This window comes from Lactuca sativa, chromosome 5 (assembly GCF_002870075.4).
Source record: "Lactuca sativa cultivar Salinas chromosome 5, Lsat_Salinas_v11, whole genome shotgun sequence".
NCBI classification, from domain to species: domain Eukaryota; kingdom Viridiplantae; phylum Streptophyta; class Magnoliopsida; order Asterales; family Asteraceae; genus Lactuca; species Lactuca sativa.
Genome location: NC_056627.2, coordinates 294,746,256 through 294,818,344, shown reverse-complemented (window position 1 = coordinate 294,818,344; position 72,089 = coordinate 294,746,256). Strand labels below are relative to the sequence as shown.

The 72,089-nt window shown below is 37.5% G+C and overlaps 2 protein-coding genes across 5 annotated transcripts; both read right to left on the bottom strand.

Moving 5' to 3' along the window:
- Nucleotides 1–25,960: 25,960 nt before the first annotated feature.
- Nucleotides 25,961–30,187, bottom strand: LOC111899116 (sucrose synthase). 3 transcript variants are annotated; one of them, XM_023894992.3, is made up of 11 exons: nt 30,031–30,187; nt 29,373–29,517; nt 29,109–29,232; nt 28,855–29,006; nt 28,583–28,775; nt 28,058–28,489; nt 27,510–27,967; nt 27,209–27,433; nt 26,559–27,122; nt 26,327–26,465; nt 25,961–26,230 (listed from the first exon to the last, which is right to left on the bottom strand). In XM_023894992.3, exons 2-11 carry the CDS (start codon nt 29,468–29,470, stop codon nt 26,198–26,200), a joined length of 2,418 nt encoding a protein of 805 aa, XP_023750760.1. In that variant the 5' UTR covers nt 29,471–29,517; nt 30,031–30,187; the 3' UTR covers nt 25,961–26,197. The 3 variants fall into 3 exon arrangements, with proteins under 3 accessions (XP_023750760.1, XP_023750761.1, XP_023750762.1); XM_023894993.3 differs by having other exon boundaries at nt 30,024–30,170; XM_023894994.2 differs by lacking the exon at nt 30,031–30,187 and adding an exon at nt 29,712–29,981.
- A 25,083-nt stretch (nt 30,188–55,270) lies between these two features.
- Nucleotides 55,271–59,450, bottom strand: LOC111899117 (sucrose synthase). 2 transcript variants are annotated; one of them, XM_023894995.3, is made up of 11 exons: nt 59,295–59,450; nt 58,628–58,755; nt 58,421–58,544; nt 58,187–58,338; nt 57,907–58,099; nt 57,395–57,826; nt 56,858–57,315; nt 56,559–56,783; nt 55,901–56,464; nt 55,655–55,793; nt 55,271–55,556 (listed from the first exon to the last, which is right to left on the bottom strand). In XM_023894995.3, the coding sequence occupies exons 2-11, from the start codon at nt 58,723–58,725 to the stop codon at nt 55,524–55,526; spliced, it is 2,418 nt and encodes an 805-aa protein (XP_023750763.1). In that variant the 5' UTR covers nt 58,726–58,755; nt 59,295–59,450; the 3' UTR covers nt 55,271–55,523. The 2 variants fall into 2 exon arrangements, with proteins under 2 accessions (XP_023750763.1, XP_023750764.1); XM_023894996.3 differs by having other exon boundaries at nt 59,288–59,424.
- Nucleotides 59,451–72,089: the final 12,639 nt, after the last annotated feature.

Genomic DNA, 72,089 nt, shown 5'->3' with positions numbered 1-72,089 from the left:
TCCTGCATGATGAGGTTGCTGCTATGTTCCGGGCCGAGTTGCCGGAGATGTTTGGGTCGGTCAAGACTGTCATGGTTGAGTACTTTGATGAGCGTTATGCAACTCTTGCGGAGGTGGCTGTCGCGGCAGCTACAACGGCTGTATCAGCGGCAGGGGGAGGAATCGATCGAGGTTTTCAGTATCGGGACTTCGATAATACGAAGCCCCCTACTTTTGATGGCGTTCAGGATCTGATCGTTGCTATGAGATGGTTCTCAGACGTTGAGGGCTATTTCTTCACGTGTTGATGTCCTACGGATCAGAGGGTGAGGTGTGCTTTGAACCTTTTGAGGCTCGGGGTGAAGGATTGGTGGAGGTTGACCACGGGATCTTAATCGGATGCGCAACGGGCTGCGATTTCTTGGGATCAGTTTCGGGAGATGTTCAGTACCCGTTATGTTCCACGAGTTGAGAGAGGGAGGTTGGCTCAGGAGTTCTTGGAGTTGAAGCAGGATTCAGAGTTGGTGACGGAGATCACCAGGATGTTCACTGAGAGGGCGATGTTTTGCCCTGAGTTTGCTTCAGAGCAAGCTCAGATGTCCCGATATCTGAGTATGCTCAAGAGGGATATTAGACAGTTTGTGTCTATGCAGAGGTGCGACTTTGTTGGAGTTGCAGGAGGCCGCTCGGCAGCGTGAGTTGGAGATTGAGTTGTAGTAAAAACATTAAAACAAAACAAAGTATCATCCATATGATTGAAAACAAGCTTCTCAAATATATTCTGACTTCTAAGGATTCTTGTAAGCTTCTCATGTCGTTCTTCTATGAATTAGGGTTGTACCTCTCTAAAAAATTCCGCCATTGGCCTTATAATGTGTCCTTTATATAGAAGAAATTTTTTCCAAAAACTAGCCACCTCGTCATGGCCAAATGTGTGCCACACCATGGGCAACGTTTCCTAATCGTAGTCGGCAAGGAAATTTTCTTTGAACGAGAATATTCTTGGCGCCACGGTGTGGGAAAGTGCTTAACACGCCACGGCTGTACTCCAGGAACACGGTTTTGAAGCTTCTTTTCTTCTTAAGTCATATTCCAACCTTCAACTTCCTGCTTTGTACAGTTTTGATCCTTTTCTAAAAAAAATGCCTTCTTTTTACTACAAAAATAGAACTATACTCATAAGTACCAAATATCTTTGTATTTACCCAAATTATAGCTCAAAGTGCATTAAAATACTACATAAATAAATGTGTGTGTGTGTGTGTATATATATATATATATATATATATATATATATATATATATATATATGGTAATATCAAAATACCCACACTTGTCTTTTGATTGTTTCCATTTAAAACTTATTTCAACACATCATAGCCAAAACATCGCTCACCAATATTGTAGAAAACAATCCAATTTGAACCCGCTGATTACGCCTTGTCTCAATGCATGTATTTGTGTCTAAGGAAATCCTAAATACTTTCCATGCCCTAAATACTCACAATCTTCATAAACGCCTCTTACTTAATGTGAATAACATTCCTTTTATGCATCCCTCCGAATATATCATCAGAAAACTTTCTTGACCTCTAGGTAAATTTTGGCTAATTTCTCAAGCATACATTGGTAAAATAACCTAGAAAGGAAAATTACAACTTTGAATAATACGCCTTCGACTTTTGGAAATTTTCCTTATTGTTCACTTTCTTCAACTTGAATCTTAGATATTTATAATTGTTGAACTTTTCTTCATAATTCTTGATCTTCACACTTTGTAAGTTCTTATTCACTCAACAGACTTTGGCAACTTTTTTTTGTCACAACTCACTTTTTTCACTCAAATCTAAAAACCTAAAATAAAAACATATGCTTAAGCAAGGGAACTTAACTAGAAGTCTCAAAAATTATAAGTGAATTTTTTTTCATTTTAATTAGTCAAACAACCATTCATTCATAAAAAAATTCCATTAGAGTATAAAACATGTCATATAATCATCTGAATACAAAACGAACTCATAATATGGTTAACACTGGTAGATACGGCGCGATCATGTCGGGCCCTTCCCCTTCAAACCAGAAGTACATAAGATCATAAACATAGAACTGTAAGCACAATGCTTAGTGAGTTTCCCTAAAATACCCCATAATAAACATACATAATAACATGAAGAGAAAATGAGTCTATTTAACCCCCTATTCCATTTCGACTCCTTCAGTATCTTTCAACCAGTACGGGTCTATTTCACTCCGAGTCTATTTCTATTTTCAACTCCTTCATTCTTTTTCAACTTGTACTGGTCTATTTCACCCTGAGTCTATTTCAACTCCTTTGATATCTTTCAACCGGTACGGGTCTATTTCACCCCTATATCTAAGTATACAATCATATCAGCAAGAGTCACAAACACAACAAGCACATACAGGCATAACAACAAGTGTCACAAAGAAATTTATCATCCTACAACCATAATCTAGTGGGCCAACATTGGTGCCTTCGACCCACAAGTAAAGTGAATAGATTCACCTCTCTGTCGATACTCAGCTGCTGCTGCTCTCACTGCTAGAAATACTGAGGCTACGTACCATCCATACCATTACACAAGGTAAACCCCCAGCTATTCTTCCAAAACTAGGAATTTGACCAAAAATCAACTCATGTCAAAAGTCAACGGTCAACGTTGTCTTTAGTCAATCGCCATGCAGTGGCTGTAACGACCCAATTTTCACGTCCAAAAATTTCGTTTTTTTTTAAACATTGCTTAGAAACATTAATAATTAAAACATTGTTTAATTAAACCATTTCACATCGAAAACCAAACTTGAAATCCACAACATTCAAACAACCAAAATATCATAGTATCAATCCCAGAATAAACTCATAACTGCGGAAACAAGAGTGTGTGTGATATGCCGCTACCGCGCCGGCTCCTTTCCCCTAGCTGAAGAGGTACCTGAAACAACAACTAAAACGTAAGCATAAAGCTTAGTGAGTTCCCCCATCGTACCACATACCATACAACACATATCATACATACTGTCAGGCTATGCTGGGGTGCCTGACTACCCGGTACGGCCATTCTGGGGTGCCGACTACCCGTGCGGCCATTCTGGGGTGCCGTCTACCCGTGCGGCCATTCTGGGGTGCCGACTACCTGTGTCAAGCCATTCTGTGGTGCTGACTACCCTTTAGTCCTAACGACCGAACCTCGGGGACTATTTCACCCCTACTACTACTATCACATATCATAACATAACATATTATCAGACATATCTGGGGTATCTGAACTACCCTTCGGTCCTAACAACCGAACTCGGGGACTGCTCCCCTCCTACTACCTCTAACTCATATAACAGATCATGCTAGCATATAAACATAACATCACATACTGTCAGACGTATCTGGGGTGTCTGACTACCCTCCGGTCCTAACAACCGAACTCTACTACTGTCACATATAACATATCATGCTAGCATTTAACATATCAGGTAGTAGCAAACCTAGATGATATCACAGAGACAATCATCTATCATATGTCTCCTACTGGTGGGCCGGCATTGTGGCCTTAGACCCACCACTACTGGAAGGTAACTCACCTCGAAGTAGCTGTTGATCTGATCGGGAACTGACTGCCTACTGCTGCTGCTTCGGAAATCCTCCGGCTGCAATTCCCACAACATACTCAATCAATTACTGATAACAGTCCTTTGGGTAAAATGACCATTTTACCCCTGATCATGTCATAAGTTAAGGTCAAAGTCAACTTTCAGTTGACCCGACTCGCCGAGTTGGCTCTCCAACTCGCCGAGTCCCTATCCGATCGATTGTCCTGAATCCCGTCTCTACTCGTCGAGTTAGGCGTTGACTCAACGAGTTCTCCTTCTAAACTGATGTTCAAGTCCTTCATCCTACTCGCCGAGTTGTATGAACAACTCGCCGAGTTCATCTTCATCCGATGAACACTTATGCTGAGACTCGCCGAGTTGTATGAACAGCTCGCCGAGTCTATTCTTGATCTAAGAAGATTGCCTTGAACTCGCCGAGTCAGGGAATTGACTCGCCGAGTTCCTTCATGGATGAGTTCGGCTTCCAACTCACTGAGTCACACCCCGTGACTCACTACTCCCACTCGGCAAACGCGAAAAGGGAAAACTCGGGGACTCGCGACTCGACTCGCCGAGTCAGATGAACAACTCGCCGAGTCGGCCTCATGCAACTACTACACATGCGATTCTGCTTGAATCCAGCTTATGCTATCCACATATCTGGGTTCCTAGAGCATGAATAACACGTAAAGTTTCCAACTTTACGTGTAGATATTCACCAATGAGGGTTTTAGGGCTCAAAATGCACCAAAAGAGTAGATCTAGGGTTTTCATGCAATATGGGTCCATAAAGGCAGTAGATCCAAGCGCATGGAGCTCAATCCCACCTAGATCTAGAGGTTACTCAGCTTATTACGAATCCTTAAACATACACAAGCTTGGAAATGGCTCAAGAAGGACTTAAATGGAGTTATAAGGAACAATAAGCACGGAATCAGAGGGGAAAATCGAGTTTTACCTCAAGGAAAACACTAAGATTGCTCAAAGATGGTTGACCTCCTCTTCCTCTTCTTGATCCACTCTTCTCCCTTCTCCAAAACTTCAAAACACACTAAGAATGCTTCAAAATCTCAAGGAATAAAGCTTTGAACGAGGGTTAGGGCTCTGAGGGTGAATGGGGGCTGGCTTGGGGCGGAATGAGGGCTTAAATAGGGTGCAAACCCCTGAAACTTAGGGTTTCCTCAAACAGCGGTGACTCACTGAGTCCAGGATATGGACTCGCCGAGTCGCCAACTTAAACGTGTCCCGGGTCCCGTCTCTACTCGGTGAGTCGGACCTACAACTCGCCGAGTCCAAGGCTTAAAATGAAAAAGAGCTCAAATGAAATTTACGTACCAGGAACCAGGTGCTACAGTGGCCTTTCTTGGACACGTCGTGGCCCTCATATGATCAATGGACGTACATTTCCTAGTTGCCATGTCATGGCGATCTAAGGTCACACCATCGACACTAGGTTTCCAACAACTTCATGGGTTAATCCATTTTCTTTGATTCCAAGAGCTCAAATGCTCAGATCTGGTTTAAAACATGTTCTAGAAGGATAAAGTTGGGGTTTCCAACTTTATCTAGTAGAACCACCCCCAAATGTCAAAATCCCAAACCCTAGGTCCAAATAAGACTAAATACCACAATGTCTTAACTATTAATCCCTTATTCCGAAAAGGCCCTTCACCCACCCACTCCATAAATGTTCCTAGTACCAGATCTAACATAAATATGGGTGCTTTATAGTCATGCATGTCTTGAAGCTATAATGGGTCCAAAATATGGGTTTTTGATAAAATTCGCATGCATGGCTCAAAGACTTAACTACACTTCAGATCCAAACCACAATCATACTAAATGTTCCAAAGATTCAGAAAGTTGCAACCTTTATGACATCTCACCATTCCAAATATCAAGAACAAGAAGATTAAGGGCTAAAACTCAAGATCTAGCAATCTAGCATGATAAAAAAAAATTGAGTCTTGGACACTTACAAAGGTCCAAAAGAGTGCTAGGATAAAGCATGGATACTTGCTTGTTGTATCTTAACTTCATCTTCTTCCTTGTCTCTTACAAACTTCCAAGAACAAAAAAAGGGCTTCAATAATGGAGAAAAGAGGTTGGGGTTTTCTTTAAAGCTTTAGGAGGTTGATGGAGGCTAAGGGCGAGCAAATCCTAGGCTCCTCACTCCTTTAAATAGGGATTCAACCTGGAAATCTAGGGTTCGTTAAAATCACATGCCACGCCGTGGCCCTTATGGACATGTCGTGGTTGGTCATTAAACCCCGCGGCCAAGAAAACTATCGCCACGTCGTGGTGAAGGTCCACCACGCCATGGCCACCCAAAAATGAAATTCAACTTTAACATATTACCTCATAACTGACACGGGTGTTACATTAACTTCAACCCTTATTGGTTAAATGTATTAGTCTAGAGTGCAATGACTATATAAGCTTTCCTGGATACATTTCTAGTACACAATGTTAAACTTTTTATGTCCCTCAAAGTACAAAAAGTCGTGTTTTGTCTCATGATTTCATTAGAACTTGGAAGCCACAAAGACACTATAACATATTGGCTCAACTAAATCTTAGAGCTCACATCGAATCATCCCACACAACACTAGCAAACTAGTCATAATGCGACAATATCAAAATTTTAAAATTGTACTAGACTTTCTGAATTAGACTATTTTTGCAAGTCTAATTTTTTTCTTTTCTAAAATTTTTAAATCTAGCATAAAAAAATCCTTAATAATTAAAATCTTTTTTCGAACCCTACCCCACACTTATTTAATACAATGCCCTCATTATATGGAGAAAGCAAAGTAAAACAAAAAGTAACAAATGAGAGATCCTTATGTGTTACGTTTTAATCTAGTCGTTTATTCATTATGCTAAATTGATAAAGATCCTTATGTGTTAAGGTTTCAATTTTTCTATTTATTGATGAATTGTAACATCCCAAAATTCAAGACCAGAAATTTTTTTCTTTTTTTTTTTTTTAATAAAACATTACTTTAAACAAAGACATCATTCCAAAACATCATCTGAGTATAAGTTTTCAAAACACTTGTTTATTATCAGAGTAAACATTCCCAGGCTGACTAATCTATGGTGTGTGTCATGCGATCACTCCGAGCTCCTCCCTCCGCTACCGGAAGTACCTGAAAACAAAACTGAAAACCGTAAGCACGAAGCTTAGTGAGTTCCCCACCTTACCACATACCATGCATAACCACATACTACACATACTGGGCCACGCCCGCTATCCGGGGCCTCGCCCCCTACTTCGGGCCTCGCCCGCTACAACGGCCCCGCCGCTCCAGGCCCCGCCTGGCTTCGAGCCTCGCTCGGATACAGATCTATTTCACTTAGGCCTCGCCTGTCACAGGGCCTCGCCCACTAACATATAATAGCACATAAACGTATCACGTATCATTACATAAGCTAAACATATACTAACAACCCTTGCTCTAAGGCCTCGCCTATCTCTGGGCCCCGCCCGAGTTCTGCTACTGATGAGTCATGGAACCTCGTCCATACTCCTGCTGATAGTGAGGATCGAGCCCAGCCCACCCTCACTCCTTTCCTATCTTGGGCCTCGCCCCTGCTCTGCTGCTACTGAGATATGGAACACCATCCACACTCTGCTATTGGTGAGATACGGGACCTCGCCCTCTCTCACCTTCCTACCAGGCACATACAAGTATCACACAGACAACAAGTATAAACTATTACATAAACCGCTCCTTGGGCACCCGCCCTCTGTCATTGGACCTCGTCCAAATATCATACTAGCATACTGTGCCTAGGGCTAACCCCCGGGTCTTCTACTCATAACTACATGGGCCGGCATTGTGGCCGTAGACCCATTCATACAAAGGGAGACTCACCTGATACTGCTGAACTGCTGCTGCTAACCCCTTTGACCGCTACCTGACCGCTAACTCTGAACTGCTGCTCTGCTAGCTCCCCGAGCTACCAATAACAACCCAACACTTAGTCTAACTGACCTCCAAAGGTTAACCAAGTCAACTCTGGTCAAAGTCGATGTCCTGGTCAAAGTCAACCCTCCAGGTCAACCCTACTCGCCGAGTCACCCTACTGACTCGCCGAGTGCACAAATCCAGAGTCCTTCCACTCGCGGCTCTACTCGCCGAGTCAGCCCCTGACTCGCCGAGTTTATTGATTCTCGATTCCTGTCCTGTCCAACTCACTGAGTCCCGGCTCGACTCGCTGACTCGAGTCTTAACTCGAAGGGTTTGGGACCACTCGACCTGACTCGCCGAGTCTAAGAACAGACTCGCCGAGCACACGACAAACTTCATCCAACTCGACGAGTTGTTCATCCAACTCGCCGAGTTCATGCCCATCTTCATCCGACTCGACGAGCTGTTCATCCCTCTCGTCGAGTTCCTCCTCATCTTCAAGCTACTCGCCGAGTCCACTCGAAGGACTCGTCGAGTCCACTAAGATCCACTTACATGCAGAGGACTTCCGAGTCATGCATGAGCTCCAAACTATAGATCTACCCTCCCCAAGCCTATTTCCCACGTAAAGTTGCAACCTTTACGTGTAGAGAGTGAGATCTAGGCAAAATACACCCATAGCTAGGGTTTAGGACCAAGAGACTCCAATTTCCACCCAATGGCTGATACTTTATGGAATTACATACCAAAATAAACATGGATCTGAGGTAGCAACATCAGATCTGGACCTCAAGCTCAAGATTGGTCTTAAACATGGCTTAAAAGCCCCAAAACTCATAACCAAGGAAAAATATGGAGGAGAGAAACGAATTGATACCTTCCAATGCTATGAAATGCTTCCCAAACTTCAGATCCAAAGCCACTCCCTGATGCTTCAAGGATTCCCACTCCTTCTTCTTCCTTAAACCCACTCAAAAATGGCTAGAAGCTTGAATGAACACAATGGGGGCTTAAGGTGCGGCGTTCTGGGTGCAAGAGGCTGTAAAGGAGCCCTAGGAAGAAGATTAAGATGCTTAAATAGGCTCCAAGCCCCGGATTTAGGGTTTTCCTCGCACAGACCAGACTCGCCGAGTCCACTTGGCCGACTCGTCGAGTTGGTCACTTTCTTATCGACCCGGATCCCGCTCCGACTCGCCGAGTCCTTCCTTGGACTCGTCGAGTCCCTCTTAAGTTTAGGGTTTCCTTTACTTTCTTGGCTTTCAAAATCCTGGATGTTACAACTCTCCCCCACTTAAACTGAACTTCGTCCTCGAAGTTTACCATAGCCCACCGCCTGCGATCTGCCTCCAATACCCAACACCAGCCGCCTACCTGCGCTGGCCTTCCACCGAATGCTGCACTGAACCCACAGGGGTTCTCCACTTCTTTCCTTGCGCAAATCCCTTGCCTTCCCAAGGCAAAGTCTCATTTCCGACTTTTCCTTTGACACTGTGAAGGTCCTATCCTTCACTAACTCCATCATCTCCCTGCTATTTCCAGGACGGGTCATCGCCGTCAGCACTCACTGACACTCCTTCCTGCCAACACTTGGTGTCGAGCACCCCTCGACTCAACTAACTGAAGTCCACCATACGCTGCATACTCGCACTGTCACCGACTGGCAATTCAATTATTCCCCGACTGACTTCCTGATAAACCGGGACCGCCCTGGTCCCTACCAACCTATCAATGACTGGATTACCGGTTCCCACCGGTAGCTAGTCCCCACACCATCACTGGTCGCTCTCAGCGACTTCCAAGGATACCTCGACCATCTATAACTGCTCAATCAGTCCTGCCTTCCAGGCACTACAAACCTGGGATCCCCGACCCCTTAACCTGACACTAAGATCCCGACCAGGTCCCACCTGCGCTGCTAAAAACTCACGGGCCTTGCCCACAGGTCTCACCCAACCATACTACTGAGCAATCCTGCTCCCAGGTCTCACCTGCACCGCTAATCTCATACGGGCCTCGCCCACGGGTCTCACCCAATTATATACTGGAGCGGCCTCTCCCAAGGTCTCACCTCCCTAGAGCTATACAGGCAACTCCCTACTACTCTCATCCACTACCCATTCCTGATCCCTACCTGATCACTAGGAGATAAGGGCCTCACCCCGACTCCGCTAACGAAACTACTAAGGAATGCTACGGCTTACCCGTAGTCTTACATCACCAACCATTGTCGACTGCTAGTGAATGCTACGGCTGCCCCGTAGTCTTACAACACTCCCTACCACTGACTGCTAATACGAAGGCACCCACGTGCCATCAACTTCTCAAGATCCTTATTCCGACTCCCGCGAGTCCTTCAGGCGATCCACAATCTGAATTCTCAATCATAACCAACCATACCATCCCACGCGCTAGCTGATATGGAGTTTCTCAAACTCCCAACCCTGGAATCCTCAATCCATCAAACGTTGAACTACTTCTCTTCCCTCTCGGAGGTCACGTACTCGTTCTGGGTCTGCGTGCTCCCCTCTGGGCACATCTGGAGGATTCTCCCCCACTTCGATCCTGCTTACCCCTTGCTGCTCAATATTCAAAGAAATCCCGTCCTTGCTACCATTCCATAACCCATCCACTGAGGAACCCAAGCCCGCCATAGCTAGGGCTTTAGCCAATCCATCACAATCACTACACCACTCTGAACTGACGAAACGAACCAAATCCCTCCTAAGCATGCTACAGATACTGCATCCTTCGAAACCTTCTTCAATAGAGCACATCCCCCTAACTACCATACAAATATCCAAGGTATGCAGATGGCATATAACTCGATCACCATCAACCAATCAAAATAAAATACTCATACCGATAATGATGCAGAACCATAACAATGAAATCATGCACAAAATAAAAGAACTGAGAATGGAAATTGCATACCTGCAACATCCGGCGATGCTCGCGTCTCCAAAGTCGTCATCTGGAAAGCCCTGCTCCCTGCTGCAGGTGCCTCTACCCGGCCCTGACGGCCATCTGCGATCCTCAAGGTTGCAGGGGCGGGTGCCATCACCCGTCCTGCTGAAGACAAACTGGGGCACTGGGCCTTCTTGTGGCCCCGCTGGTTGCAATGAAAACATATCATGTCTGATCCCTGCGCGGCGGTAGCAGTACAATCCCTGCTAAAATGACCAGTCCGACCGCACTTGAAGCAGCCAGACTCACCACCGCTACCACTCCTGCACGCGCCCCCGTGCGCCCTGCCACACTTTCCGCATCGACTGCGGTCCTGACGATCCCTCGATCTCGAATCCGATCCCTTGGGCCTTTTGCCCGAACCCGCTGATACCTGAACCTCATCCGGCTTCCTCTTCCGGATCTGCTCCAAATCAATTTCCCTTTCCCTAGCCCGAGAAATCATATCTTCCAGCGTCTTACAGCTGGACCTGCTCACGAACTCCCTGATGTCGTCCCTCAACATCTCATGGTACCGAGCCTTCTTCATCTCCTCATCCGCTACATACTGCAGTACAAGAAGAGCCCTTTCCCTGAACTTGGCGGTGATCTCCGCCACAGTCTCAGTAGTCTGCGTCAAATCCTGAAACTCTCGTGCCAGCTGCTGCACCTCAATAATCGGCGAAAACTCCGCCCTGAACCTGGCCGAGAAATCGCTCCAAGTCATCGCGTCCAACGCGGCATCATCCCCCAAAGCATGACCAATCTCCTCCCACCAATCCCTCGCTCTGTCCTTCAGAAGACAGGAGGCGAGTCTAACCTTGTCCCCCTCGGGACACTTGCTCGTACGAAAAGCGTTGGCAACATCAGCCAACCATCTGCTGCTAGCAATGGGGTCCCTAGCCCCATGATAGTCTGGTGCCCCGCAGGCTCTGAACTCTCGAAATGTCAAGGTACGCGCTCCCATTAATGCCATCATCTCAGTACGGAAGGCTCCCAGCCTCTCCTCCAAGATCTCCAGTATGCCCTCCTTGACTGAGCCAAAGATCACAGGAGTCTGAGCTAGAATACTGCGCGTAACCTCAGCTGATATCAACTCTCTCATTCGCTCCTCGAGCTGCTCGGTCCCTGAACCCGAGCCTGATCCCTCTCCGGCGCCTGATCCGCCCGCTGGTCTCTCTCGCAATGTCACCATGCTGAAAAAAAAATATACCACAACCACTATCAGAATACTCATCACTGATACGAGACCAACCATACCCTACCAGGTTCCCAGTCTAGCCTCTGCCCTTCCTGAATCGAGTACGGATCCTCTGCTTTCAGTAGTACGGGCCCATACTACCTTCCACATCTATCCGTACTTTCCTCAGGAATTGCTTTGACTCCACCAGGTCCCTTATCCGCTAATACTGCTCCCAATTCTATCTCATCCTAGGCTTACCCTAGGGAAACCTCTAACTCAACTTAAACCAGTCCTCAGCTGCTGAAGGTCTCCTTGTGATGCCAATTAGACGTCACCTGGATACCATCACATGCGACGAGGCTCGAATAATCCTTCAAGTAAAGGACTTGTCCCTACAACGGTTAGACTCAAACGAGAGCTGCGCAATAGGGTCAATTCCAGTACTCTGAGATTATTCAACCCTGATCACATGTGACGTAACGTATCCACCTAATGGCTAACTCCCATCACTCAGAATCCCACAATGCACAAAGCAAGCAACATTCGGCCAAGGGAAAATCTAACCACCACATACTCAAGCAATCATATCCACATAGCAAGAATCTGAACTAGCATGCAACACAAACTCATAAACTCAGGCATCACCTAAACAGGCTATCCTACTACTGTCTAATCAGCACTATCATGCAACTCAAAAGCACAAATAACAGGCACATAAGGCATCATCCCTAGATCCTTAGTCCTATTCTAGCATGCTATTCTATCAACTGATAATCATAACATAAACTTGTACGGGTATTTTGGGGTACTTACTCGAGCTCGGTTGATTGCATGCACCACACCTCCTTTCTCTTTTCAAATTTCTTTTCTTTTGAATTCTTTTTGTTTTTCTAAAACTGTTTTTCGTTCTCAAAATTCTTTTTACAAAACTGTCTTTTCACTTTTGAAAACTTTTTATCCGACCCCTCAGTTTGAGTTCAGGCACCCCCGGGAGAATGCCCGAATCCCTCAAACCAAGGCTCTGATACCAACTTGTAACATCCCAAAATTCAAGACCAGAAATTTTTTTCTTTTTTTTTTTTTTTAATAAAACATTACTTTAAACAAAGACATCATTCCAAAACATCATCTGAGTATAAGTTTTCAAAACACTTGTTTATTATCAGAGTAAACATTCCCAGGCTGACTAATCTATGGTGTGTGTCATGCGATCACTCCGAGCTCCTCCCTCCGCTACCGGAAGTACCTGAAAACAAAACTGAAAACCGTAAGCACGAAGCTTAGCGAGTTCCCCACCTTACCACATACCATGCATAACCACATACTACACATACTGGGCCACGCCCGCTCCAGGCCCCGCCTGGCTTCGAGCCTCGCTCGGATACAGATCTATTTCACTTAGGCCTCGCCTGTCACAGGGCATCGCCCACTAACATATAATAGCACATAAACGTATCACGTATCATTACATAAGCTAAACATATACTAACAACCCTTGCTCTAAGGCCTCGCCTATCTCTGGGCCCCGCCCGAGTTCTGCTACTGATGAGTCATGGAACCTCGTCCATACTCCTGCTGATAGTGAGGATCGAGCCCAGCCCACCCTCACTCCTTTCCTATCTTGGGCCTCGCCCCTGCTCTGCTGCTACTGAGATATGGAACACCATCCACACTCTGCTATTGGTGAGATACGAGACCTCGCCCTCTCTCACCTTCCTACCAGGCACATACAAGTATCACACAGACAACAAGTATAAACTATTACATAAACCGCTCCTTGGGCACCCGCCCTCTGTCATTGGACCTCGTCCAAATATCATACTAGCATACTGTGCCTAGGGCTAACCCCCGGGTCTTCTACTCATAACTACATGGGCCGGCATTGTGGCCGTAGACCCATTCATACAAAGGGAGACTCACCTGATACTGCTGAACTGCTGCTGCTAACCCCTTTGACCGCTACCTGACCGCTAACTCTGAACTGCTGCTCTGCTAGCTCCCCGAGCTACCAATAACAACCCAACACTTAGTCTAACTGACCTCCAAAGGTTAACCAAGTCAACTCTGGTCAAAGTCGATGTCCTGGTCAAAGTCAACCCTCCAGGTCAACCCTACTCGCCGAGTCACCCTACTGACTCGCCGAGTGCACAAATCCAGAGTCCTTCCACTCGCGGCTCTACTCGCCGAGTCAGCCCCTGACTCGCCGAGTTTATTGATTCTCGATTCCTGTCCTGTCCAACTCACTGAGTCCCGGCTCGACTCGCTGACTCGAGTCTTAACTCGAAGGGTTTGGGACCACTCGACCTGACTCGCCGAGTCTAAGAACAGACTCGCCGAGCACACGACAAACTTCATCCAACTCGACGAGTTGTTCATCCAACTCGCCGAGTTCATGCCCATCTTCATCCGACTCGACGAGCTGTTCATCCCTCTCGTCGAGTTCCTCCTCATCTTCAAGCTACTCGCCGAGTCCACTCGAAGGACTCGTCGAGTCCACTAAGATCCACTTACATGCAGAGGACTTCCGAGTCATGCATGAGCTCCAAACTATAGATCTACCCTCCCCAAGCCTATTTCCCACGTAAAGTTGCAACCTTTACGTGTAGAGAGTGAGATCTAGGCAAAATACACCCATAGCTAGGGTTTAGGACCAAGAGACTCCAATTTCCACCCAATGGCTGATACTTTATGGAATTACATACCAAAATAAACATGGATCTGAGGTAGCAACCTCAGATCTGGACCTCAAGCTCAAGATTGGTCTTAAACATGGCTTAAAAGCCCCAAAACTCATAACCAAGGAAAAATATGGAGGAGAGAAACGAATTGATACCTTCCAATGCTATGAAATGCTTCCCAAACTTCAGATCCAAAGCCACTCCCTGATGCTTCAAGGATTCCCACTCCTTCTTCTTCCTTAAACCCACTCAAAAATGGCTAGAAGCTTAAATGAACACAATGGGGGCTTAAGGTGCGGCGTTCTGGGTGCAAGAGGCTGTAAAGGAGCCCTAGGAAGAAGATTAAGATGCTTAAATAGGCTCCAAGCCCCGGATTTAGGGTTTTCCTCGCACAGACCAGACTCGCCGAGTCCACTTGGCCGACTCGTCGAGTTGGTCACTTTCTTATCGACCCGGATCCCGCTCCGACTCGCCGAGTCCTTCCTTGGACTCGTCGAGTCCCTCTTAAGTTTAGGGTTTCCTTTACTTTCTTGGCTTTCAAAATCCTGGATGTTACATTGTTAGGATTAGATTTTCTATCTATCTGACGTGCTTGAATCTTACGATTTTATGAAGTATAAAGTTATAGGACTAATGTTTTGACCAAAAACCTAGGGTTAAATAGATAAGTTTGTAACTTCAATGTGTGAGTTAATATATGATGAGCATTCATATATAAAATTGATATTTACTATCATTAATATCAGTTTAGCATTCAAGTCTTGAATAATTCAAACTGAACACTAGTTTATTTGATTATTTTTCCACTTGATCACTGAATAGCTAGTCTTAAATCAAAGGATTAGTAATTTGATCATTATTGCTAGTCATTTAGGAATCGATAATCGACAAAATTAATTCCATTGCACTACCCATAAATCAACCTAGGAAATAGGTGAATCGAATATAAATAGAAGTACTCTTTAAATCTTGTTTTCAAAACCAGTATCTGCTTTGTCTTTAGTTTAAGTACTTGTTTATTTTAAAGTATTTCAAAAGTTGATTGTTATTAAGTTTTCTGAACATGCAAAATCAGAACAACCTTCACTTTTACTTTATTTAGTTAGTTAACTTTTAGTAGATATTTTAATCTGAAATCATTCATGTTCCCCAAGTGTTCGACAACCTTTTTCTTACCTAAAACTATATTATTTCGCGAATACGTATGTCTAATTGTGTTTTAAAATTGGTTTAGATTTGATGGGATATATAAATTAAAAACTAGTAAATAAAATATGTATCAAAGGGGTAGGCGGGTAAAAGAGTGGCTGTGAACAAGGGTTAATGTCATAATAAGGTAAGAAACTATCTAAAGTATTTTAAAAATATCATTAAACTAAAAAAATGTCATCAAAAGATAACAAATTTAAACTTTTGTTTTTAAAATATCATTATGATCTGCAACTTTCTTTTTTTCGGTCACAGTGGTATTTTAAACACAAAAGTGATAGTGTTACATTTTCATGTCTTTTTTAATTCAATGGTATGTTCAAAACATTTGAGATAGTTTGATATATTTTCATAGTTTTTTAAGTTTACAATTTGATCATCATATTTTTAATTTTTTTAACGCTTGTTTGTTATCTAAAAAGACATGAAATTTATTAAGTTTGTTATATTAATAACTACACATCATCAGCAATCTATTTTTCATATAAAATATTACGCTATAACAGTAACAATTTAATAAATATTATATTCATTAAACTATGAATATTGTAACAGATTTTTGTTTTGCATGAAAAAATTATATCAATGTTAATATTTAATTATAGAGTATAAGAGTTATTAATTTTTATATGTTTGGTTGTTTTCAAAACATTAAAAAAAATGTACAAAATAAAAAATATTAATTAGAACTTTTTGTTTGATTTACTTGCATCTTGTATTTATGTGGATCTATTATTTTCATCTAACAAGTTCAAATGCTAATGGATTCTCATGTACTCAAGGGAATATCATCAACACAATATCCAATATCCTTAATCATGGTACATATTGTCAATAAACAATTTATACACTTTTTTATTGTTTAAAAAATAACTAAACATATTAAAAAGTAATAAGTTTTATATAAAGATTAATATTATATATTTCCAAACAAAAACATTGATTTTAAAACATTCACTATTTAGCAATAATGGTTTTTATTAAAATATGAGTGTTGTAACATAGTATTTTAATTTAAAATAAGGATATATTTATGTAAGTTTTTATGTTAGCAATAACATTCTTTCAGGACTCACTCACTTAAAATACAATAAAGTTGTATGGAATATGAAGAATGGGGGTGTATTCTAGTAGAATTTACTCTCGTTATGCTAGAATACACTCTTATTATTCTATATATGAACTCATTCTGAAAGAATATTAGTATTGACATTAATGACAAATTTAATTAGTTTCCATAAAAAATTATAAGTATGGGTATCATTTAATATACATTTAATGTTTACTAAATTCTTATTGGTGCATTCTAGCACACAATAGATATGAGAAACATTTGAACCTCTCTCTCTCTCTGTATATATATATATATATATATATATATATATATATATATATATATATATATATACTCATCAATTTACAATGATATTATTATGTTTAGAATACAGGTGTTAGAGGGAGAGTAGCCAACTTCTTCAACATTTATCTTCATATATAATGTCATGCCACTTGTCAATCTATTGATTCTTAATTTCAAATTTTAAAATTTAAATTTTACCACTCTAATTATATTAAATTAATAACATTAGAATAAATAATAAAATAAAATTAATACAAATTATAAGATCACGTATTTATTTAAATCAACGATTATAACTTTATATAACTAAATAAAATATATCTTAACGAATAATTTATTTAAAATAATTGATTAATAATTTTAGGTTTTTATTATAAAAGTTTAATTAATTTTATAACCGTGATTCTCACGGGTTATAATATAATTGATTATATAAGGAATAGATCTTCTCAAAATATCTCCTATGCCTTGGGATCAACAAATTAGTTTTACACAGGAAGTTATGTATATGTGTTGATCAAGGCGTTTTATCAATTTTGAAGACTTTGTGCCAAAAATAAGAATGGATCCATAAATATAATTTATTTTATATATAAACTAAATTCGTTAGTATTATGATAAGTCTGATAAATGTTATAAAACTATATATAATCTTATATAGTTATATGATTTGTGAAACTTTACTATCATTTTCTTTGACTTTATAATTAATGCTCTTCAATATATCATTGTCAATAGTTATCATTGTCAACTTATTAAATCTTTATTATGACAATGGAATTAATTATTTGTTTAAATATATTTGTTCCATTCGAGGTCAGCTAGGGGTGTTCAAAATGTGTGTATGAACAGAGCCCACTGAAATCTAAACCAAGAGATTATTTAGATTTTATATTAGATTTTGTTCATTTTTTGTCCTAAGTAGTATGATGCATCATTCTAGAAAAGGAAACAATGCAAGCGGAAGCGGGAAATTGGAAATTATTTATGAAAAAAAATCAGAGCTTTGGTTCACAATTTGTTCATAGAGAACAAAAGATGGCTAGCAGCAACATTTTCTTAGTTCTTATTTTCTTAAATCCAGAAGAAATCATTCAAAAGAATATCCATAATCCTCTAATATTATAAGGTAATAACTAAATCGGACGGTTTCTTTTCATACTTCTTTCTTCATGAATCTTAAAAATCAATAAATCACAAACATGGAGTGGAGATTTGAAAATCTAAAGTAAATTGTAATTAGGATTGAGTTTCGAAAATCAAATGTTTGGATGGGGTATAGGGACGAAAATCAGAAGATATTATACATTTTTTATCTATGTGATATATTTTTTATGTTGTTTAGAAGTAATTCGTTCTTTTCATTCTTTTTGGTTCATATTTTCTTGAACTTTGAAGCATTCAAGCACACATGTGTTGACTTTCAACCTAGCTTTGAATTTTAGAAGTTTATTGTCTTAAGTATCAAAAATAAAAATATATTATACACATGATACAATTATGATATTATTTAAAAGTAAATCTATTTTTTTCATTCTTTTTAATTCCCAATTTCTTAAATTTATAAGTGTTAGAAGCAACAATCTATTGACTTTTGATCCAGATTTGAGTTTTAAAAGTTTCCGACTTTTAGATTTTTTTCGAAGTGTCGAAAATTAAAACGTAATTTTTTGATTTCCAATTGTTTATCATTTCTGATTTTTTACGACAGAAATACCATCACTTATTCCGATGTGATCATGGTGGCGAATTTGACAACTTTGCCTTTCTACACATTTTTTATACAAATGGAATTCAAGTTCGTTTTTCATACCTAAAACTTCCAAACAAAATGGAAAATCCAAATGGATGATACAAACGATAATCAATGTCAAACACATCCTTCTATTCTGATCCTACATACCAAGCATATTGGGTTGATGAACTTTCCATGACATCTCATTTACTTAACATTCTATCATCCAAATATATCAACAATGACATACCCTTCACTCGTCTTGATTACACTAAACTTCGCCCCTTTGGATGCATTTGTTACCGACAAGGTTCTAAATAATATAAGGTATGATTTAGCGGCAATGTTTAGCCTCAAGTTTTTTCAAGCAGTGGCGAGTCATGTCGTTTGTAAGGCGTGACTTAAGGCGACAATTTTGTATGTATGTATGTATATATATATATATATATATATATATATATATATATATTCTAATATTATTCATTTTGTAACAGCCCGGATTCCCAGGTATTATTCATTTATTTATTTTTGGTAATTTGTGAAGAGACTCGGCGAGTTGGAGCCTAGAATCGCCGAGTATGATCGCGGATTTGGACGCGGGTTCGCATCCGGACTCGGCGAGTCCACGCTGTTTAATGAAACCCTAATTTCCCGGCCTTGAGCCCTATTTAAAGGACCTTATACCCCTTCATTGCGGCTACCTTCGACCTTGAGAGCACCAGAGCATCTGAGAGTCCTTGTGAGTGAGATAAGAGGCCATTATTCACCATCTTTGTGTGTGTTTGCAAGAAAGGAAGAGGAAGGCCAAGCTAGGAGAGTTGGGGAGCTTGGATCTACTTCCATTTCGGCAGAGGAAGCTATTTGAGGTAATATTCAGAGCTTATTCTCGTGTTTTTATGGATAGGGTCAAATCTAGGGTTTCTTCATGCCTTGTTTGCCTTGTAATTGGAGTGTGAGAGGTCCCATGGGGAAATGGTACCTAGATGTGGACCTTAGTAGGTCCAGAGAGTCGCAAATGCTCTGCTTTATGCCTTTCCTTTTGAGTTTGGGGCTTAGGTTGCCATTTTAGATGTCATTTCACCAAAAGAAACCTTATAGGCGTTGCATGGTAGCCAAGATTGTGACTTTACGTGATGAATGTGCTTGGAAGGACTGGATCTATGAGTTAATGGAACGGATCTGACCTCAGGAGCGAGATTGAGTTGATGCATGGCATGGACTCGCCGAGTCCGAAGAACAGACTCGGCGAGTAGCATGAAGATTGTCCTTAACCACTCAGCGAGTGGTCTTGCCGAGTTAAGGGGTTGACTTAGTGAGTCAAGGAGAGTTGGAGAGGGTTGACAGATGGACTGAGTCGAGCTGGAACTCGCCGAGTTGTTCTTGAGACTCGGCGAGTTGAGTCGTGGTGGCCCCGCGATTCATGCCAGGTGGAACTCGTCGAGTCAGGGAAGTACTCGACGTGTCAAAAGAGGATCCTAGGGAGTCAGTGAACACGTATAGACTCGCCGAGTCGCTCTAGTGCACTCGCCGAGTCCGGTCAAAGTTGACCGTTGACCGTTGACCAGAATTGACCAGTGTTGACTTGATAGGGGTAGTCAACCATAGTTGAGAAAGTGTTAATTAGAGATATATTGTGTTATAGGAGGATTATAGCTCGGAGGATCGATCGCGAGTGATTTCCGGGATTTGCGAGTTATCGAGATACGCGAGGTGAGTCTTCTCACTATACTTTACCTTGAGTAGGTAATCAGAGTTATGTGACAGAGTATTTGTATGCTATATGTATGTTATGTGTTGTACTGCATTATTTCTATGTGATTTATGCTGTGCATGTTTATAGAGTTGGAACCGGAAGGTTCCCAGAGTTAGAACCAGTGGGTTCACAGAGTAGGGTCTACGGACCCACAGAGTTATAGCCTCGAGTGGCTAATATGTGTTATGTGTGGTATATTGGGGAACTCACTAAACTTTGTGCTTACAGTGTTAGTGTTGTTTGTTTCAGGTACTAGTGATGACCGTGGGAAGGCGCCGGCTTGATCTGTACACACGCATGGGATTTTTATGATATGTGATCTTGGGATTTTTGTATGTTATGGATTGGAGTTTTAAACATTGATGTCTTATGAAAATTAAATGAAAATGTTTTTTTTTATATTATGCGAAAAATTATTTTGAAATTCATGGTGTTACACATTTTTACATACATATATGACTTAAGGCGGCATTTATGGCGCTTCATGGCTTCGCCATGACGAGCTTTTTAGAACTTTGGTTACCGACATCTTCACATAAGTTAGCACCCCGATCTAGACCATGCATTTTCCACTGGTATCCCGAAAATCGTCGAGGGTTCCTCTGCCTTGATCTTAATATACACATAATTATATCATGTAATGTCATTATTAATGAAACATTGCTTCCATTTTCATCTATGACACCATTACGATCACCTTCCTAATTTTTTTGGAATCCGAAATCACACCCAATAAAACTGCCACTAAACTTCTTTTATCTCGTTGAACGACTACCCTATCAACAACATTACCTTCTGCTTCATAACCCTCCACGCGGCCCTGATCAGCCGACCACTGAAAACCACTCACAACCATCATTTTTCGTAGCTATGTAACGCCCCATTCTTGAAAAATCTAATTTTGGGTTCCCGAGAGCAAGAGTAAGGGCGTTTCGGTCCTTGATGTGGATATAGATTTTGGCAAGAACGGCTTATGATGGAGGAGAGGTTGTAAATTAAAGATGTAGGCAGCAATGGTCCCTAAAGAGGGAAAATTTAGCAAAGGGGTCCCATGCATGTGTGCTTGTGTATGGCTGGGTACGCCCAGCGTAGTGAAGGAAAGAAACGCGGAGCTCTCTCGACGTACGCCCAACGTACTGGATGTACGCCCAGCGTACGTCTATCATCCAGAAACGCTAAATTTAGGGTCAGCCACTATATAAGGAACATAATGGTTCTTACCCTAGCTTCCATAAGCACTCTCTTATCCTCAGAAACCCTAGATAGCCATCCCATCTCCATTGTTGGGTGTGTTTGACCTTGGAAAGCTTGTTTTGGCAAAAGTGAGTCTAGAAGAAGAATGAGGAAGTTGTCAAAGAAGGAGTTGAGTGGCTGGAGCTTGCAGATCTGGAAAGACATCATCTTCTGAGGCTCTTTTGAGGTAAAAAGTCTCTAGCTTGACAATCATATTGTGTAGATCTATGTGTTGTGAAGTTTTGACATCATTCTTGTCCCAAAAACCTCATCTTGATGCATGATTCGAGTTGGTTGAGATTAGCTGTCCTTTTAGACCTTAAAAGAGGTCTTGAGTAAGAAAAATGAGGTCCCAAGGGCTTTGCTTGTCTCACATGTGTTATAGGTAGGCTTAATGGATTAAGAGCTTTATGGACGTCCCAAGTAATAAAGTTTGAGACTTTATGAATCCTAGGCATATTTGGTCTATGGATCTGAAGTTTGGACTTAAGAGCTGAAGCCATTAAGATCGTATGAGAAGTTGTAGTTCAGCGGAGTTACGCCCAGCGTAGTGGGTCTATGTCCTGATTCCAATCCGCGAGCATCATTGTACGCCCAGCGTACTCCCTCTGTTGGGTTTTCATTTTGGGCCTTAAGAGATTGGGCTGTAATTGGACTATTAGATATTGGGCCGTGACTGGACATTATGGATGGAATATTGTGGACTCACTAATTATTATGGACCTTGGATCTAGGCCCATTTGGTGAGGTGGGCCCAATTTAGTAAATTGGGCCAATATTGGGCTTTGCTTCGGACTTTTGGTCTTTGGGCCATTAGTGGGCTTGAGAGCTTATCTAGTGATGGGCCTTTCATATTTTGAATGTGGGCCATAGTCATGGACCGGATTGAGTTTAGGGTAAATTGATCAGTTTACCCTTGGAAGGATATTGTGTTTGGTCTAATGTTTATTTTGCTACTTCGAATAGTTCGGGATTTTCGGTGAGGCGGCGATTCGGGAATCTGCTTCTTCAGTCAGAGTTTCGGTAGTTGCGAGGTGAGTTATCCTCACTATATCAACAGGGTCTAAGGCACCAAGGCCGAACCTTTATCGGATTGTGATCCGGGTATCGTTGTTGTGTTATTGTTTTGCTATGTTTGCATCCTGGTAGTTAGGATGGTATTATGCTAGTGACCGGTTAGGTCGGTATCCTGGTTAGGATGATGTTATGTTATGTGATCTGCTAGATCGGCTTGATTGAATGTGAATTGATTGAATGTTTATGTGCACATGGTTATTGGACTGGGGTTGGGTTGAGGTGGGTCCTGCTTTGTGCTGTAGGCCAACATACCCAGGGCGGACTGGTTGTCTCGAAGGCCCAGCGAGCGGTCCGGATAGGCTGTAGGCCCCAAGAGGGCGGACCATATGTGCCGAGGCTCGGAGAGTGGACCAGGCCGACTGATGGCCCAGTTCGGGCGGACCAGTCATACTGTAGACTCAGAGAGTGGACCAGGTGGATTGAAGTCCCGGTGCGGGCAGACCAATCACACTGTAGACTCGATGTATATGGCTAGACTGGGAGGGTGGACCGGGTGGGCTAAAGGCCGGTGCGGCGGACCAGTCACACAGTAGACCCGAAGTGTATAGCATGTTGTGCGTGTATGGTATATGTGGTTGGTATTGTGGGGGTATCTCACTAAGCTTTCGGGCTTACAGTTGTGGTTTAATGTTTTTCAGGTTCTTCAGGAGACCATGGCAAGACAAAGGCGTGATCGTACCGCTCCTCATGATTTTGTTTTATGATGTGATTCTGGGAAGACTCTGATGATAATTGTATTGAAAACCTTTTTGTAACAACTTAATGAAATGAGGTTGTTTTTGAAAAGTTTAAATTGATTGAAATTTTATGGTCGTTACAAGCTAGTAGTACCATCGACATCGTTGTTGACCTTCCTTCCAGCCGTCCAACCGTCGTCAATCAACTTGCTGGTTCCCCCCACCACTACCGACCCTTCTGACTCACTTCCCAAATCCATGGCATCCCCCACCTGATGACGACTCAATCTCATCTTGACATTACAAAACACGTTCATAAACTCAATCTGAACATCACCACTCTTTCACCAACTCCAAAGTCTCATGTTCAAGCTCTTAATGATCTAAATTGGAACCATCGTACAAAAAACATTATGCTCAACACTAACTTAGTCTCGGACAAGTTTGCCACCCGTCAAGTTCGTATCATTCATGCCACTTCTCGCTAAGGCCGTCCAAAATACCCAAGACGAAGGCCTTCGTGGTCTAGCTGGCCACAAACCATGATCGTGCACATCCGGTGCTTCGTCGTGGGTCATGGTCATGACGGTTCGTGGTGGGGAGAATGGGGGACCACGATCGGTGCCTCTCTTAAGCCAGCCTTCTTCTTCTCCCTCTCTCTTCGTTCGTGGTCGTCACCGGTACACCAACTCCGGTTCGTGATGGTCCTTGTGGTTCCGTTGTTCGTCGTCACCAGTCTAACAGTACATTGTCATCTTCACCAAGAATATATTCACAAAGTTTGGACCCACCTTGACTGCTCATCAACCTGCCACTCAAGGTGTGGGTGTATATTAGCCAATATATTTGTGATATGTATATTGTATTTGTTGTTAGGCCCATATATTTGTTGTATTGTGTTTGTATTGGCCTTAGCCCACTTAGTATTAGCCATATATATATTTGGTGACTCGATGAGAAAGATTATTCTCACAAAGACAAGAAAAAAAAATATTGGAATTTAAGACAAAAATATCTATACAAAAAGCAATAAAGCCTATGCACATTAGCATAATACATGTAGACCCCGTTTGTTTACCTCTTAATTGCAAAATTAAGAGGCAATTTCTTAAAATTTTAGATTCAGATTGTTTGTTTGCATCTTATTTTTTACCTCTTAAAATTATAAATACCTCTTTCAGATATTAAACAGCATCTGAATTTTAAAAAAACACACGCGTTCCTATGATGCCCTAAACGATCGACCCTTCACCAAAACAACGCCTCCTCTTCTCCTCCCTTTATGCGTTCTTCTTCCATTCACCACCAGATTCGCCGACGACGCTACTAGCCGCCGCCGTCGCCTGCAACGCCACCGGTGTACCCCAACACCGTCGCCGCTTCCGTCTAGAACGACGCTTCCGCCTCCATCTCCGACAAACCAGGTTCGTTTGTTCCTTTTTTCCCCCAAACTCGATACTTTTTCTGTTTTTATGAATGGTTTGATTTGAAATAAACAAAATCAACTTTCTCTTCTTCATCTGAAAATCGATTTCTCTTCAAACTCGAGTTCCAGTCGATAGGTTATCTCTTTTTATGTTCAAATTAGATTTTTTTTTTCTGATTTTTTCAACTTTTATATGTTCAAATATGTTTTCTGTATTTTATGTTTGATTATTATGTGTTCATTGGATATGATATTTGTAAATGATTGATATGATGTGATGAAATCATATTTATGTTATTGAAAGGGCAATAGAAAAGCATGGTGAGATCAAGCTGAGGCAGGACATCATCGCAGAGGCTATCACTCTTGAACATGTTGCAATGGTTTGCTCTCTTAACTTGTTCTTTGGTTGTCATTCCCAATTAATGTGTTAATTTCATTTCTAGTTTGCCTAATTGTGTTTAATGTTTTGTGTCCAATTGTTTGAACTGAGTTCTAAGTCGGTGGAATTACTGATATGACCTTGACTAGTTACCTCAATAATTTGTGCATTTATGGTGTTTATGAACAGAATGTAGCATATGACGGATCTATGGCTCCAAAGAACTACGAGTCTTTGGATGGTTGCATCCCAATTCAAAGAAGATGGTTATTTCTCATATGATCTTAAAAAAAGAAATGTAGAAACTTTTAGTGTTTAGGAGAAGGGGATATTCTTTGGATTTGTGTTTAATTTTGATTTATGCTAAATTTGGATTTTATATGGTGTTTATATATTTTTTACTTATTTAAAAAATTGATTAGGTTATTTTATAAATAAACACTTCAATTCAATAAAAAAAAACAGAAAGATAAAATGGTCATTTTACTAATTCAGCACAACAATTCAGAGATCCCAACCAAATAACATGTTAAACATTCAGCTCTTAAAATTTCAGACCCTTTTAGAAATTCAGACCTCTTAAAAATTCAGATCCTACCAAACAGCCTAAGGCAAGACGGAAAAGAAAGGCATAAATATGGTGGTCATGCTCTTTAATATTGTAAACGATACGTTAAATTGCTTCTTGTTTCAAAGCAATTCTAAAGAATCTCCAACTGGTCCCTTCCAACTGTCACACACAAACACACACCCATTGGATATAATCTAGTATACACATAATATAAAAGTGAACAAAAAAAAATCATTAAAAGTTCAAATTTAAGGCCAATGTAAGGCAGGAGTGAATTACACAAATGGTTGGCAGAGAAATAGGAATGAGGCAAATTAAACACACACACACAATGGCCAAAGCAAAAAAACAAAAAGCCTTTCAAAATACTCTCTTCACTTTATTTATTTTTCGGAAATATTTATATATAAAATATGTGTGGAGCACAACTCCTCAAACCGCTTCACCACCGGATGATTCCTCCTTCACTTACTCATCAACAGCCAACGGCACAGATTCAGCCTGAAAAAAATAACAAATATCACATCCCTTGCTTACATAACATACATTAAATATATTTATTTATATATAAAAAAAAACTAAAAAATAAAAACTTACCAAATTGCGATATTTGAGAGCAAAAAACATTTCAAGATAGCGACGAATCTCAAGCCTGTCAAGCTTCGACACGTGTTTCCAGAATCCATAAACTCCAGCAAGCGTCAATAGCCTATCTGAGTATATCTGCCACGTGTATCTGTTATTTTGAAGAAAAAAAAAAGGTTTATTAGCACATGTTTATGTTTCTAATTAGGACATTGGAGAAACATCAGTTTATCTGTTATCTTACTTCTCCTGAATGCGCTGCTCCGAACCCTTGGAAATGGCATCCCAATGAGAAGGATCAGCTTTGGTCTTCTCAAAGAACTTGACAAGAAGCTCAGTCACCTGGTCCCCATGATACGGGTCAATATGAAACCCGGATTTTCCATGAACAATGATTTCCGCCGGACCACCGTGAAGCGTTGCAAACGTCGGCAGCCCACACGCCATGGCCTCCACCACCGTCAACCCAAAGGCTTCATAAAACGCCGGCTGAATAAAAGCGCCTCTCGTATCAGCAATCACACGATACAACTCACCGTTTCGGACCCGGTTCATCTGTGAAGAAATCCATCTAAACTGCCCGTTGAGCTTGTACTCCTCGATTAAATCGTACATCTTCTTCATCTGAGCTTGCTCTTCCAGATCCTTCGATTCCTTCCTCCGGTCACCGCCGACCACCACCAGATTCACCAGCTCACGAAGGCGATCGTTTTTCGCGTACCACTCCACAAGTCCGGTCAAGTTCTTCACATTGTCCAGTCGAGCCATTGTGAATAGAATCGGCTTGTTTTTGTCTTTCAACACACATCTGTAACATCCATTCAAATTCATTTAAATTATGAATTCGAATGAAAAAAAGAATTGAGAATGTATAATATGCAATGCAAAACGTACAAGTGTTCTTCGTTCTCGACGGAACTGAAGAGGAGATCGTCGATTTCAGGGTGGAGTGATGTGAGCCTCTTTTCTTTCTCAGTGTAAGAGTAGTAGATCCCCATATCAGCACCGGGTGAAACGATGTTGAATTTAGGGTCGAAGACATCGATTCCATGGACGACTCTGTATAATCCAGGCATTGTGAAAGCTGTATGGCTCTCATACTGTCCAACTGTGTCCTTACTGAAACAAAATCAAAATTAGGGTTTCGTAATTCGTACAGGATAATCAACAACGCTGACCAGAATATGTTTTTTACCTTCCGGCGATTTCTTGGAAGGTACTGGTGATGATGAAGTCGGTGTGATTCATGGCGATAAGATCAGCAGTAAACTGAGAGGAGAAATGGTATTTCTCATCGAAGTTCTTCCAGTAGATATCAGAATCAGGGTATTTGGTTTTCTCAAGGGCATGAGCGATTGTGCATTGAGTTACACCCAATTTGTGAGCGAGCAAAGAAGCGACAAGGTTCCCGTCACTGTAGTTTCCGATGATCAAATCGGGTTTTGCCTGCAACTCGGCGGTGACTTCTTTGGCAACATCCTCAGTGAAATTCTCGATGTATGGCCACACCTCAAAGCGAGAGATCCATTTACGAAGAATACCTTTTTCGTTTCTAAACGGAACTCGAAGAATATGAGAGTGCTCTGCTCCGAACACCTTCTCAAGTCGCTGCCCGCAGGTGGTTCCGACGGCGTCAGGGAGGAGCCTCGTCACCTGTTTATAATAACGTCGGTTATCGGCTTATCGCAACCAACTTTAATAAGTATCGAAGATTTTGAATAAAGAAGAAATTAAGGGACTTACGATGAGAATACGGGGAACAATATCAAGTCCTTGCTCTTTAATCCTCTTGAGCATCTCACGTTCTAAAGCAGGAACTTGATCGAGAATGTAAACAATTTGACCACCAGTGTCCGGGTAGCCTAAAACGTTTTCTTGAGCGAAGTAGCCATGGGGAGAAAGAATAACGACATTGAAAACCATAGGAATTCTTCCAAGAAATTTCTGGAGAGTGCTTGCATCAGGAGCTTCCAGAAGATCAAGTAGCATATGGATCATCTCCACGACACCCTCTGCTTTATCACCCCAACCTCTCTCCAATCCAATCTCTTGAAACTTATGTTCGAATTCAGAGTATGGAGTGGTGGCATCGAGCGTAGATAGGTACTCAGATGATTTTCTTAACACAGATTGAAGAGCTTTCAGGTTTTGGATTCTGTCATTCAGCATCATCGTCTGCAAATCAGAAAAACTCAAAACTGTTGGTCCAGAACTCTAATAAAACAAGTAAATGAAGAAGAATTCTAGGGTTTTGAGTGTGATTAATACCTTTCCCTTGTGGGCGTGGGTACGAAGGAAATCAAGTAGAGGGTTCATGGTATTTTTGTCATGAAACATTTTGGCAGAGAGATGCCTGTTCAGAAACTCAACCCCGTTTCCAATGGACTTGGTTAGGGTTGGGCGAGGGAAAGAAGCGGTAAATGGTTTGAAGTCCAATTCCAGTACAAAGTTGTCATGGGAGCTGCAATCAATCGGAAATTGTAAAACATACGCAATTGTGAATTCGAATCTATTGATAACAAAAAGATGATGATACTTACGATCCATCAACGAGTTCTTCTTTCAAGTGAAGATATTCAGGAACGCTTAATTCTTCAATGACCAGTGCATTTACATCAACTTTTATATATTCCCAAACACCAGGTCTCAAACGAATAGAAAATGCAACCCATGGAGGCAACACTATAGCTTCCTATCAACACATAAAAAAACCAGAGATTCAGTCGGATGCATGATCATGATCATGATTGTTTTTTTTTTTTTTGTGTGTGTGTGTGTTTGTTCGATCATATACCTGTGTTGATTTGAGAACTTCACGAAAGGAACTATCATAGAATTCGGAATCCTCTGTGCAGACTGCATTAAACGCATCCATGAGTTGATGAGGCTTCAATATTCCTTTTCCATGGCTTTCGATCCTTGAGTATATTAAATGAATAAAAACAAACATTAAATCGATTCTAAAAATTGTAGCTGGATATTAAATGAGAAAAAACAAACATTAAATCGATTCTAAAAATTGTAGCTGAGAAGATAGTCTCCAGAAAGCACAACATACCTTGCAAGAACCTTTAGGGTTTCATTACGACGGGATGCAAGAGTAGAATCCAGACGCTCTCGGAAACTGTGTGAACGGGTGAAAACTTTTTCCGCCATGATCGACCACGAATTTACTTATCTTACAAAATCAGAAGGATTATCAACTGCAAGAGAAGGAAACGTTTAGATAATCTAGTTACCAAAATACAGAGGACATTAATTTGAAGAAGAAACACAAATTTTTAGGCGTCTTTGTTTTATTAGTCTAACAGTTCAGATGCTTCTATAGATCATTGATTATCAAGTGAAAAAAACAAAAGCAATTCAATGGCGGAAAAGGGGATGAACGGAAGGATACCATTAAATCGAACTTGAAGTTGCAATATTAACCACCTAACACCGCATTAAATCGAAGTAGACACTTAATAAATTCATTATCAAAACTGGTAAACACAAGCTCAAGGATGAATCTCAAGTTGAAGGTATCTACAAGAATGGAGCTACATATATAGCAGAGAAATCAAAAGGGAGCTAAAATATGTGCGATCATGGTGATGAAGTTGTGTGCAAAAAAGTGAGCTAAAATGCTACAGAAACTAAAAATGGAAATAAAGTAGTTTCGATCATCCTGACTGAACATAGACAAAATATAGCAGAAAGCGTTACATACATCACACCTTTTAACTTGGTTTTCAACAGCAAAGCGAACGATATTTTGACGATGGAGAAAAGGGGATGAACGAAAGGATAGAGATGGGAAGACAAGTGTGGGAAGGGGGTGACTTTATAAGCAAAGAAAGAAAGGGGAAACGGAAACTGGAAATTCTTTCAACCTTTTTTTTTATTATTATTTCATTTTATTTATGTGTACGGATTTAAGTTTTTAACTAAAAAAGCAATTATATGTTTTTCTACAGCATTATTAAAATAGCCATGAAATACCACTATGTTCAACTTGTGATTATCCCCAATTGGTTAACTTTTTTACCTATGTAAAGCACTTAAATAATGAAAACTAATGGTAAGGGAGCACATAGATAAACTTGCTAATTATCATATAATATGCAAAACCTCGTCGACATGAAGGTTCCTGGTTTCGTTTCATGTAAGAGCAACACTTGTCTAATATTTTAATATATATATATATATATATATATATATATATATATATATATATATATATATATATATATATATATATATATATATATAATCCATAAAATTATTGACTTAGACAAAGCATGTAAATGAATATTTTTCACCTCTTCAATAATTTATTTTACTTATTGAGATATTATTTTAAAGATGTATGAATAAGATGATATGTAGTATAAATAATTAAACACCTATTAAATGTAAAGATAAAAATCATGTGATCTTAAATATAATCTTCTAAGTGTTTAAGAATCCTTTAAAATCTTATTCTTTCTTTTATAATGTTTTAGTTTAGTTTAGTTAGTTTTAGTTTTAATTACATCAAATTTATAACACGTTGTCAACATAAAAACTTTAATCACTCTAATCAAATGGAAATCACATTATCATGCTCAACGTATGTATTACTAATAAAAAAATATTTATTATAAAACAACCATTATATTAAAAATAATAATGAATTAAGAAAAATTATTTGTTAGCAACAACTAATGATATTTATTTATTTTACAAACCATTATTTATGTATTCTAACTAGTATTTATGCATATTAACATTTACATTATATAACTAACTTTTATTTCTTCGTACTAACATTTAAATTATGAAACTAATTTTTATTTATGTATATTAATGTTTATATATACATACCAATGTTTATTTATTTATATTTAGATATTCTTCATAATTTTTTTAAACATTTACTAATCTTTATTTATATTTATGCTTAGCAAAATTATACCAAATGAAATTATGTATCAAATATAAGTCTTATTCAATAATTTATAGAATACATATACATATACATTCCAGTATTGTGACATTAGTAATGTAAAATCTCAATAGAACATTTTGGGCTTGGAATTTTTTAAGTAGTAACATCACATGAAGAAAAAAGGTTTATATGGAACATATAGTTTACTTTTAAGGATATTAAATCTCTATTGTTGTTTAGTAGTATAGTTTAGTAGTAAGGATATGAAGTCTCTATTTTTGTTGTAAATGTATGAATTCCCTATGATTTATTAATAATAAACTATTAAAATAACAATAATTAACAAAAAACTTAAATAAAAAACCAATAAAAAATTTGGTATGTACTTGACCCGGTTGTGCATGGTCGTTTTGGGTTGCCTTCTCTAAAGCAACTTGACAAGGTAATTTAAGGAGACAGAGAGAATATTATGGTTTATTAATATATTATAAGAATAATATATTAAAGGAGAAATCATATTTATTTAATTAGTATTGGTCATAAATTAATTAGGAGTTAATTTGGTGACTAAAAGAGATTAATTAAATAAAGGGGTATAAATTGTCAAACGTATGATAGTTGAGTTTTGGGCTGGAGAACCTAATGGACTAAGGGGGAACGAAATTATGATGGGGATCCATCATATTTTCGTCCAAGGGCCCTAATCTAGAAGGTTTTATGGGCTGCTTGGTGATTAAGCTATCCATTAGGGTTTAGGTTGAAACCCTAGGCTATGGAAATTGGCTACCACTTGATTCTAAGAGAACCCTAGGCCGATTTCAACACCTCTCTCACGCTCTCTCATATTGCCTTCTTGCTTGTGGGTTTTGTTAACCATTAGAGGAGTTACATTTGTGACTCTAAGCTCAAGGTCAAGAAGATTACAAGGATTCAAGCTACTTGAAAGAGGTAAACCACTTAGATTTGTTTTCTTTATGATAATTTTGAATTATATATGATAGATCTAGGTTTGTAAGTCTTGGAATCAAAGCATGTACAATAAAGAAACCTAGATCTAAGCATTAGGGTTTGTATTTGCACATAAGAATGTTTCTTATGCATAAAACCCATCAGTGGTATCAGAGCCTTGATTGGTTTCAATTTTATGTGATGCTTAACTATTTTGCTTGCTGAAAATCAAGTTTTTTGCCTCTGCCCGACTCAACTCGGCGAGTCAGTATCTGGACTCGGCGAGTTGGCCCTTACTCGGCGAGTTCAGAGCTGACTCAGCAGTTTATGCGTCAGATAGAGGGTATTTAGGGATTTAGTTGCTGTTTTGACTTGGATTTGATGCCTAAATCGTTTTTTGAAGTTAAAATCCGAATTTTATCTTAATTAAATGATTATCTTTGCCAAAACAATAGATAATTTTAAATCTTTTGAATATTGGTTGTTTATATGATAAATATGGATTATTTAAAATTATTTGGTAATTATCTAATGACTAAAATAAGATTAGGTCAAATATAGATAATTATGAAATTAATTGTTTAATTTAAATTATTTGTTATTTGATCCCTTATGTTTTGAAAAGTTCAAAACTTGCCCTCAAGTTTTGAAATTTGAATTTTGTGATTAAAAGTTCAATTTTGAATAATTTAAATTTCAAACCCATAGAATTTTACAAGTTTAAAATTCAACCCTATACTATTATATATTATTACAAGCTTAATATATATATATATATATAATATATATATATATATATATATATATATATATATATATATATATATATGTATAACTTAAACTGCTAGTCTTACCGTTAGTAGGCCTCATTCACGAAGCTGGTCTATAAGGTGGGTATAAGGTTGTTGCCTATAAAATGGCGCTTAATGGGTGTACACTCACACCCACCGCTTGCTTGACTGGTGGAGGGTCGTTAGCCGAACGGGTAGGATAAAGCAACCCTCTCCTCATTAAAAGTATAATGTAAGATACAAAGTAACTACACGTTTTACAAATTCCTAATCTTAGTTACTTTAGGGTAAAATGAGAAAATGATGCTAATCCATGGAATTACACTTCGTACCCTTGTCAAACGTTAGTGGAGCGTGTGTGGTTAACCGGCACATTAATTTGGGGATGACATTGGTAGCGAAGGGTGACTTGATGTTTGTCATAGATCAATGGAGCATGTGTGGTTTTCCGACACATTGATTAGGTGATAGAGACATTGAGTGCACCATGTTGATTCGCATGGTTATTCACAATTTTTTTGCGATCCTCAGTATCCCAGTCGAAAATTTGAAATACATATCGAGATTTAAACATGTCATTGAAAAGTTCAATGAATCTCAAAGATCTAGGAGTTTTCAATACAATTAAAACCTAAATGTCTTTTTCGTTTTTCATGGTGAGAATTAGTGAATCGTCATTCACTTACCTTCAAATTATTTACTTTTAGAGTACGACATCCCTTTCTAATTTGTAAATAATGTTGTTGGATCCTAGCCCTAATTTCTCATTTGGGTGTTTAATTAAGGATTCATTTCTAATCAAACTTTGTTCCTTTCTTTTTCAGATGTCTGCAAACAACAAAAACAACAACAACGCTTTTGGGTCATTCTCGTTGATGAACCTGTGTCAGAAAGTGACATTTGATGGGTCAAACTTCAACGAGTGGATGAGGTATATTTGCATGATCACATGCTACGTGGACAAAGAATATGTACTCGATGAAAAGCTTGAAAAGATCATCCCAGATGTTGCTACTCCTGAAGAGCTAGCCGCCTTTGAGGCCCACGAGCGTGATGCTATGAAAGTTCACTGCATCATGCTGGCCACCATGAACCTCGAACTCCAAAAGTCCTATAAGGACATGTATCCATATGAAATGCATCAGGATTTGCTGGACAGGTATCACCAGAGCGCGAGGCAAGAGCGCTATGAGATCATTACTAACATGATCACCGCTAAGATGGGAGTGGAGAATCCCTAACCTCTTATTTGCAGAAAATGTAGAGGTATGTTGATCGTCTTCTCAAACTTAATGTTAAGTTTGATGAGGATTTGGCTATCGAAATAATCCTCCACTCCTTGCCCTCCTGCTACAACCAGTTTAGGATGACCTACCACATGAACAAGGAGGAGGTCTCCTTGAGCAAGCTCCAAGGAATCTTGAGCATTACTGAGGGCAACCTCAAAGACAAATCCGTTGCACCGTCCCCTGCTATGGCCGCTCCTATGATGGCAATAGGTCAAGGAAAGGGTAAAAAGAGGAAGGCTCCATGTAAGAGCCACCATAAGGGGAAGCCCCGTGATGGTTCGTCCTTAAGTGGGACCAAAGCGGGCCTTGCTAAACCCTCATCCGATCCCAAGGAAGCAGAGTGCTTCTATTGTCATCAAAAGGACCACTGTAAACGAAGCTGCCCTCAGTATCTGCAAGATATAAAGGATGGGAAGATTAAGCCCACCTTTGTAGGTATGTATTCTATTAAATCTAATAACTCATCATTTGTTACTTCATGGGTTCTTGATATAGGGTGTGGTTACCACATTTGTTCTGATATGTAGGGCCTAAAAAGAAGTATGGAAGTGGAACATGGAAAGATGAACCTGATTATGGGAAACAGAAGATCGTCGCCTGTGACCAAAGTCGGTGTTTATTCTTTAGTGTTGAGTAATGGGTTAGGGATAGATTTAAACAATTGCTGTTATTAGCCATATATGGAAAGAAACATTATTTCATTTCATGGGTTGTTTAGACAAGGTTTTAGATATTCTTTTGATAATAGTAATGGTTCTATTAATGTTTATTTGAATGGTATCTTTTATTTCAATGCATTACCTTGTAATGGGATTTATGAATCTGTGATGGTTGTTGATAATTTAGGAAATAATGTTTTGAATATTGATTTGTCTACTAGTCTAGACAAAGCATGCTTGTGGCATTGTCGCCTTGGTCATGTCAACAAGAAACGCATAGCCCAACTCCAAAAGGATGGAGTATTGGAGTCATTCGACCTTAGGGACGATGACACGTGTGAATCTTTTTTTTTTGGAAAGGGAACTTCCCTAACGAGGGTTTCCGGGCCAGCTTACGCGCACCGACTAATCCCCCGTTGCAAACATGAGACTTTGCCCCATGCCCTGGAGTCACTGCAAACGAACCTCCATGGCCACAAGGGTTGAGTAGTGCCAGGATTTGAACATGGGTCAATAGGTTATCCCACCATATCTTCCACATGATTCGACCTTAGGGTTTGTGTTTTGACACGTGTGAATCTTGTTTACTTGGGAAGATGACCAAGTCACCATTTACAGGCACTTGTGAAAGGGGTGAGGGTTTATTGGATCTCATACACACTGATGTGTGTGGGCCCTTTAGATCCACCACAAGGGATGCTTGCTGTTTCTACGTGACTTTTATAGATGATTATAGCAGATATGGATATATCTACTTAATCAAGCAAAAGTCGGAAACCTTTGAAAAGTTCAAAGAGTTTAAGAATGAAGTGGAGAATCAGCTAGGCAGGAAAATCAAGATGCTTCGGTTAGACCGAGGAGGAGAGTACCTAAGTCTTGAGTTTCACGACTATCTAAAAGAATGCGGAATTGTTTCGCAATTGACGCCTCTGAGGACGCCACAATTGAATGGTGTGGCTAGGAGACGTAATCGGACCTTATTGGACATGGTTCGTTCTATGATGAGTCGGACTTCGTTACCAATAGCTTTATGGGGGTATGCCTTAGAGACTGTCGCATATATCCTTAACTTAGTTCCCACCAAGAAGGTTTCCAAGACTCCTCGCGAGATGTGGACAGGGAAGGCTCCCTCGTTGGCACATATTAAGGTTTGGGGTTGCGAGGCTTTCGTAATACGAGAGACTCACGACAAGATCAAACCTCGTAGTGAGAAGTGTTATTTCATCGGCTATCCGCAGAAGTCTTTTGGCTATCTTTTCTATAGACCGAGTGACAATGTTGTCTTCGTTGCTAGAAGAGGAGTTTTCCGAGAAAGGAAATTGATAAGCTAAGAAGACATTGGGAGGAAAATTGAACTTGAAGAGATTCAAGATCAAAGCGATGAAGGAACCTCTTACACTGGCACTCAACTTGAGGAGGAAACTCCTGTTGAATCTGTTGACGAGTCCTTACCTCTTCGACGTTCCACTAGGGCTAGTGTTCCACCCCAATTGTATGGATTTCATATTACTACTGAAGGGGATACATTTATTAATGAGAGTACACTAGTAAATTTGGACGAACCTAGCAGCTACAAGGAAGCCATGGTAGGCCCGGAGTCTGCGAAATGGAAAGAGGCGATGGACAACGAGATCCAGTCCATGTACGACAACCAAGTTTGGAATTTGTTTGATAATGTACCGGGTCGTAAGACAGTCAGGTGCAAGTGGATCTTCAAGAAGAAGACGGGCATGAATGGGAAAGTGCGTACTTATAAAGCGCGATTGGTTGGGAAGGGCTTTACTCAAACTCTCAGAGTTGAATATGATGAGACCTTCTCGCCAGTTGCGATGATAAAGTCTATTTGGGTAATGCTTGCAATAGTTGCGTTTCATGATTATGAAATATGGCAGATGGACGTGAAAACTGCTTTCCTTAATGGAAAGTTGGCTGAGGATGTTTACATGAATCAGCCAGAGCGTTTTTTCGATGCGAAGCATCCAAATAGAGTTTGCAAGCTTGAGAAATCCATTTATGGATTGAAACAAGCGTCTCACAGATGGAATCTTTGTTTTGAAGAGAAGGTTAAAGAGTTTGGCTTTCTGCGAAGCGAAGATGAATCTTGTGTGTATGTCAAAGCCAGTGGGAGTATAGTGAGCTTTCTCGTATTGTATGTCGACGACATACTACTCATAGGAAACGATGTCCCAACCTTGCAGGAGGTCAAGTCTTGGCTTGGGAAATGTTTTGCTATGAAGGACCTTGGAGAGGCTGCTTATATTCTGGGAATAAGGACAGTAAGAAACAGAGAAAAGAGACTGATAGGACTCAGTCAGGATACATACTTGGATAAGGTACTAAAGTGTTTTAGTATGGAAAATTCCAAGAAAGGGGAGTTGCCAATCCAAAGCAATACCAAGCTGAGTAAGACTTAGAGCCCGAGTACAGAGTCAGAGATAGTTGATATGAGCCGAGTACCTTACGCTTCCGCAGTAGGCTCTATCATGTACGCTATGACTTGTACTCGCCCTGATGTGGCTTTCGCTTTGAGCATGGTCAGCAGATATCAGGGGAACCCAGGTAGAGCTCATTGGATTGCGGTAAAGAATATTCTTAAGTACCTACGAAGGACCAAGGAATGGTTTCTAGTCCTCGGTCGGAGTGATGACTTAAGGGTACGAGGGTATAGTGACGCTAGTTTTCAGACGGATCGGGATAATTTCCGATCGCAGCCGGGCTGGGTCTTTACCCTAAATGGAGGAGCAGTGACTTGGAAAAGTTCCAACCAGGAAACCGTAGCTGATTCAACGTGCGAATCAGAGTACATTGCGGCGAGCGAAGCGTCAAAGGACGCTATATGGTTGAAGAACTTAATTGAAGACCTTGGAGTTATGTCATCCATAAAGGAGCCGATGGAAATTTTCTATGATAATGAAGGAGCGGTTGCCTTGACCAAGGAACCGAGAGATCATGGTAGATCTCGGCATATCGATAGAAAATACCATTTTATCAGACATCGGGTAGAAGAGGGACTCCTCGTTGTGAAGAGGGTATCATCAGAAGAAAACCCAGCAGATCCCCTTATGAAGGGATTGAGTAGGGTCAAACACTTGCAGCACGCTAGGAGCATTGGGCTGAAGGATGATATAAGTTTAAATTAGATAGGAAACGTGTAATAGATAGTTTGTACTTGACATTTGATGAATAAATAAAATTGTGTTATTTATGAGTAAAGCTACTATCTTGTGTTGGTAATTTATCTATTGTTTCAATTTTGCATGTTTTGACTTCCTGAATGATAGGATTATTCAAACAGTCCACAGTCGGTCATATTTTGGAAGTAGATATGAATGAAGACTATCATGAATTGTTTGTAGATTGTCTAAAAGGTTTTGGGCATAGCAAAGGTTTGCTGCAAAGTTCATGATGCTTATGAATATGATTTGAGCATTGGAATAAACCCACGTTTGCTGGTATCACTTCGTGGTGTTTTGCCTTAAGTGATCGCAAAGCGATAATATCATATAGTAAAACGTAGAGATATGGTTGTTGTTTGTTGGTTGGTTATGCATTGATGATGTGTAAACGCATCAGTAACTTGATATTATAAAACGCATTATTGTGCATGATTCAATTAGTGAAATAATAGATGCATATGAGTCGAAGTTGATCTGTTCCTTTTATTCTATGAGAATAAAAGTGATATCTTGGCCACTTGATGATTTGGTTTGACTTATGTGTCGGGCCCGGTCAGAATGAAGTTGATGTGTTCAACTAAATTCTATGTCAAATAAATCGGAAATCGAGGAACAAATGCTGGACAATAAGCATTGTTAGCATGATATCTAGAACGGAGGATTATACGATCCCTTATATGAAGGACAAGTTAATTAGAGTTGACAGCAAAGTATAAGAGCTACGATTTGCTAATCGGATTCTGAAGTCATATGTGAGATATAGTTACTAGACTTATCCAATTGGGAGACTGTTGGAATAGTGTCTAAGCCCGTAACTATATTTGGTATGTACTTGACCCGGTTGTGCATGGTCCTCTTGGGTTGCCTTCTCCAAAGCAACCTGACAAGGTAATTTAAGAAGAAAGAGAGAAAGAATATTATGGTTTATTAATATATTATAAGAATAATATATTAAAGGAGAAATCATATTTATTTAATTAGTATTAGTCATAAATTAATTAGGAGTTAATTTGGTGACTTAAAGAGATTAATTAAATAAAGGGGTATAAATTGTCAAACGTATGATAATTGAGTTTTGGGCTGGAGAACCTAATGGACTAAGGGGGAACGAAATTATGATGGGGATCCATCATATTTTCGTCCAAGGGCCCTAATCTATAAGGTTTTATGGGCTGCTTGGTGATTAAGTTGTCCATTAGGGTTTAGGCTGAAACCCTAGCAGCCAGAAGTATAAATAAGACCCCTAGGCTATGGAAATCGGCTACCACTTGATTCTAAGAGAACCGTAGGCCGATTTCAGCACCTCTCTCGTCCTCTCTCATATTTCCTTCTTGCTTGAGGGGTTTGTGAACCATTAGAGGAGTTACATTTGTGACTCTAAGCTCAAGGTCAAGAAGATTACAAGGATTCAAGCTACTTGAAAGAGGTAAACCACTTAGATCTGTTTTCTTTATGATAATTTCGAATTATATATGATAGATCTAGGTTTGTAAGTCTTGGAATCAAAGCATGTACAATAGAGAAACCTAGATCCAAACATTAGGGTTTGTATGAGCACATAGGAATGTTTCTTACGCATAAAACCCATCAGTTATAAAGAGTATGAAGCCCCCGTGATTTAGGAATAAGGGTATGAAATTAATATACATATCGTAAATGGTATGTTATCCTTATAGTTAGTTGAAAAGGGTATGGATTTCTTATAGTTGGAGGTTAATGGTATGAACCCCTACATATATGCTTGATATGGCATTTGGTTAAATGTTTCGCCTTAATTATTGTGATTGTTTTGTTAGGAAATTTATATTAACCATTGAAATAATATTTTTTGTATTTGAACCCATGTACTCATGAGACAATGTTATTTTTGCATTGTGGTGTCTAAGGTCTTAATTAAATTGATATATTGAGTAATTAATAGTAAAGCACTTTTTAGGTTGCCCTCGTAACCAGGAAATAACATGGATTGATTTTGATATATATATATATATATATATATATATATATATATATATATATATATATATATATATATATATGTATGTATGTATGTATGTATGTATATATATATATATATAATATATTAATATATTATAGTATTAATATATTAATTAGAAATGTAAATAATTAATTAAGGATTAATAGGACTTAATTTAATTGATTTTTCTAGATTAATTAGAACTAATTAATGGGTCTAAGGGTTAGAGTGTAATTGTTCAAATGTTGAACAAAGAAGCATTCTAGAACCTTCCTAGGAAAGGACGGTTTTAAGGTGCCCTTCAAGGACTTCTGGAAGCCTCCTTGGTTGATAAGGAAAGTGAACTTGAATTGAAATATAATATTATTATTTTGAATTCAAATTAGGGTTTCCTAAAAGTATAAATAGGGACCTCCATAAGACCCAATAACCTAACACAATTATAAGGAATAACAATAAGGTATGTGGTTTAAACCTTTGTGATTTTCTATTTTAGCTAGATTATTTAGAAGTTTCAAAGTATGTTGCTATTATAAGAAAACCATAGAATTTTCTAGGTTGCATGTGCCCATAAGTCAGTTATGTGAAATTCTGCAAGTATAGTGAAGTAATCTAAAAAACTCATCAGTCTTATCAAAGCCTTAGGCTTGTTCTGTGAAAACCTAAAAGAAACCTGGAAATCGAAATTGCCTAGCCCTCTAGGGTTTTTCAAAATTCCTTGCCTCCTTGCCTTTTTCGAAAATTGCTTGGTTTTTCTAGTCTCCTTACTTGATATTTTAACTGCCTTAACATTTGGACAACTAAAGTTAGATAACCTAACCCTAATTTTCGAAAATTAAAAAGGATGATGATTAAATAGAATTAATTAATTAACTGTATAATTAAAGATAATTATTTAATTCTTAAATGATTTAATTAATTGGTTAATTAAAAGATAAATATTAAATCAATATGGTGTAAAAGATTAATTAATTAAATGTTAATCAAGATAATTAAATTTAAACCTTGTATTTTTAAAATGTTTTAAAATACACCCTATATATATATATATATATATATATATATATATATATATATATATGAGATTATTAATGCTATATGTATAACTAAAAGTAAGTCAAATCAATAGTAGTCATTATTCACGAAGCCACACTATAAGAGAGGTATAAGCAAACGACTTATAAAATGATCGTTGAATGGGTGTCCTTTTCACCTATCGCTTCTTTGTGTAGTGGAGGGTTGTTAGCAGAACGGGTTTGATATGACATAATCATATTAAAAGTATAATATATAAGTACTAGAACCTTCTAAAATCTCACTCTAGTTACTTAGGATAAAAATGTGAAATTGTATGTTAATCCATGAAAACGCACATTGGTTCTTTATGAGTCGTTAGTGGGGCGTATGTAGTTAAATGACACACTAATTAGGGATTAAAAAGTTGAACAATTGCACAACTCGAGTTTATGGTTGTTGATAGATCATGTGTGATTAACCGGCACGTCAATGTGAGATCATAAATAGGAACAAGGTTGTCATGCAGGTTTGCATGCTTACTCACATCTTGTTTGTGATCCCCGACATCTCAGTCACAAATCGAAGAAAATAATATGAGGTTAAACATGCCATTGAAAAGTTCTATGAATCTCAAAAGATCTAGGAAATTCATAATAGATTGAAATTGGTAAAGTGTCTTACCTACCTTAAATAAATTCGCAATTAGATTATGACATCCCTCTTCTTAATTTCGAATTGTATTTTTGGATCCTATTCTTGAATATTAATTTAGGTTAAAATGTTTAAGGATATTCAACTAACTAAAATCTCATCTCTTATTTTAGATGTCTAGAAATGGTGATCTTCCTCCTTCTCCTCCTAATCCACCCATTTAGAACCTCCACCTCTTGTCGATCCTCTCAAAAGAAAAGCTTACTCGTCCAAACTATATGGACTGGATGCGAAATTTGAAGATGTATTTGAGATACCAGAACAAAGAGTATGTTCTCGAGATTCCAATCCCATAAATAGACAAAGAAACTATTACTCTTACGGACCTCACAAATTATAATAAGCTCGTTTAATGATGCCGCCAAGGTCGCTTGCATAATGATTATAACCATGGAATCTAACCTTCAAAAGTCCTTTGAGGCCTACTAGCCTTACGAAAGGAACCAGACTCTTGCTCAGATGCTCCACAAGAAAGCATTACAAGAGCATTATGAGGTCGTGAAGGCTCTTATGGGATGAAAGTTGTAAGAATGGGAATTTGTGTGTGCTCATGTGCAGAAGATGCAAAGACACGTAGAAAGGATAGAGAAGATAATCGTGAACTTAAACAAGGAGCTTGCCATTGACATGGTGCTCAACTCCTTGCCTAATAGTTATGATTATTTTATCTTGACTTATCATTTCAACAATACTAAGAGCACACTGATTGAGGTTCATAACCTATTGCAAACTATCGAATCTAGAATGAAGAAGTCTTATTCCAACAGTTCTGCAAGTGCCCCAGTTATGGCTATTGAACAAGGAAAGGGAAAGAAGAGAAAGGCCTATTCCCAACCCAAGTGGAAAAGGGAAAGCCCATAGTGGAGAGACTAGTTGTTCAAAGGGAAAGGGAAAATTTGATGCTCCTCCTATAAGTGATACAAAAGAATTTGCGTGTTTTCATTGTGGCTAGAATGCATTAGAAGAGAAGTTGCCTGAAGTACATACAAGAACTGAGAGGGGATAAGGGCAAGGTGTTTGGATCTTTATCTGATATGTCCTCTATTGAAATTAATAACACTTCAAATTCTTTAATCCTTGATACGGGATGTGGTTTCCACATTTATTATGATATGCAGGGACTAAGGGAAAGTGAAGAGGTCGAGCATGGAAAGTTGAACCTGATCATGGGGAATAGGTCAAAGTTGGCTATTAACAGGATTGGGATTGATGAGCTAATGTTCGATAATAGTGTTAGGGTTGATTTAAACAATTGTTTTTTTCGTTAGAAATGAAAAGAAACATAATTTCGTTTCATGCTTTATTTAAACAAGGTTATCGCTATGGTTTTGATAATGACAATGGTGCAATTTTAGTTTATAAATAGGGTGCTATTATTTTCAAATATTTTCATTATAATGGTGTGTATGAAACTTCGGTATATGTGAATGAACTTGGAAATTGTGTTTATAGTATTGATTCTTCTAATGGTTTAGACAAGACATGCTTATGTCATTGGCTTCTTGTGCATATAAACAAGAAACAAGTTTCCCAACTCCAAAAAGGATAGAGTGTTGGAATCCTTTGACCTAAAGTCAGAAGATCAATGCGAGTCTTATTTATTAGGCAAGATGACTAAGTCACCTTTCACTGGTACTTGTGAAATAGGTGAAGGATTATTAGACAGAATGTTGGGTTTTTATTCAAAAACTAGTTTCAAAAACAAGAAATTTGAGTTCAGAAACACCCGAGAGTATGTCCGGATGCCTCAAACCAAGGCTCTCATACCAACTTGAAACGTCCCAAAAATAAGACCATACATTTTTTTCATTTTTAGATTAACAAAACATCAAACCATATCATTGTCGTAAAAAAATGTAATCAAAATGTATCAATACATCATCAATATCAGAGTAAATCACAAAATGCAGAATCGAGTGGTGTGTGCTCTACAGTCTGCAATCATCTCAAACTCTTCCCTTTGGAATCAGAAGTACCTAAAACATAAATTGAAAAACATAAGCACAAAACTTAGTGAGTTCCCCAAATATCACATACCATACATACATAAATAAACATATAATGGGCCCCACCCTTTATCAGGCCCCGTCCGGCATCGAGCCCAACTCTGTGTACAGATCTTTCAGACATCAGGCCCCACCCAACATACATATAAACATATAAACATATAACACATGCAATAATCATGAAGATACATAGCATACAAAATGGTCAGCAGGCCCTACCCGATAAGCATACGAGTACATAACACATGCAAGAGTTACGCATACATCTAACATCCTAACATAACAAAATCATGGGTCGGCATTGGTGCCTTTTGATGGGTTTTATGCATAAGAAACAATCCTATGTGCTCATACAAACCCTAATGCTTGGATCTAGGTTTCTCTATTGTACATGCTTTGAATCCAAAGCCATAAACCCTAGATCTAACATATAATAAACTGAATTAGGGTTTAGAGAATTGCCTTTGATTGTTATATTGCAATAACAGTCACTTCCTTGCTTTTATTAGCTTTAGAAAGCTTAGTGCCTCAAGTGCTGCACCTCTAATGGAGTTACAAACACCATAGGCAACTTGGATGAAGAGGAGAAGAAAGGAGGCTGCCCAAAATGACTAGAAACCCTAGAGAATCAGTTGTCCACGTTTTTGGGGCATAGGGGCCCTTTATATACATGTAGGCTATTAGGGTTTACAACTAGGAAACCCTAATCTGGTTGCTTAAGCCCTAAGAAGCCCATGGACTCCTTTAACATATCCCTTGGACGATTTCTAATGGGCTTCCCATAGAATTCGTCCAACCTATATATTATTAGGTGATCCATAGTCCAATTATAATTATCTTATAATTACAACTTCAGTCCCCTAAGTTATAATTAATCTCTTTTAGCCACAAAATTAATTATCAATTAATTCTTTGACTAATATTAATTAAACAATATGATTTCTCCTTTAATATATTATTCTCATAACATATTAATAAATCATATTTAAACATTTCTCTCCTTAATTCATCCTACATATTGCTATGGTGAAGGCAACCCAAAAGGACCATGCTCATAATCGGGTCAAGTACATACCAAAATAGTTATGGACTTAGACACTAATCCAACAGTCTCCCACTTGGATAAGTCTAATAACTATTTTCCGTATGACTTCAGAACCTGATCAGCAATCGTAGCTTTCAAAAGCCGCTGTCAACTCTGATATTACCAGATAGCGTGTCCTTTAGATAACGGATCATATATTCCTCCATTCCTCAAGATATCGTATAGACATAAGACATGAATTTTAATCATTCTATCTATACTGTTTCCCGACTTCCGATTCATGACGACTGACAACAGACTACAATTGAACACATCAACTTAGTCCTGGCTTGGCCAAGCGCTTAAGTGTCATCACTAAATCATCGAGAGGCCCACAAATATCGCTTTTATCCTACTTTAGGTAAAAGGAATGGATAAACTTCGACTCATATGCTTGCTTGCATTCACTGATCGAATCACACACAACAATAAGTTTTATAACACCAAGTTACAGGTGCGTTTACTTATCATCAATGTGCAACCAACCAACAAATAACAACTCACACGTCTCAGTTTCAAGAATATACAATATTATCGCCTCACTAATCACTCATAATATAACCATGAAGTGATCCAAGTGAGCGTGGGTTTAATCCAATACTCTAATCTTATCAAAGCACTCATGACTCTATAGCAAACTTGTGCTATGTCTAAACCTTTTAGACAATCTACAGACTCTTCATGACAGTCTTTATTCATACCTACTCCCAACGTATAACCGACTGTGGATGTTTGAATAACCTAGTTATTCTAGAAGTCAAAACATGCAAATTGAAACATAAGAATAATACTTAATCCTATATGGCCTCAAACTTGTGAGAGTAAATAAAACACTTCTATTTAACCACCATATTGATTACTCATTATTATCGTTTACTGTTTCAGAAAATCAACTTATTACTCAAATTACAACAATAGTTCTCTCATGCATAAAGCATGCACACTATGTTTCCTATGGTCCTTACCTTGTGAAATAGATCAATTGAAAAACCTTTTCAATGATGCTCATTTCACAATTCCCAATCCTTATCATTAGTGTAAGAACACAAGGTTCTTTGCTACTATTAGAATATGCTAGATTCTAACATCTTATGCAACGATCCTTTTGTAAAGTCATAGCACAAAAGTCACCAAGACTTGGCTAATTAATGAAATTATGAAGTACTCTATCGGAAATTGTTACAAGACAATTCCATAGACGTGAAGTCTCACATTAAAAGTACATTCATTTGAACATCCTTCCTGCATAAAAGTTTCTAATCTAGGCATAGACTCTCAATATCCAACTCCCAATATGGAAACATTTTCATATTTGTCATATGACAACTCATTCTTAATAGAATCTTATCTATTCATAATAATGTCGATATGGTCCATCCAATACCATACTTCTAACTACTCACAAGCGACCAACTCTCAGCGAACTTTGGATCGTCCTTTGATAGTTGTTTAATTATTTTAGTCAAAACCAATTCTAGTCCTTTTCCCTCTTAATGCGCTAGACATTTGGAAAATTTTAGAATGGTAAAATATTATAGCATTTGCAATCGATCCTATACCCGAAGCGTATGGGACACGATGCATAATGTCTTACATAAAAATATGATACTTTACCAATCTTTTGCCATAATATTTTATTTGTCATTTTCTCACAATTCAAACTATGAAGAGGGATGCCATAATCATAATTGAAATTTGAGAACACACAATGTATCCTTTGATTAAAAATATCAAAATTTCTCAATCTAAGCTTTAGATTTTGAAACAAAGTATAATATTCTCTCCCTTACTTATAGCAAAACAATTTTTCAACCCATGCAACTTTGCAAATTGAATCTTTGTTTTTCTATAATTAATATTGCTAAATTGCAATACTTGCCATAATAATCATACAAGCATAACACTTATGCTCCCACTATCATGATGATTATTATCATATAAGCATAACACTTATGCTCCCACTATCATGATGATTATTATCATATAAGCATAACACTTATGCTCCCACTAGCTTTGGCATGTATTCAGAAAACAAATGAACTTCCAGAAAATAATGCCTATTGAATTTCTGAAATTCATATTTCTAATACCAGATGCTTCGATAAGCCTTTATCTAAGATTCTTAACCTTATACGCCTTTGCCTTAGATAGCTCATATGTGTGTTTAAACAATTCAGAACTTTTGTTACTAAGTTCCAAATGTTGAAACTAATTTCCAAATCTCACAATTCGAACTATGGAAAGGGATGTCGTAACCACAATCGAATTTGAGAATACAATTTTCACAATCGCTATCTTCTTAAAATCTCTCTTAGTGAAAGCATTTCCTCACAATCATTTTCATGAAGGAGGGAATCTTATGACACTTAGATTTTATGGTGTGTGAGTTCCTATCCATGTGAATTTGCCAAAACCAAAGTTTGTGACAAATCCAAACTCATATGGACTAAACTTTCTTAATCTTGATTTCTTGCCTTATGGTAACACGAGTGTCCACCATGTCTTCCAAGTAGTTTAGCAACTTATCCTTACAAATCAATGTACTTTCCATTGATCAAGGTGCTTTGTCTTTATACATTCAAATGAGAACTCATATAACTCACATGCATAATTAACTCAATTGGAATGGCACAGAAACAAAATAATGTCAACACGATAGGTTGCAAACCTCAAGTCGTGTGCTAGTAATGATCAATAAGGTTTATTCTTGATTTGTTTTCGAAACCTTTTTCAAAAACATTAAAACTCCCACTGACTCCTTGACATATTAGATTCTCTTATCAAGAAACATTTCTTGATAAACAAATATTCAAGAGTTAGTGTAGCATTTATCCAGACAAAACACTTCAAAAATAGGTCCTAGTTGGTCTTTGTCTTATCCAAGACATCACAACTTACCAATTTCTAATGTGCAGGAATAAGAAAACTTTTCCAAATTCCACATTTGTTAAGTGTTATAAACCTACTAAAGACTTTTTCACTCAAGTCACAATCTTAACTCTAAGACTTGATATTGGAACGAAGTATGATTGACTTCTTGACTTAACCATTTATACAATTCTTGTTCCTCTTCTTAGACATGCAAATGCACTAAGACTCACTTAGAGGATCAATTGAGACATGGTTCTTAATCATTAAGACTTATCATAAAACACAATAAAAGGTACTCTCCCTTCTTCTTAGAATAGAGAAACTTTTATCTTTCTGCCTTCTTGATTCTTCTTATTCGTTCTGCTATTGATTGAAACTCTTTCAGTTAACTCAGAAGTATACTCAATCTTATAAGTATAACCATATTCACTAAACTTTAGTAAATCATGACGAATATCTTTGCCACTCTTATGGTAGACTTGATCAACGTACGACCTAGTGTACTCGATCTCCTAGTCCTTCAATCGACACTTTGTCAAAGAATTAGTCTAAGTTTCCCAAATGTGAAAGTTTTTTCATTCATCATATAATACACGTTGCATGATTCCAAGTTTCTGTCCAATTGAAACTTGGGTGATGAGAAACTCTCCCTATTTGGTAAACTTTTGACATTTCCACAAATAACATAATTAAGAATCAAATCATTTTTCTAATAATAGAAGTACATCAATTTTCCATATATGCCATTGTAAGGATAAACAAATAAGATAAAACCAAAATTTATTTTATTCATAAAAGCAGCGGAAAACATGTCCTTACAATGCAAAATTCGAATGAAAAACTATGTAATCAAATACTCCTAACAAATCTATCATAACTTCCTAAGCTCAAAATCTGATTTTCGAATCCATGCGATCGTAATCCATTTCTTCGTGATCAGACTCATCTTGCTCATCCATCAAACTTCCTCTCTTTTCTCTAATTCTGCAAATCATGTAAATGTAATCTTATCACATTATGTACAAAGAATAGGAATTTAAATGGAGTTAGATAGTGGATTTTATACCTGAAGTAGAGTCATACTTCTTGACTCTCCCATTTCTTAGACTCTTCAGGTCCTTTGGGCAGCTTCGTATCCATTGCCCCTTCTCTTGGCAGCAGAAACATGTGGGTTCTTCTAGAGTGTCCACGGAAGCATGGTTGGTTGAATTATCAGACAAATATGATCCATTACTTCGCCAAATCATTTCTGATTCAGCGGCAATAAGCATATAAGTCAAGTCAATGAGGGTTGATCCATCATATAATACTCTCTTATGAACTTATCATATGATTCAGGGAGTGACTGAAGAACCCAGTCCACATCCAACTTATTGGGGATAGACGCACCCAACATAATCAACCTATCAATGTGTGATTTCATCCCTAGGATGTGAGCATACACGGGTTTACCATCTTCATGTTCCATTGCCAATATGGATTTGGTGATCTTGAACCTTTCAAATCTTCGATCTTGTGGGTTAGGGAGAACAATGGGAGAAAAAGGAGGAGGTGAAATCAAGCTAGTCCACATTGATACTTCACTTTGAAACAAGCTTCCACCTTTTCCTTGGGATTCGGGAATACCATGGTTAGAGTCAGACATCTACAAAACGGGAGAAAATTCAAGTTAAGTTGATTGAGTCCTTAATAAAACACCCAAATGAGTTATTAAGGCTAGGATCCAACACAATATTCTACATCCTAGAAAAGGGATGCCGTAATCTAGTTGCAGAATATTTGAAGGTACGTAAATGACGATTTACCAATTTCCACCATGAAAAACAAAAAGGAAGTTTAAGTTTTAAATGAATTGAAACTCCTAGATCTTTTGAGATTCATTGAACTTTTCAATGGCATGTTTAATCTCGATTATGCCCTTCTATTTGTGACTGGGATGCCGAGGATCACAAATAAGGTGTGAATAACCATACAAATCACGTGGTGCACCCAATGCTACTATCACCTAATCAATGTGCCGGTTAGCCACACACGCTCCATTGATCTATGATAAGCATCGAGCCACCCTTCGCCACCAATGTCATCCCCAAATTAGTGTGCCGGTTAACCACACACGCTCCACTAACGTTTGACAAGGGTACGGAGTGTAATTCCATGGGTTAGCATACAATTTCACATTTTGCCTAAAGTAACTATGATTTGGGAATTTGTATAAGCATTTAGTTACTTTGTACTTCATTATACTTATAATGGAAGGTTTCTGTCCTATCCTACCCGTTCGGCTAACGACCCTCCACCAGTCAAGAGTGCGGTGGGTAAGAGTGGATACCCATTCAATCGCCATTTTATAGGCAATTTCCTTAAACACCCTTTATAGACCAACTTCGTGAATGAGGCCTACTAACGGTAAGACTGACTGTTTACTCATACATATATATATATATATATATATATATATATATATATATATATATATATATATATATATATATATATATATATAATATTAGACTTTTAATGTTATATATAGTATAGAGTGTATTTTACACTTTTAAAATACTAGGTGGTTTAACTTAGTAAATTATACTTTTAATTTAATTAAATGTAAACCAAAAATTTATGGGTTTATTAAATCACTTTTAATTATACACCTTAATTAATTAATAAAACCATAAGGGTGTGATTTGAACTTTTCAAATTACTAGGGTTTTAGAATTTAACATTTCAAGATTAAACTTTTAATCAACTTTCAAACTCCAAAACTTGAAGGCAAGTTTTGAAACATTTCAAAACATTAAGGTTTAACTTATTTAAATTTCATAAACAAAACTTTTAAGTTCAAATTTAAACTATGAAACCTAAAGGGTGCAATTGAAACTATTTCACATCACAAAGGATCAAATAACAAATAATATAAGTTAAACAATTAATTTAGTGCCTCAAGTGTTGCACCTCTAATGGAGTTACAAACACCATAGGCAACATGGATGAAGAGGAGAAGAAAGGAGGCTGCCCAAAACGACTAGAAACCCTAGAGAATCAGTTGTCCACGTTTTTGGGGCATAGGGGCCCTTTATATACATGTAGGCTATTAGGGTTTACAACTAGGAAACCCTAATCTGGTTGCTTAAGCCCTAAGAAGCCCATGGACTCCTTTAACATATCCCTTGGACGATTTCTAATGGGCTTCCCATAGAATTCGTCCAACCTATATATTATTAGGTGATCCATAGCCCAATTATAATTATCTTATAATTACAACTTCAGTCCCCTAAGTTTTAGTTAATCTCTTTTAGCCACAAAATTAATTATCAATTAATTTTTTGACTAATGTTAATTAAACAATATGATTTCTCCTTTAATATATTATTCTCATAACATATTAATAAATCATATTTAAACTTTTCTCTCCTTAATTCATCATACATATTGCTATGATGAAGGCAACCCAAAAGGACCATGCTCACAATCGGGTCAAGTACATACCAAAATAGTTATGGACTTAGACACTAATCCAACACCTTCGACCCGCTAAACATGGTGAGGAAACTCACCTCATACTATTGAGTCTCACAGATAAGTGTCTGGTTGTTGGCCCACTAAAATCCTCGCCCTATCAATCATAAATAACATCCAATTAAAAATTGGATCCCAACACACACTAAGAATCTATACTAGGGTAAAAGAACTTCTCACCCCTTTACCCAACATGGCCTAAAGCCTAGGCCCAATCCAATTTTTCTAAAAGCCCAATATTCTAGAATAATCATTCCAAGCCCAATTATGGCACAATTTTCCAAATTGGACACAAATCTATTTCATGCGCTTTCAGCCAAAGGTCCATTAAAATACCAATAACCCACTAATAGAATTTTGATGGCTCATTAAGGCCCAAGACAACAATGTCCCAATATCGAGAAGCCCATAACACCGAAGCCCACTACTGAGTATGTGGGACGTACTCAGCTCGTACGCTAAGCATACTTGCTTTAGCGCTTGTATGCTGCACGTACCAGCTTGTACGCCTAGCGTACTCGACTAGTTTGGCCAACTTTCTCATTCAGCTCTTAAATGGTTAAGCCTCCACTTCAAAACTTAGATCTGACTTCCTTGAAGTGGTTTACCACGTAAAGTTGCCAAATTTACGTGCATGCATGGCTTAATGAGGCTTTAGAGCTCAAAAGAGCTTAATGAATGTCTAAATACATGCATGAGACCATAAACACCTTAAAGTTTTCACCTTTAAGCTTAAAGAACCCTCCAAACATCCCGAAGAACCATAACAAGCTAAAGAGGAGATCAAATGGAACAAAAGGACCATAACAACCTAAAGAGTAGATCGAAGCAAAGAGTAGACAAGTTATGAACTTTATACCTCAAAAGTCACCAAAAGATAAAGCTAAGTCTGGATCTCTAAGCTTCCCTCCAATGAATGAGTCTTCCAACTTCTTCTTCTATCACTTTAAGGAGCATAAACCACCAAAAATCAAGACCAAGGCTCAAGAACACTCAAAGATGCTATTAGGGTTCGAGATTAGGGTTTTTGGACAATGGAGGTTGATAAAGAGGCCAACTCTTGGGACTTAAGGTGAATATATAGGGTGCAACACCCCCAAAATTAGGGTTACATTTAGACGCACGTAAGCCCCGCGTACGTGCTCAAGGGCGCGATCCAACCTCGGACTAGTACGTTAAGCGCACACATATGGTACACCCTGCGTACTAGCTTCTCAGCTAGTATGCTAAGCGTACCCTATCGTACACCCCACCTACTAACCATAAGGACAAAAAGTGAAGTGCTCATAAATAGAAGGGTTAAAGGGAACATACCAAATTCAAGTGTTACATTTGAAACATCCCAAAAATACGGTCCAAATTTTTTGTTTTAAATCATTATCAAAAACCATAAATCATCCATCATCATAAAGAAAATCAAGAACCATGTATCTCTAAACATCTTGTCAAAATACTATATCGAAATCATATGAGAAAATATCAGAGTCTAAAACAATCCCAGGTTGAAACTATGGTGAGTGCCATGCGATCATCCCGAGCCCTTCCCTTTGCTAGTGGAAGTACCTGAAACCAAAACTGAAAACTGTAAGCACAAAGCTTAGTGAGTCGCTCCAAACTACCATATACCATACACATATAACATGCAACTAGGAGATACGGGCCCCACCCACACTCCACTAACTAAGAGATACAGGCCCCGCCCACACTCAACTACTTCGAGATACGGGCCCCACCCACAATCAGCTACTTCGAGATACAGGCCTCGCCCACACTCTGCTGCTATGAGATACGGGCCTCGCCCACACCCGACTGCTATGAGATATGGTCCCTGCCCACACTCAGAGACTAAACAAACATACAAGTATCACACAGACAACAAGTATAACTAAATCTATCAATCATGCATATATCCATAATCAAGCTAAGCTATAAGATACAGACCCCGCCCACACTCGGCTACTATGAGATACGAGCCCCGCCCACACTCGGCTACTATTAGATAGGAACCCCGCCCACACTCGGCTACTATGAGATACGGGCCTCTCCCACAATCAGCTACTAACATATCATACTACAGGCCGGCCTTGGTGCCTTAGACCCATTCCTACTGAAGGAAACTCACCTCGCAAGACTGACTGCTGGAAACTCGAGTGAGAAATCCCTGTCTGCTGCTCCGGCTACTCTCTTGCTATCAATTCCATAGTCACACTTAATCAAAATCTGATAATCCTTATTAGGGTAAAATGACCATTTTACCCATAGCCAAAGTCAACGTCCCGGTCAAAGTCAAAGTCAAGGTCAAGGTCAACTCCCAGTCAACCCAACTCGTCGATTTATCTCCAACTCGGTGAGTCCCTGTAATGCTTAGACTTGTGGTCAACCGAGTCAACTCGTCGAGTCCCTTTACAGAGCTATGATGTTATGTTGGTGGTGGATATTTTATCATTGCCCTGATTTGTTGTGGGTTTGTATTATAAAATCATTGTATGGTCCAGATGGTAGTTGCAAATCCTTGGTCATGAGAAGAGATGGTACATGTTCGTGGAATGGAGTTATTCGTATGTTCGTCCAACTTAGAGGTAGATGTATCGATATTCAGTCTTTATGTCCTATCCGGATCGGGTATGGCCGTTACATGTCTTTTTGGCAGGATATTTGGATGGGTAAAGATTCGATCGCATCTATTTTTCATAGAGTTCATGCTTTGGATGCCTTTAGACATTTGAGTGTCAGTGATCGGATGTCTACGGGTTGGGAGACGACTACTCTATGATGTAATCCTAGAGGTGGCATTGAGCAGGAGCAGTGGGATGGATTACTTTTGATTATTCAGAATATACAGTTGCAATCGGTCCATGATAAATTGGGCTGGATTATTGACACTGATGACACCTTTTCTGTTTCTTCTGCTCGTGGTTGTATTGATGATAGTTTGTTGTTCGCAGGAGGTGAAGTGACTCGGTGGAATAACTGGGTTCCCATTAAGATTAATATTCTTATATGGAGGATTCAGTTACTCGGTATTCCCATTACAGAGAGACTTCCACACACAGATTATGGTAGATTCAATTCTATGCCCCATTTGCTTTGGTAGTATGGAAACTATTGATCATTTATTCGCAGGTTGCACTGATCTAGTTGTGATTTAGACGCACATTGCTATTTAGTGGGGTATTTAGGTCCCGGGGTAGATCTCAGTTCATTCTCTTTTATCATGGTCTTCTTGTATTTCTATAAGAAGAGAGCAACGTCAAACGTTTGATGCATTTCATGCTCTTTTGTTGTGATCTTCCATTGTTTCTGGAGCGGATAACCCATCCAAGATAGTTTGCAGTTCTTGGCTTAAGAATCCTATGTCTGCTACAATTTTGATGTAATTTCTTTTTTAGCATCTTGCCAGTGTTAATAATAATAATACCGCATTGCCAAAAAAAAACATATTGGTGGCATTTTTACCAAATAGACTCTGGCAAAGTTAAGCTTGAGTGAGGGTATTGAATATCATAGAATCTGGCAAATGCATTCTTAACTTTGTGAGTATTTAATTGTTATAAATAAGAATATTACGTGTGATAACTGGTGTATGGGCTAAATGTTGGTCTTGGACTCTTTTGTGGGCTTAGGATCGTGTTGGGTTGAAACAGGGAAGGAAATTATAAAAGGCCAGAAGCTGGAGGGTGCTAAGTGAAAATGAAGATTCTTGTAATGTGAAATGACTGTGAGAGAACTCATTATTTCATTCATTTCTCTCACGGATCGTCTCTCATTCTCTCATTCTAACCTCTGTAATTAGGGTTTCCATAATTTGGGGTTTACATCGTGTAATATCTATGTTTCTTTTTGGTTCTTAGTTGATTCAGACTAGTTTTAGTAAATAGTTTTTATTGAGAAATAAGTCGTTGTTCTTGTTTGATTTGAGTATTTCAAGTTATATTAAAATAACTAAAGAGAGAAAAATAATGCTTAAGAAAAAGAGAATACTTATAAAAAAAAAAAAAGAATTCATCACAAATTGGAATTGAAGGCCAATGCAAGGCAGGAGTCGATTACACAAATGGTTGGCAATGAAATAGGAATGAGGGAAATCAAACAAACACACACACATAGTCATAAACTGGAGAAAGCAAAAGCAAAAAACAAAAAGCCTTTCAAAATGCTCTCTTTCAAGTCTCACCTTATTATCATGTAATTGTAAATTGTAAATATAAAATATGTGTGGAGCACAACTCCTCAAAACCTCACAGCTTGACCACCTTACTCATCAACAGCCAAAGGAACAGATTCCGCCTATAAAAACACCAACACACAAATCATTTCCAAATTCCATCTCTACTACCCAATCACATATACATTTATTACTATTACTATTTAATTCACACACTTACCATTTTGCGATACTTCAATGCATAAAACATTTCAAGATACCGACGGATCTCAAGCCTGTCAAGCTTCGACACGTGTTTCCAGAATCCATAAACCCCAGCAAGCGTCAATAGCCTATCCGAGTATATCTGCCACGTGTATCTGTCATTTTGAGAAAATGGTTAATTAATAAACACACATGTTTATTTATGCTACTAAATTGGTTAACTTGTTAATCGAAGATAGAAACATGATTTAGATTTTCTTACTTCTCCTGGATACGCTGCTCAGCACCCTTGGAAATGGCTTCCCAATGAGAAGGGTCAGCTTTGGTCTTCTCAAAGAACTTGACAAGAAGCTCAGTCACCTGGTCCCCATGATATGGGTCGATATGAAACCCGGATTTTCCATGAACAATGATTTCCGCCGGACCACCGTGAAGCGTTGCAAATGTCGGCAGCCCACACGTCATCGCCTCCACCACCGTCAGCCCAAAAGCTTCATAAAACGCCGGCTGAATGAAAGCTCCCCTGGTGTCGGCGATTACACGATACAACTCACCGTTTCGAACCCGGTTCATCTGTGAAGAAATCCATCTAAACTGTCCGTTGAGCTTGTACTCCTCGATTAAATCGTACATCTTCTTCATCTGAGCTTGCTCTTCCAGATCCTTCGATTGCTTTCTCCGGTCACCGCCGACCACAACCAGATTCACCAGCTCACGAAGACGCTCGTTTTTCGCATACCACTCCACAAGTCCGGTCAAGTTCTTCACATTGTCCAGTCGAGCCATTGTGAACAGAATTGGCTTGTTCTTATCTTTCAAAACACATCTGTAACGAATGATGTTCATTCATTCAAATGATCAATTCGAATATTAAAATGAAAAAAAAATGGAGAATGTATAACATATAATGCAAAACGTACAAGTGTTCTTCGTTCTCGACGGAACTGAAGAGGAGTTCATCGATTTCAGGGTGAAGTGCTGTGAGCCTCTTTTCTTTCTCGCTGTAAGAGTAGTAGATCCCCATATCAGCACCGGGTGAAACGATGTTGAATTTAGGGTCAAAGACATCGATTCCATGGACGACTCTGTATAATCCCGGCATTGTGAAAGCTGTATGGCTCTCATACTGTCCAACTGTGTCCTTGCTGAAAACAAAATCAAAATTAGGGCTATGTAATTATTGCAGGCGGATCAACAATACTGACGAGAATACGTTTACCTTCCGGCGATTTCTTGGAAGGTACTGGTTATGATGAAGTCGGTGTGATTCATGGCGATAAGATCAGCAGTAAACTGAGAGGAGAAATGGTATTTCTCATCGAAGTTCTTCCAGTAGATATCGGAATCTGGGTATTTGGTTTTCTCAAGGGCATGAGCGATTGTGCATTGAGTTACACCCAACTTGTGAGCGAGCAAAGAGGCGACAAGGTTTCCCTCGCTGTAGTTTCCGATGATTAAGTCGGGCTTCGCCTGCAACTCGGCGGTGACTTCTTTGGCGACATCCTCGGTGAAAGTCTCGATGTATGGCCACACCTCGAAACGAGAGATCCATTTGCGAAGAATACCTTTTTCGTTTCTAAACGGAACTCGAAGAATATGAGAATGCTCTGCTCCGAACACCTTCTCAAGTCGCTGCCCGCAGGTGGTTCCGACGGCGTCAGGGAGGAGCCTCGTTACCTGTTCATAATAACATCGATCATCACAACCAACTTTATTAACTATTGAGGATTTTGAACGAAGAAGAAAGGGGACTTACGATGAGAATACGGGGAACAATATCAAGTCCTTGCTCCTTGATCCTCTTGAGCATCTCACGTTCTAAAGCAGGAACTTGATCGAGAATGTAAACAACTTGACCACCGGTGTCGGGGTATCCTAAAACGTTTTCTTGAGCGAAGTAACCATGGGGGGAAAGAATGACAACGTTGAAGACCATAGGGATTCTTCCAAGAAATTTCTCGAGGGTGCATGCATCAGGAGCTTCGAGAAGATCGAGTAGCATATGGATCATCTCCATGACACCTTCTGCTTTAGCACCCCAACCTCTCTCCAATCCGATCTCTTGAAACTTATGCTCAAATTCAGAGTATGGAGTGGTGGCATCGAGTGTCGATAGGTACTCCGATGCCTTTCTTAACACAGATTGAAGAGAATTCAGGTTCTGGATTCTGTCATTCAGCATCATCGTCTGCAAATCAGAAAAACTCAGTACAGAACTTTAATCAAACAAGTGAATCAAGAAGAAATTTAGGGTTTTGAGTGTAATACCTTGCCCTTGCAGGCATGAGTACGGAGGAAATCGAGTAGCGGATGCATGCTATCTTTGTCGTGAAACATTTTAGCAGAGAGGTGGCGATTAAGGAACTCAACCCCGTTCCCGATGGACTTGGTTAGGGTTGGCCGGGGAAAAGATGCGGTGAAAGGTTCGAAGTCCAATTCCAGTACGAAGTTGCCATTGGAGCTGCGATGATTCAGAAATTGTGTAAACATGTGCGTAAGAAACTGAGGAAAGAGGCGAATTTATTGGTGAAAGGATAACGATACTTACGATCCATTAACGAGTTCTTCTTTGAAGTGAAGATACTCGGGAACAGTTAATTCTTCAACGACCAGAGCATTCACATTTACTCTTACATATTCCCAAACACCAGGTCGGAGACGAATAGCAAGAGCAACCCATGGAGGCAACACTATTGCTTCCTATCAGTTGAAAAAAAACAGAGGATCAAGCGGATGCATGATTGATTGTCGTTTAATTTTGTGTGTTTATTCGATCATATACCTGTGTTGATTTGAGAACTTCATGAAAGGCACCATCATGAAGTTTGGTATCCTCCTTGCAGATTGCATCAAACTCAGCCATGAGTTGGTGAGGCTTCAATATTCCTTTTCCATGGCTCTCAATCCTTGAGAATATCAGATTATAAACAAATATTAAAATCATTCGCAAAATTGTGTCTCAGAAGATGAACCAGAAAACAGAACATACCTTGAAAGAACCATTAGGATTTCATTACGATGAGTTGCGAGGGTTGAATCCAAACGCTCTCGCAGACTGTGAACACGGGTGAAAACTTTTTCCGCCATGATCGGCCACAAACTCAGAAAGGTTTTCAACTGCAAGAGAAGGAAGGTTTTAGATGATCTGATTACTAAAATACAGAGGAATTAAATTTGTAGAAGAAAGAACAATCCAGGTGTCTAATGCTTATTGATACACCAGTATCTATGGTTCTAGAGACGAATGATTATTCAAGTAAGAAAAGCGAAAGAAAGTCAATAGAGGCCACCACCACGAATTCAAAACTTGAATAGTATCAACTACTTGGCATTATTTACTGATATAAAATTCATTTTATTACTAATAATGCCCTAAATCGAAGTATGAAGTTGATAGATTCATTATCGGAACTTTTAAGCACAAGTATGAAGTCCTCAAATAGATAATATAATAAACAAAAACCAGAAACAAGGATGAATCCTAATATGAAGTTCTGCAAAAATTGAGCTACATGGCAGAGAAATCAAAAGCAACTAAAATTTGATTCGATCATCGTGATGAAGCTTTGTGTGCTAATGTTGAGGAAAAAAGTATGAGAAATCAGAAAAGGAAATAAAGTAGTTTCGATCATCCTGACCAAATACATACATCACACCTTTTAACTTGGTTTTCAACAGAACAGCAAAGTGGACGTAATTGACGAGGGAGAAAAAGGGATGAACGGAAGGATAGAGATGAGAAGGCAATTAAGGGAATGGTGTGATTTTATAGGCAAAGAGAGGAGAAAGCGGAAATTCTTTCAACCATTTTTTTTAGTATCTTTTTCGTACCACCTTTGTCGACAACAGTAATACCTCCACAACCTTCCTATTTTATTTATTAATAATGAGACGTATTAAAGAAAGTAAATAAATTTTATTTTTGAGTGAATTATGTCATATAATAATCTAATGTATTAAGGAAAGTAAATTAAATTTTTTTTTAGTGAATTATACCGTACTTATACAATATCTTCTTTTGTGTGTAGAAGAAGAAATATATAGATTAAAGTGGAAGATATGAAAGGACAAAATTAACTTTTAACATTAGATCAAATATAGATGTAAAATACGGCACCTTCAATTTTACGTCTTGATTTCCCCTCAGGCAAATCATTAATTTCTTGAAAAAGTGAAAATTTGAAAATATTTTCACTAAAATGACCATGAAAAGTGGATTCATGTCTCCAAAAAAAACCATATTTTCCATTTTTTTAAATAAACATTATGTATAAAATCCAAGTTGCAACTATATATACATATATACTAGATTATGACCCACGTGGGAACATATAAATAAAATACAAATTTATATAGATATTACAAAATAATTATAAAAAACAGGATTATTGGTATTATTGAAATGTGTAGAAATTACACTAAAATAGGTAAATATATATAACGTTGAAGGACCTCTTTATAGACAATATTTTTTGTTTTATTAGTTCAATGACCTTATTTGTCGCATATAAGTATCTTCAAACACTTTTTACTTGTGACACGGAAAACAACTATATACGGCCAACCATGCGTGAAAATGGGTCTAAACAAGTCTAATCCAACATTTGACAATGTACTTTCAAAATATATTGTTATTTTATAGCTATATTGCGAAATATAACTGTTTATTTCAAAAAATAGCAACTTATTTATGTTCCTTCAAAATGAACCACATAAAACCCCCCACAAAGAAACTATAACCAATAAATCTACAACGAAGCTAATCATCCTCTTCCACTTCATCTCTAATATCAGGTCTTTTTTTCCTTAATTTGAGTTGTTGTCACTATCAACAACAATGTTAAGATTCATTGATGACTTTTTTTTTATTTTAGGGATAACTATGACATAAATCATTTATCAGGTCCATCATTTATGTTTATATCTTCGTTTTTTTTTTTTGTTGATTTTGATATGCCTTCTTCGGTTTACCACCATCTTTTTTTTTCAGAATCATTTTTTTTATGAAATAACATTTTTTTGTGAAATTCATTCTACGGTTTTTAGTATGTGTAGGTACGTTGATTTTTTTGAAGTAAAGAAAGTAGGGTTTTTGTTTGATGTTGGTTCCTAGGTTTGGTTCTTATTTTTCGTGATTTCTCATAATTCATTGTGTTTTATTTTCCATCTTTATCTACAATCTTTAAGTATAGAATATTTTATTCATATATTCATTCACTATAGAGTTTAATAAAGGAAAAAAGAAACACCCCCTTATTTTATTTACTTTGCAGATCATCAAGCCTCCATGCAAAGCTTACAACATAATGAAAAAAACAAAAAAAAAAACCCTTATGAGGTAAATGTCAATTACGATTCTACCCATTTTCTTCTTGTAACAATTGTCTCACTTCAATACTTCAAAACATCTGTTTTTGTGTTTAAACATATTATTGATAGCATGAAAGATCCAAGCATTGTTGCATTTTGGTTAATCACAATGCCTCAAATTATGGGAGGATTTAAATATGATGATGAGGTCAAACATAAAATATGATGGTAATACAAGGTTTGTCTTCTTCTTATTTATTTATTTACTTATTTTTTAATTCAACTTTATTACAAAATTAAATAGTTTTTTTTATTGATATTAGAGTTTCTTATTTAGAAAAATATGCGATATGATCAGCTTCTTGGTACTATAGCAATGAGAAAACTTGGATGAGCAGGAAGTGAGATAAATTTATAATTTATTAACTTTAATGAGTAATTAATTAATTATAATTTTGTTATTGAATTTAAAATACAATAGGGATTATATCAATGGATCCTGAATGTGCAAGAAATGATCAAGTAGTAGCAAAGAACATTTGTTACTACTAAGCAAATAGCAAATTAGAGCCAGAAGTGATGAAGCTCTATCCACCACCATGACCTCAAAACTGTGTGTGTGTGGGGGGGGGGGATCAGTATAAACAAAAGTTTTTTCATTTATTTTTAGTAATTTACATATTTGGTCCCTTTGTTTAGTTGTTGGTTTTGGTCCCTAAAAGAATCAGAGTTGTAGTTTTTGGACCTTGTTTCACTGTTTCATAAAACTTTTATGATTGCCTAAGTTAACAGTCTAACTGTTAGTTTTTTTTTAAATGACCATTTTGCCTTAGAACCAAAACTAAAAACCATATAGCATAACAACAAAATTTATATTTTTCTTTTTTTTTTTACTTAAGTTTAGAGTAAATTACATTTTTGGTCCTTGAGTATACCTGATTTTTTTTTCAGAAGATTCTGAGGGGTGTTTTTGGTGTTTCAGGGTCAAATGCCGACTCTAGTTAAGTACACACTTCTATTATATCGTGCATTCTTACCTGCCCATGTATGGTACCGATTCTTTTTGAACAAAGAATACGGGAGCCTATTTTCATCATTCACAAGATGCTTATATTTAACTTTAAAGCTCACATCAATTGTTGAGAAAGTATATTTGCTTTCATGTCTTTTGTACAACCTGTCTGTTATATTATGTCATGTCATCTCTTGTCTTGTCTATTGATTTTTTACAAAGGTATACACACATGTAACATCATAATTTCATTATATATAACATCCAATTTTAACATTAAGTTTACTGTTTTAGAAAATAGGATCATAGTTACCGATTAAAAAGATGGAACCAAGAACCAGACACAACATCAAAAAAAAAAAATCAAAAACAACATTATACATCCAAATTATAAGTATTCAACAAAGAAACATACGAATGAGTAAAAACATATAAATTCGAAAACAATATCAAACTTATAGATTAAAAGGATTTAACGAAGAAGTACATACATTTATTTGACTAATCCGACTGATGGGAAGGTTGAAGTTTTTTTGCATTTGTTTTCTGCAGAGGACTTATGACATAATGTTTGTGTAAATCGATTATTAAAAAAGTTTGAAATATATATACAAGTCAATATGATGAAAATTAGAAGGTAATCAATTGAAATCCCATTTAAACCTAAAATAGAAGATATTATGCTTCAAAGTGTATTGGTTCATAATAATATCCGAAACTTTTGAAATTTGAAATTAATAGTTTCCGAGATTTCAATATATAATATATTTGGAAAGCAATTTTGAATTGAAATAGAGCCTAAATTTAAGGTTTACATTAATAAGGAACCAATTTTGTAGTTGTAAGTTTGGAAAGAATTCAAGAAAGAATTCAAGAAACATTTTCATTCAATTCCTACATTTAATTTCCTAATATAACGGGTTGACTTCTTGTTTGATTAGGTGACGTAAGCAAATTAATCTAAGGGTGCAAAACCTATAAAGAAAACACAATCAACAACTCAGATTGTTTTAGATGATGTCATAAGGTTTCTCTTTTAATAATATTTAGATATATATATATATATATATATATATATATATGTATGTATGTATATATATATATATATATATATATATATATATATATATATATATATATATGACAAATGCTAAACTTTTTCGATTAAGAATGATTTTTGCGAGTGCACCTTCTTCTCAGGGGCGGCTCAACCAGATTGGGGGCACTAAGCGAACCAAAATTTTTGGGGCCTTTTGCCCTTTACTATACTCATTGTTATAAACCCTCCTCCTTTATCCGGGCTTGTGACCAACAATAATAAACTAAAATCTTTATAAATGGCGAAGTTAATTTTTTTGATGAATTATAGAAAAATATAAATCTTTTGATATGGGTGATCTATTTTTAACATAACAAGACACCAAAAGGGTACATTCTTGATTCAATTTGAAGAACGAAATATAAGAGAGGACCTCCTTCTGTTTGTTTCCATAACCACTCAGAAACTGCAAAATCATAAGAAGCAACGTGTTGGAAAGCTTTCCAGGCGAGTTTTGTTTTAAATTGTTGGTCATCTTTGTTGGATTTAAGGAGTTTTGGAACTAAAAGGTAATCTTGTGTATCAACTACAACCAAGAAATCCTTGTGATTCCGTTTCACAAAAAAGTAAGTTTATAAAGAAATCATTGTTGTTGATAACTTGATATCATAGTATTTTGTATTGAACTATTGATTTTAACAACCTTTGTTGTTTCTCATATCATTGTAGGGCCACAGATATCAATGTTTTCCATTCCATCATCAAATGTAATTCTAGTGGTGGAAGTGACGTTTTCATCAAAGGAATATAAATTTACCGCTATAAGTTCAAATATACCTAAAAGAGCAATCAAGATTTATTACTTAATAACCAGTTCAATATATGTCAGCTGCCTTTCAAGTTTCATGAGAGAATGTTAGCTATGTAACTTACTGATATTGTGCTTGACAGCCTTGAGAATAAAAGATAATGGAAAACATAAAACTGGAAAACTAAAATTCATTCCAAGTTCCAACCCTGGGTCCTTGATTCTATATTCTATAATCAATGGACAATGGATAGTGTAAAAAACACTAATTCTAATCGACCATTGTCCAGAATTAGTTAAGGAGATAATTAAAACACATACCGTTTCAGTTGAGGTTGAGCCGCCTGCCACCCCTGATTTGTACGATCGAGATAAGGAAGAAGAACAGAAGGTTGAAGCCAAGAAGGAAGAAGAACAAAAGGCTGCTTTGTTGTGGTTGTGGAATTTCTATTGCATCGTGCGTATGAATCATTTCTGAATTTCAATACTAGAATTAGGTTTAGCATTGAGGGGCCCCTTAGAATTGGGGGCCATAAGCCCTTGGCTAGTTCAGAACAAGCTAAAGTCGGCCCTGCTTCTTCTCACATTTGATGTTGGCTGTTGGTTTCCTTAGACGTGTGTGGCGAAGAAGGTTTGTAGGCGTGGTGGAAGTGTGGAGTATATTACCAAAAAGTGTGGAGTATATTACCAATAAGTCATATGAAGTTTTCTTCTAAGATAAAGTTGATAAAAAAAATTATGAAGATACTAAACTTTCAAATAGTGAAGAGATTACTGTAAATCCATTAAAAGTATTTTAGTAAAAAACAAATAAGTATTACAATGGACAATGTGAAAGTTATAATTGTTACGACTAAAAGAATTTATGAAGTTTTCTTCTAAGATAAAGTTGATAAAAAAATTTATGAAGATACTAAACTTTCAAATAGTGAAGAGATTACTGTAAATCCATTAAAAGTATTTTAGTAAAAAACAAATAAGTATTACAATGGACAATGTGAAAGTTATAATTGTTACGACTAAAAGAACCCAAAATACAAAAACACATGCATTATCTTTTGAACTTCAAAATACATTTTCGTTCTTCATATTCAACTCCAACTACACAACCTGCAGTTCCAACTTCGATTCCCCCAACTACAAACTATCATTTATGTTCTACTTTTTCAACTCCACTGCACTATTTTCAATTCTAACTGTATATCCTTCAACTTGTGTGCATGTCAAAAACTAAATCTTTATAGATTTGTAGAGTTAGTTCATTGTCTATCAATTTGAAATATTTACTATTTTCATCTGGTCTTGTAAAAATATCACGTGAAACATAACTGAAAGTAAACAAAATTGAGTTTAGTACATTTCCCCTGCACCCGTAATTTTGATTGATGAGATCCAAAATGTTCTTAAAACTAGAAACAATTCCAGACAACTTTCACGTTTTAAGAAAATGTTGATTCCCAACAACCATGACGTGGTGATCCCACCACTACGTGGTGAATGGAATCTTCACGATTTTTTACGCTGACTTAGAGAATACGGGATATACTCGAGCACCACGTCGTGGTGGAGGTTAACCATGATGTGGTGGCCATAGTTTGGGTGGAATTGAATATTTGGCTAAGGATTGGTCTCGGCTTGATTTTAGGAAGCTTGGGTTGGCTGTGTTGTTGTTGAGTAGATGTTGAGCTTCTGTTGAGTTGTTAATGTGAGTTTTCCTCATTGTGTTTGTGGGTCGAAGGCACCAATATCAGCCCACTATGTTATGTATCCTAGTATATAGGATGATGTTATGTTGGATATGATAGAATGGTAGATCTGTATGATTACATGTATTCGTTGGATATATGTTAGATAGGTAGATCTATATGATTACATGTACTTGTAGTTATTGATTGTTATTGTATATGTTGACATGTTATTGTTTTGTTGGGTTGAGGTGGTCCTACTTTGTGCTGAAAGCCAAGATACCCAAGGCGGCCCAGATAGGTTGCATGCCCTACAAGGCGGTCCAGTCAGGCCGAAGGCAAGAAGAGCGGTCCAGATAGGTTGTAGGCCCTACGAGGCGGTCCAGTCTGGTCGAAGGCTCGAAGAGCGGTCCATATAGGCTGTAAGCCCTGCGGGGTGGTCCAGTCATGTTGATAACTCATGTATGCATGTTGTTATCTATTGATGGTGTGGGGTACTTTGGGGGAGCTCACTAAGCTTCGTGCTTATAGTTTGATTTCATGGTTTCAGGTACATCAGAGGATCGGGCAAGGCGAATGCGTGATTGTGCACATCATCCTTGGATATATTATGGATTGATGACTTTGGGATACTCTGATTTTGACTATGTTCTTGAAAACAATGTTTTTGTATGGTTTATGGATTATTAAAGGGTTTTAAAAACGAAAACTTTTACAATGGTTTTTGGGATATTACATCTTTATCTGATAATCTTCACTATTTCATGTTTATGTAGTCAGAGATACTTTGAGGTGAGACTTAAGTTGTATGGACTGTACACATAATTCAAGATTATTCTTTTTTATTTTTTTTGCCATCACTTTAATATAATTTTAACTTTTCTCTTTAATAGTAATGATTGTATTATGAATGGATTAATGTAAAAAGGTGCAACATACATTTGTTTATAAATTATAACATTCTCTTTCATGTTCGTATACGGGGTTTGGTATATATTTTATGGTATAACATAAGTACATTATTTAGTCTCTTCTCAAGGGTTATGAAAAACTTATAGACTGACCTTGATAGTATAAAAAAGAACAATGTCAATGAAGCTACAATATTAGGATGAGATGATGTTCTTGAACTTGATCAAGGAGATATGTAAATAAATTTAATTTATAATAATAATAATAATAGATATTAATAATAATATAAAGTAATAGAAGTTTATATATATATATATATATATATATATATATATATATATATATATATATATATATATATATATATATATATATATATATATATATATATATATATAGGACGAATGGTGTGTTCGACAAAAAATAGCTGGAAGTTAGAAGTTTGTAGCTAGTAGTAAGAGTTGGTAGCGAGAAGATGGTAGTCGGTAGCTGGAAGCTGGAAGTTGTAATCTTTATAGTATTATTTATATAAGAATATTTGACGTAAGTAGTTGGAACCTTATGAAATATGTAAAATTACATAAACGGCATAACAATATAAACTAAAACTCAAATGTAAATATAATAATTGTTTTTTATAAACTATAATTTTCAAAAGTTAAAAATCATCTAAGTTTTAATACTTAGTGCACTGGTTAAATTTCCTAATTGGTAAAAACTTTTTTTTTATTTATATTAGTAAATATTAAGTAATTAAAACTTTTCAATTTTTTAAGAATTAGACCAAATATTTCTTACATATTACAAGTGTTTTTTTGTTTTAAAAAAACAATATTATTGTAAAATATTAATTTTGGTTTATAAATTCATATAATTAATATTTATTTTTTTATTAGATGGAGATTAATAAACTATAAAATCTAGTATACGTTTGTTTCAAATAAACACATCATATTTAATCGTATAAAATATATTTTGATTCAAATAAAAACATCATAATTATTAAAATATATTTATATTTATTAGTATAAGATAATGCCCAAAAGTATAGATAAATTTCAATTTGTTAAAATCTAAAAGAGTTTTTTTGTTAAAGATTAGTTGAAAATTTAAAAATTAATTAAGTCAATAAAGATCATTTATAAAAATTGAACTATAACTAGAAAATCACAACAAACTATAATTACCGTTTTTGAGTTTACTCTTCTTTATTAATTATTTGTTTAATTAGGTTTTTCCATCAAACTGCTGATTTTAGTTGCAGTGATAAAATGTTACAACTTATAACCAATCGTTTAAAATTTTAAGCGGAAAGGAATATACAAAAAGTATATTCCTACTATTTGACGATAGTAAAATACAAAAAGAGGGTTGCTGCTTATTGTTGTGGACATTGTCATTTTCATAGGCTTTATTTTTGCTTTTTAATCATTAATGGTTTGTGTGGTATATACACGTATAAAAATAAATTAATGCTAATTTCATTTTGTAAGTGTATAAAATTAAATGCAATAGTAATTGTATTTATTTTATTGTCAATGTACATAAGTGGATTTAAGGTGTAGTTTAGGAGTAGGTTAGATTTGCCGTTTAAAAAAAAAAAAAAAAAAAGACAATGTACATTATTAAAATAAATAGCCATATTATACTCCTATTGTCAACTTGTCATCATCCCCAAAACAGTTAACGTTTTCTTAATTTAAGTAAAACACTTAAATAATGAAAAAAATAATGTTAAGGGAGCACATAGTTTATGAATTAGAAAAGGTAAACGAGAAGTATTTATATATATTATGCAGAAACTCGTTAAGTACTTGAAAACTAATGTCAGGGATCCAGGTTTTGTTACATGTAATTAGAAGATATAAATAAAAAAATGACCCAGTTTGATTTATTGGTGTCATATGGAAAACTTTGGCTTTATTTTGACCAAACAATCCTAGGATAGAAAGGGTCGGTATTTTCCACCATTTTGTTTGTAATCACTAATCAATCAATATACCTGAATTAAAAATAGAAAATTTCATAATTGATTCAGAAATAACAACAAATTAGGTCGTGTATTATTACTATATATTTTTTTTCGTAAGATTGGCATTGATAACTTCAAACAAAATCTAAGAGTTTGAATATTTGCAAACACTAAAGAGTTTATAGCTTAACGTCCAACGCTATCAGATATTGTTCGTACAACTTAAAGTCAAATATTGAAGTCTCATCTAAAATAAATTAGATTTACCCTTTTTGCAAATACAAGTTACTCACAAATCTTTGTGAAATAGTTAATTAGAAAATAGAAAAATAAGACATTTCCAAAGCAATCAACTAATAAAGAAAATTTCGTTGGGAAATACATTGGACTAAAATCCATGTAAATACCATGGCTTGTTCTAACATGAGGCAATATATTATTAGTCACTGGATATAATTAAAATAACAACATTTTTGGTATGTTTATTTTAGCATCACTTTCATGGATAGAATTAGGATAAGGATACCAATACTGTACATGTTTTTAGAAGTTTTAAATTAAATTAATTAGATTATTGGTGTTGACAAAAGGAAAAAAGGTAAACAATAATAAGTGTACTAAATTGGACACACAGTTATTGGAAAGTACAAGTAAATTTATTTTAAGAAGGAGCCCACAATGGGGAAAACCATGGGCGCTTGTAATTGTTGTATATTCAAAAACCATTAGCGGTGTGCATGGTAGTCAATCGTGTTTTGTGTTTTTACAACAAAGTCTGCATCGCTTGGGTTTGACGTATAATTTATTTGAATTACCTGGTTGGATGCCAAAGATCAGTAAAAAAAAAAAAAATCAAAAATGCAGCATGCAGATCCTAGTTTTATACACGTGGATGGTAGAACTGCTTTGCATACGTGCATTTTGTAGAACTCAACCAATCATACCAAACATAACACCTCACAATATCAAACGAATAAGACTTATGACAACATCACAACACTAATATAAAAGATGGGACATTTTATATTAGAATTTATATTAACGGTTAATGTATAACCGAATAATGGAACTGGACGTATTGAAAACTCAATTGAATGATATGACTTGAATCCGAGCCGTATATCTAGAATATATATCGATTGAGGTACATGTCAAATATTTTTTTTAAAACAAAATGTTTGTCCTCCAGAATAAAACAGTCAAAATGATTATTCAAAGGTGTGTTTGTGTATTTTTTAAGTTAAAGTGACTTATAAACAACTAACTGATAAACTAGTTTATTTTTATTTTTATTTTTTTTAATTTCTTATGTTTGGCAAATCAAAAAATAGCTTGTACGTCAATTAAAAAAAAAAACTATTTAGACTATCTTTTTAAGAGGCATTTTTTTTAATTTCAAATATACCTTTAATTAATTATAAAAACATAAAATAGCTTAAAAGATATCCGAAAGATATATATATATATATATATATATATATATATATATATATATATATATATATATATATATATATATATATATATATATATATATATATATATATATTTCGGATATCTTTTCAGCTATTTTTACCAAACATTATTGTTCATCAGCTAACTTTTTATTTAACAGCTCGCTTTCCAGCTATGAGTTATGTAACAGCCCGAAATCTCAGGTATTGTTTAATTATGTTTTTGGGGTGAGTTGAGAGGGGACTCGGCGAGTTGGAGCCTAGACTCACCGAGTAGGATCGCAGACTTGGTCGCGGGTCCGCGACTGGACTCGACGAGTCCCGATATGGACTCGGCGAGTCGACGCTGTTCAACAGAAACCCTAACCGTTCGGTTTTGGATCGTATATAATGCTCTTATAGGCCGTCATTGTCCGTCTTTAGTCGATTGAGAGGAACCCTAAACGGCTGTGGGCATCTAAAGCAATATTGGAGGATATTAGGGTTTGAAGAAATTGTTGGGCAAGGAGGAGAAGAGTTTTGGCTAAAGGAACAGCAAGGGATTCGAGTTCTGCGGTTTGGAGACACAGAGAGGGCATATTCCAGGTAATATTTCAGATTCCCTTCTGTTATTTGATGTGTATACGAATCTAGGGTTTATGAAACCCATTTAGTGATTAGATGGGTTATTATGTTATTACCCAGACGTTTATCCCCACAGTAATGAGATGTTTAGAAGTCCAGAAAGTCCCATGGTTGTATATCTCGGGACCATACGTAATTCAGGAAGCAGTTGCTCGTCTGCATGGCATGGACTCGCCGAGTTGTTCTTCAGACTCGGCGAGTAGCTTGAAGATTTACTGGGACTCGCCGAGTTGTTCTTCAGACTCGGCGAGTGGAGTCGGGGTGGCCCCGCGATTCTTCCAGGAGTAACTCGTCGGGTCGAGGAGGGTACTCGACGAGTAGATAAGGAATCTCAGAAAGTTGGAGGACGTCTAGACTCGCCGAGTCGCCATGGTACTCGCCGAGTCCGGTCGAGTTGACAGTTGACCGTTGACCAGGGTTGACCTAAGTCTGACTTCTTAGGGATAGTCACACTTAGAAGATATAAGTATTAATGAGATATGTGATGTTATAGGGAGGTTGTAGCTCGTCAGTTGTGCACGAGTCATTTCGGGATTGCTAACGTCCAGCTTTTACGAGGTGAGTCTTCTCACTACACTGTACCCGGAAGGGTTTGACTGTGTGACCGGAAGGTCAGATATGATATGTGATATGTATGCTATATGTGGTAAGTTATTTGTTATATGTGTGCTATGTATGTTATGTGGGCCGGAAGGCAATATGGTATGGGCCGGAAGGCGATTATGTTATGGGCCGGAAGGCGTTGTATTGAGGACCGGAAGGTCAGGGCCCGGAAAGGCGTATGTGCGTAAGTGTATATTGGGGAACTCACTAAGCATTTATGCTTACAGTTGTTGTGCATGTATTTCAGGTACTAGCGAGGACCGTGGGAAGGCGCCGGCATGATCGATTGATCGATACACACTGAAGAACGCTTTTATGATCTTGGGATTTGATTATTTGTATTTGACAGAATATTTAAACTATTTATGCCTTGTTTTGAGTTAAAATAAATATATTTTTAAAATGAAAAATTGGTTTGAGAATTTGAGTTGTTACAATTGGTATCAGAGCCTTGGTTTGAGAGATTCGGGTGCACCTTCGGGGGTAACTGAACTCAAACCGAGGATTTGAGGAAACTTTTCAAATAAAGACATAAACTTTTGTAAATGGTTTTATGGTAAGCAAGAAAGAAGCAGTGTGTACGATCAGTCAGCGCCCGAACGGTAAAGATCCCCAAAATACCTTACAATATTATAGGATATGAATTGTTATGTATGATAGAAGACTAGGTATTCATGATAGGACTAGAGTGGCCTGATTTGTGATGCCTTAGTCTAGGGAAGTTTGCCTATATGAGATGCGTTGCTAGTATGCGGGTAGATAGTGCATATCAGAAGTAGAGTACTCACTATCCGAAGTTTGGGGAGGAGGACTTGGGATGAACACTGATGCGGTGTGGTCGGTAGTATTGGGCCCGTACTACCAAGGACACCGGGTCAGTGGGAGACCCAAGTAAGAATCCCTGGATATCGGGGACGGGGTAGGGTTGCGTTATCGAGTGCGATTACACTTGATGGAGTCTCTGATAGTTTTATGTTGTATTTCAGAGACATCATGGTTAGACCACGCCACGGAGCGAGTACGAGCGGTGTG

What these genes read in the sequence shown, in the direction of transcription:
- LOC111899116 (XM_023894992.3), bottom strand. Translation starts at nt 29,470, where the DNA reads ATGGCGGAAAAAGTTTTCACCCGTTCACACAGTTTCCGAGAGCGTCTG. An exon ending in GAAGAACTCGTTGATGGATC is followed by an intron (nt 28,776 to 28,854) that starts GTAAGTATCATC and finishes GATTGATTGCAG; the next exon opens with CTCCCATGACAACTTTGTAC. An exon ending in GAGCAGCGCATTCAGGAGAA is followed by an intron (nt 26,466 to 26,558) that starts GTAAGATAACAG and finishes TCAAAATAACAG; the next exon opens with ATACACGTGGCAGATATACT.
- LOC111899117 (XM_023894995.3), bottom strand. Translation starts at nt 58,725, where the DNA reads ATGGCGGAAAAAGTTTTCACCCGTGTTCACAGTCTGCGAGAGCGTTTG. An exon ending in AAGTTCTCAAATCAACACAG is followed by an intron (nt 58,339 to 58,420) that starts GTATATGATCGA and finishes TTCAACTGATAG; the next exon opens with GAAGCAATAGTGTTGCCTCC. An exon ending in TTGTTCCCCGTATTCTCATC is followed by an intron (nt 57,316 to 57,394) that starts GTAAGTCCCCTT and finishes TATTATGAACAG; the next exon opens with GTAACGAGGCTCCTCCCTGA.